This window comes from Python bivittatus, unplaced genomic scaffold (genome assembly GCF_059951505.1).
Source record: "Python bivittatus isolate LINGU-HERP-01145 unplaced genomic scaffold, Pbiv_v1 ctg000340_np1212, whole genome shotgun sequence".
Classification (NCBI taxonomy): domain Eukaryota; kingdom Metazoa; phylum Chordata; class Lepidosauria; order Squamata; family Pythonidae; genus Python; species Python bivittatus.
Genome location: NW_028277056.1, coordinates 17,473,705 through 17,545,793, shown reverse-complemented (window position 1 = coordinate 17,545,793; position 72,089 = coordinate 17,473,705). Strand labels below are relative to the sequence as shown.

The window sequence follows — 72,089 nt, the reverse complement described above, 5'->3', positions numbered from 1 at the left end:
GAACCTGGACAGAGAACCAATTTTGTCCCTCAGGCTACCTGGTTTCTTTTTCTCTGAGAGTGGAACCACCTCAAGGAAAGGGTGATGATACAGCAGCTAACAACATCCAATTCACCTGCAGTGATGGTAGTGCCCTGGTGGGCCATGGGATGCACTGGGGTAGTTTTGGGGCATGGAGCCATCGCTGCCCCTCAGTTGGCATCTGTGGGATCCAAACAAGGGTGGAGGGTTCACAGGGCAGGGGTGATGACACAGCACTCAATGATGTGAAGCTTTTCTGCTGCTAATGGCTGATACATGTTTCTTACCTAACCCTAATTACAATTAAAAATTAACCTGAGAACAGGGTGTTTCTCCATGTATATATTGGTCTGAAGTTATTTGCTTTTTTACTTTGCATCTTTTACTTCAGAGAATACGGAAATATTAAGGGAAAAATTATGCCAGGATCGGTTAACAACCAAAGAAAGTTGATGCTAAAAAACGTTTTGAATCTTTGAGGGCAGCCCTGATATGTGGAAGATGAGGTACATGGGAGTTTTTTTCTTGAACAAAACCTCCAACTAACTCTGTCCTCCAGAAATGGTCTGTTCAGCTTCTTCTAGAAGGTAGCGAAAGCAGGAGTTGATCTGATCTTAAGCAGCAGGCCATTCCAGAGGGCTGGCACTGAAAAGCAATGCCCTTGACCTTCCAAAAATGGGAACCATCAGCTGCTTATCCCATCCGAGCATGACTTCAAGGGACAGGCTGATACCAATGGGGAGATATGGTCCTACAGATAGCCAGGAACCAAGCTGTAGAGGACTTGAGAGGTTAACACGAGCACTTAAATTGTGCCTGGAAGCTAACTGTCAACTAATGCAAGGCCGGTTTCACATGTTTCCAACAGCAACTGCTGGTGAGCATCTAGGCTGTGCATTTTGTATCAACGGAAGCTTGTGGATTGCTTTTAAAGGCAACCCCTTTAATGTAGAGTATGTTACAGTAGTCTAAACAAGTGGTCTTCAAGGGCAGCCCCATGGAGAGCACATTGTAATAGTCCAACCATGAAGTGACTAGGACATAAATGACAATTTGGAGGGCTGCCTGATCCAGGACTGGGTACAACTTGCACACTGTTCCACCTGCTCTTCAAGAGTCATTCTACAGTTGGCAGCCTTTAAATCTAATATATATAGATAGAGTGGCTGGATAGCATAGTGGTTAGAGCACCACCTTTGACGTGGAAGACCGGGGTTCGAATCCCGGCTGGTACCTACCTTACCAGTAGGAGTTCTTGGGCGAAGATCCCCTAACACTTCACTTGCTTACCTTCAGTATGAGAGTAACACAAACTAAGAGAGTCATGCTGGCTTGGACATTGCCCAGATTAACAAGGTCCAGATGTTGGAGTCCAGGACAATCTGACGATAAGTGGACTACTGGAAGAAACCCTACATGAACGTGACAAGAGAATGGGCACAACTGGCACATTAGATGGAGATGTTCCACCTGCCCTTTGAGAATCATTCTATAGCTGGGCAGTTTTTAAATCTTATCTATATATGGGGGAAAAAAAAAACCCTGTGGGTGGTATGTGTCTTTCTCAGTCTCGGGTCCTTGAGGGTTCTACGCAGTATCTTAGCTGTTCCTAGCACTGCACTCTTCTGGACAGAGAGCTCTGATGTTGTTCCTGGGATCTGTTGGAGCCATTCTCCCAGCTTAGGAGTCACAGCCTCAAGTGCTCCTACCACCACTGGCCTTTACTTTCCATATCCTCTCTAGTTCAGGCCCTGGTTCTTCTCCAGCTTCTCATACTCCTTCTTCCTGATGTTGCTGTTACTTGGCACTGCTACATCTATCACCACTGCTGTCTTCTGGTCCTTGTCTACTAGAGACAAGAGACAAGAAAAGCTGGAGATAGATAGGTAGGTAGATATATAGGTGGATAGATAGTTAGAGAGATAGATAGATAATAGATAGAGATAGATATGAATGATGAGGGCATAAGTCACTGTAGCAAGGTTCTCTCATCCCAGATAAGGCTGCTGCTGGCATATAGCCAAATCTGGGCAAAGGGACCACTAGCTGCAACCTCTACCTGCTGCTCCAGCAACAGCCACAAGTCTAGGAGGGTCCCAAATATGTACTTGCTCTTTTAGAGGTAGTGCCTCCCCACCCAATGTCACCACCGGAACCAAAAGGGAACCCCAATGGATAAGCACCAACTCCAATGTGTTCAATTTCTACCTGATTTCTCCAACTAGACCCTCACAACCTCCAGGCCTTGAGACAAGTCTTTGAGAGCAACTCCAGCATGGCCTGGAATCATGATATAAAGCTGGGTGCCATCAATTTTATATAATGATGATACCAGTCCCCAAACTGCCCCATCTCCAGGCAGTGAGGCCTATTATATTTATCTTCCCTATCTAATGGCCATTGTCTGAGAGCTTCCTTGGCATTCTTGAATCCCAACATCGGGAGTGAAACTGCTGGAGCTGCACTGGAAAAGAGAGACCAGGAGTAACACAGTGGAGAAGTGTACCTGAGGTGCTGGCTTTCAGGAGGCTCAGGGAAAAGGGTTATATTCCCGTCTTTCCTTCCTCTTCTCTAGGCTAACAGCAGAAAGCAAAAGTAAATCAAAGCTGTGTAAAGAAGGAGTTAACACAACAAAACAATGATTAAGTTTAGTAACCGTAGTAAATAAAGGAGGAAGCAATTGAAAGAATTAAGGAACTTTATTTGCATTGCAACAATAAAAATCAGTTTAACTGATAGAAGAACACTGTGTCTGTGTGGCTGGGTAACCTGCTGTCCCCTTCCCACCCTTCCCATTCTCCAACAGCCTCCGCTCATGCCAGCCAGGGTCAGTGACATTATTACTGTGTCATCTGCATGCAGTAAGATAGAGACCTCTTTGCCAGTTTAAGAAAATGGTGGGCTACCCATGAGTTTATAGAATAATAATTAAAAAGAAAAGGCACCAAGATTTAGCCCTCCCTGACATATCTCCTTATAGGAACTTACTTTGAAAGACATCCTAATGATGCCTAAGTTTTAGCTACCATTCTTCATGAAGTCTAAGTAGCAAAAACAATAAGTGTTTGTCAAGAAAAGAATTTTTGCACTGCAGGTTGTCCTTGAAATCAAGTCAAAAGCAACCCTAAAGTCAATACAGTAAATGTGGAAAAGCGTGGAACAGAGTTGGTTGGTGTATTCCCAATGAGGTGCTGGCAGATCATAGCTTAATCCAAAGAGGAAACATCCTGCACTAAAACCTGTTTGTTCCTCCTTCAGTATACATTTGCACCTACCCAGTAATTTCCTCTACAGATGTTTTGAATAACTTTGCTAGCTGTGTACTAGAAAAAGATAGGGCAATAATCTGTTGGATTTTCCTTTCAGAGAATTACTTGATTTTATAGTGGAAAGCAGTGACCTAGTTGGTTAAAAAATTATAGTGGAAAGGAGACTGCCTAGTTGGTTAAAAAATTATCCCAGCAGTTTCCAATCTCTGTCTGAAAGGGGGTTAGGCAAGGCTGCATCTTAGCTCTTACCTTATTCATCCTCTGTTTAAACTCTCCCCTATCAGGCAGATTATCCAACTCAAGCTTCTAGCACCCCAAGACTGTTGGGGTAGATATTCCACTTCTTCTATATGCTGATGATGCAGCTATCCTTTCACAAATTCCTGTAGGACAGTGTTTCTCAACCTTGGCCACTTGAAGATGTGTGGACTTCAACTCCCAGAATTCCCCAGCCAGCATGTTGGCTGGGGAATTCTGGGAGTTGAAGTCCACACATCTTCAAGTGGCCAAGGTTGAGAAACATTGTCGTAGAATTTATTTATTTTATTTTATTTATTTATGTTTCAAATTTGTCACCACCCATCTGTCAGAATCCTCGCAAGATTCTATAATAGATCATTATATGGATAGTTTAGAAATTGCTTTTTACATGCTGCGGTTCTGCCATTGGAAAAGGGGGGGGGGGGGGAGAGAAGGAATGAGAAACTGTTAAAAGCAGATGGCTCCTTATCACAGGCACTGGAATGTGCAAGGTCGTACCAGCAAGGGAATCAGAAGACCAAGAACTAAGGGAGATGAAGGGGGGGGGGGTAAAGTAAGAAAAACAACTCTTGGCGCGCTTTTGCTCAGTCTTAGGAATGCTTTGGATCTGTACACTTATTCTCAATAAATGAACTTTCTTTTGAATCAATATTGGTTGCAAGGAAAGTTACTGGATTTGGGATCAACAGGTGGCAGCTCGTTACATTTTGCTAAGATTCCCTGTGAAGACTTCCACCAGGGAGCTTGCCCTGCGGGAAGTCCAAAGCCTCATGTTGACCGGACCCACCGAGAAATGGGATGGCTAACAATGTCATTGAAGAAGAAGAAGAGAGACCGGTCCCTCCTCCGTTGGAAGTGAAGGTGATAACCCAGGAGGAGCTGGTGCAATCATCGCGCCAAGCCCGAGTGGGGGTGAAGGCCACGGCGATGAAGGGAAGAGGCCCTTCGATGAAAGATCGGATGGGGAAATTGGAAGGGCAGATGGGGTCCCTATCCAGTGATATGCGAGCGCTAAAGGCAGCGGTGGATCAGCTGCTTGGAGGGGGAATTACACTCCCTATGCGAGAGTCAGCGGCTACACCCGGAGGAACGGAGGCAGCAGAGCAATCAGCCAAAGGTGAGACCTCCAGCAAGGAGGAGGAGGATCTCGCACCTAGCAGAGCCAAGAAGAGCCCAATGCAGCAGCGGGGCATCTCCATGAAATTCGGGGGAGATGCTGAGCAGCTGGCGTGCTTTATCACCCAGGTCCGGATCTACATGGAGGGCTATGGGGGTTTGTTCCGCAGCGAGGAGGAGAAGGTCTCCTATGTGTCCAGTTTTTTTGAAGGCACGGCTGCAGAATGGGTGGTTGGCCTGCACAGGGCGAAGGACCGGGCTTTAAGGAGATTAGAGGATTTCATGGCGGCTCTCTGCACGTGCTTTGAAGACCCGTGTGTGGCGCTAAAAGCATGACGCGACCTGGAAAGGCTGAAGCAGGGGTCCAAGTCGGTATCCGAGTTCGCCTACGAATTTCGGGGGTTGGCTCAGAGGCTGCCTAACGTGCCTGAAGAGCTCCTGATCGAGTTTTTCCAGAGGGGCTTACAACCCGAATTGTTGCAGTGCATGCTGTGCCGGGGTTTCCCCAAAACCTTTAATGGATGGGTCACTATGGCCGGCGAAGTGGAGGAGCAATGGCGCACCATAGAAGCAAGAACCTGACTTCTGCCCTTACCTGGAACAAAGAAGGCGGCGCCCAAGGCGAAGACCAGCGCGCCGGACAGTAGCAGGAGCCGTCGCATCTGTTTCAACTGCGGGGAGCCGGGGCACTTTGCCGCCATGTGCCCTAAAGCGAAGATGGAGCAAGGAGGCAAGAAGACGGAGCGGAAGGGACTGAAGTCTTCGAAGCCCGGCAAGAAGGAGTCAGTGGCAGTAGGCAGTGAGGCGGGAGCTAGAGCGGCAACACACGGCGGAGGCAAAACCCGGAAGTTGTTAGCTCTGCTCTTTCTCCGACAGGCGGCTGCTCTTCCAGAGAAAGAAAGCAGCTCACGGGAGGACTCGGAGAGCGAAGAGATGGGGGTGAGTCCCATTAAAATTTGGGTGGAACTAAGGGTGGTGAGGACAAATCGAAGGGCAGAGATGCGGGCGCTGATAGACTCTGGCTGCTCTTGAGATTTGATTAATCCCGGCCTCGCCCGGGGTTTGGGACTGCGCTTAAAGAGACTCAAAACCCCTGTGATTTTTACCCAGCTGGACGGATCCCCAGCAGGGGGAGGGCTGGTGGAATATCGTACTGAAGAGCTCGAGCTAACTATAGGGGACCATAAAGAGACTATTAAATTCCTAGTGACTCCCATGGCTTGCAACCCAGTGCTTCTGGGCATGAACTGGTTAAAAAGGAAGAACCCAGAGGTAAACTGGGAGGAAAAGATCTTGCGCTTCCCGAAGGAGGGGGGAGTGGAAGTGAAAGGAATTACCGAGACGTTGTCAGAGGGAGAAATGGGCGCTGTGAGTGTGGAAAAGGCAGTGGAGGCTGGAGATCAGATTCCCAAGCAATACCACGACCTGTAGGAGGTGTTTAGCGAAAGGGAGTCAGATCAGCTACCCCCCCATCGCGCCAGCGACTGTGCCATAGAGATTGAGCCTGGGGCTAAATTTCCAAGGAAGAAAATGTATCCAATGACAGCCAAAGAGTTGGAAGCCTTGCGGGAGTTCATTGATAAGAATCTAAAGAGAGGCTTTATTGTACCTACACATTCTCAAATTGCTGCACCGGTGCTTTTCAGGGAAAAGAAGGATGGCTCCCTACGTTTGTGCACAGATTATAGAGGGCTAAATGCCATTTCTGCTGACAACCGGTACCCACTCCCCTTGATGAAAGACCTGTTAGCCCATTTATCCAAAGGGAACATTTTCACGAAGATGGATTTAAGGGAGGCGTACTTCAGGGTACGAATCCGGGAAGGAGATCAATGGAAATCTGCTTTTAATACGCCCCTAGGGTGCTTCCGTTATGAAATAATGCCGTTCGGATTAAAAGGAGCGGCGGGGGTGTTTATGCAACTTATAAATGAGGTGTTACAAGAGGATTTATACCAAGGGGTGTTGGTTTATCTGGATGATATCCTGATTTACACTGAAACCATGGAGCAACATGTACAATTAGTCAGGAAGTTACTAAAAAAGCTACTGGAGGCTCAATTGTATGCCAAGCTCTCCAAATGTGAATTTCATAAACAGCAAATTGACTATTTGGGGTATAGAATTTCGCATCAGGGAATTGAAATGGACCTGGTCAAGGTGAGGGACGTCACGGGTTGGGAGGCTCCCAAAACCAGGCGACAACTTCAAAGTTTCCTGGGCTTTGCTAACTTCTATCAGCAATTCATACCCAACTTTGCCCAAGTAGCACTCCCACTCACCGATTTGTTGAAAACCAAGGGCAAGGGCAAGGCGAAGGCCTCAAAACCTGGAGCCCCCTTGGCCTGGACTAAGGAGTGCAGGAAGCTTTTCAAGATTTAAAGCATCTGTTTACGGCTGAACTGATCTTAAAGCACCCTGATCCAGAACAGCCATTTGTCATCCAGGCAGATGCTTCGGATGTGGCAGTGGGAGCTGTGTTGTTACAGAAGGGAGCAGGGGAGGAGCTGTTCCGATGTGCATACATATCCTGGAAATTTTCAGAAACGGAAAGACACTGGTTGGTGTGGGAAAAGGAAGCGTTTGCGGTGCGCTGGGCATTAGTTTGCTGAAGACACTTGTTGGAGGGATTACCCCATCCCTTTGAAATTTGGACTGATCACAAAAATCTAGAGGCTTTGACTGCATCGAGGAAGCTGTCGCCCAAGCAAATGAGATGGGCACAATATTTTCATCGATTTAACTTCTCCCTGAAGTACATTCCTGGGGGAAAAAAATTTCTGGCGGACGCCCTGTCTCGATTGCCTCAACACAACAGCAAGCGGGAGGAAGTGGCCGCTCCTGTAATTCCATGTGCCCAATCAGCCCTAACAGTGGTCACTAGAGCTCAGAGGAAGAGGGGCGAAGAACAACCAGAAGGAGAGTTGTTGAAAAAATTAAATGCCCAGATTGCTCAGGATGATTGGTTTAAAAACAACAGCCAATCACTAGTGAACAAACAAGGGGCATGGTGATGGCAAGATAAGCTGTATGTCCCTGCAGACACTAGAAAGTGGGTCTTGCAAAGAAGTCATGACAGCAAAACAGCTGGGCACTTTGGTTTTGTGAAAACATTACATCTACTCAGGTATCAATTTTGGTGGCCAACAATGAGAAAAGATGTAGGGGGATATGTAGCTACCTGCTCCACATGTGCAATGGCCAAAAGGAGGGGGGGCAAACCAATGGGGCTTCTACAGTCAGTAGCAAACCCAGGGGCTCCTTGGAAGCAGATTTCCATGGACTTTATTGTAGACCTGCCTGAAAGCAACAAAAAGACAGTCATTTGGGTAGTTACAGACCTTTTTTCCAAACAAGCACATTTTAGGGCATGCCAATCCCTTCCATCAGCCCCCAAATTGGCTAAGTTATTTTTACAGCACGTCTACCGAGCTCATGGTGTCCCAGAATGAGTAATTTCGGATCGTGGGGTCCAGTTTACTGCCAAGTTCTGGAGGGCGTTCCTAAAACTACTGGGGGCATTGCAAGGCTTGAGTTCGGGGTACCACCCCCAAACAGCGGGATCCTGTGAACGTCTGAACTCAGTACTAGAACAATATTTGAGATGTTTCATTAACTACCAACAAGACAATTGGGATGAGCTGTTACCTTTTGCTGAAGTAGCTTATAATAATGCAGTGCACCAAAGCACTGGCCTCACCCCTTTTAAAATAGCCACAGGACAGGACTTTGTACCCATCCCAGAACTACCTAAACAGTCCACTCAAGTCAGTTCAGTTGATGAATGGGTCCAACAGATGACACAAGTGTGGCCTCAGATTGCTGCATCATTGAAGGAGGCCAGAGCAACGTACAAGAAATTTGCAGATGCTAAGAGAACCCCAGAAAAAGACTGGAAAGTAGGCGTAAGGTTCTTTTATCTACCAAGCATCTTAAATCATTACAACCTTCCAGAAAGCTCGCTCCAAAGTTTGTAGGGCCTTTTGTTATTGATAAAATAATTAATTCAGTTTCACTACAATTACAGATGCCTGCTATGTTTAAAAGAATCCATCCAGTGTTCCACTGTGACCTGCTTAAACCCTACAAAGAGTCGTCTCAATGGCATCCCTCCCCAGTGCCTCCTAATCCAATGATGGTTGAAGGAGAACAACAATTTGAAGTTAAAGAAATATTGGACAGTAGAAAACATAGAGGGGGAGTTCAATTTTTAATTCAGTGGAAACATTTTCCTAAATCAATGGCTGAGTGGATTGACAAGAAACATGTAAAGGCTCCACATTTAGTTAAGAAATTTTATAATCTTTATCCTACCAAGCCTTAACAATTAGAATGATTATTGTATTATGTTTATCTTTGCTTTTTATCTTTTAGAGTGAAGAAGAGGAATCATCTGACTGACATCCTCACTTGTGGAGGGGCAGCATGTCAGAATCCTCGCAAGATTCTATAATAGATCATTAGATGGCTAGTTTAGAAATTGCTTTTTACATGCTGCGGTTCTGCCATTGGAAAAGGGGGGGGGGAGAGAAGGAATGAGAAACTGTTAAAAGCATATGGCTCCTTATCACAGGCACTGGAATGTGCAAGATTGTACCAGCAAGGGAATCAGAAGACCAAGAACTAAGGGAGATGAAAGGGGGGGGGGGTAAAGTAAGAAAAACAACTCTTGGCGTGCTTTTGCTCAGTCTTAGCAGTGCTTTGGATCTGTACACTTATTCTCAATAAACAAACTTTCTTTTGAATCAATATTGGTTGCAAGGAAAGTTACCGGATTTGGGATCAACATCAAAGGGAAGGAAATTGAGCAAGTTAAAAATTTCAAGTATTTCAGGGTGGCGTTCTGGTCTACAGGTGCCTGGAAGATGCACATTGATCATGCTGCTTCATGAACACTTTATGATTTTTTTTCAGACAAAGGGTAGGGAATGCATACAAGCAGCTCTGAAATGTTTTACAGCAAACACTTGTATGGCACTCAGCTGGGACTATAAATCATTTGAAGCTCTACCCACAAAGTTTTTGAGAAGCATTTTTCAAGTGCCTAGATGTGTATCCAGGGCAGTGCTCAGAAGGGAAGCAGGGCAACAAAAAATGGAGGTGAGACCATGCCTGTTAATACTTACTGGCTCAAATGTTACTTTTACCCATCAGGACAGATCCCATTAGTCCTGACAGATCAATTTCAGTCTTCATGACAAGAAGCGATTCTGGGGAAACCCACCCATTACGGCTTGCCACTCAAGCAACTGCTCCTTATATTTAGGCCAAAAGAATGGTTAGAGAAACCAATCCTAAATATAGAATTCCAGAATGAGGTCAGCTATCTTCCAGCCCATGTTCAAGCTCACACCACTAATTCCAGCCAGGAACTGGGCAGATACTTAAATTACTTTAAGTAATTTAAAGCAGAGTGCCATTCTCAGAGGTTGTTTACCCTTCACAGTTCTTAATGGGAGATTTCGGAGTCTCCTTGCATGTACAAACCCGTCCATGTAGCACAAATGTTATTGAGACCATCCCATATGAGCTTTTACACAGACCCTATTATCAATGTAGTAAAGAAACTTTCATTCTTCCTTTATCGACACATAAGAAAAGGTCATAAGAAAAGTTGATTTTCTCCTCTCAGATAAGGAGCTGTTTATTACATACAATGTTGCTCGTTTTTGTCTGGCGGCAATTAAAATTTACAAACGGATAATTAAGGGCATGGTTACACTTGCAAATTCTTCTTTTATTTTTATTATTTTGTCTTTATTGCTTTCACATGCTTTGCATAGACTTCCCATTTAGTCTTAGTCTTAAAATTAAGAACTTTTACAGAGAGATTTTAGTGTTTCAATATTATAGTATGGTGTTAAGTCATCTTAGCTTTTAGTTATCTTTTATAAGTTTCAGTGTCATTATTGAAATGGATGTAATTTTTCCTGATTGTAATTTATGGTGCTCTGTGACTGAAATAAAGATCTGATTGATATTCAAGCTTTATCTGAAGCACCACTTGTGATTCCCAGATAAATCTTTTTGACTGAATCTAATGCATATATTTTGGCTACCGCAGCTTTCTATGGGGTTGACTGTTTTACATGGGTAGGAAATGGATTGAGCCAGGTACTTTCAGACATATTTTATTCTTTTTATTCTTTGTCTTTATTTTATTTCTGGATTGTTGTTGAGATGACTTATTTGTTTATGATTTAGATGTAATTTTTTTCAAGTTCAACGTAGAATGGAAGTTTTAATTAATTTTTCATATCATGAAAGCTGCCAAGAATTTTTGGATTGCAGTGGGTAGACATGTGCCAATAACGAAATAATTTAGTAAATGAAGCAAACATACCTGGAAGGTGGTCACTTTCTTGACCACATTCTATAGCAATGTTTTGCAAATATGGTGCCAAATTCCAAGCAACATCAATGTAATCAGGTACTGAAGAATGAAGTTGCAGGTTTCATTAGAGGGGAGGGGGTCTCTGAACCACAGGTAACCATCTCAGATGTTCTGCCATGTCACAGTACAATAATGTTATCTTTTGAATTATTCTCGGATGCAATACACAGAAATAGAAATAGACATGTAGTCCTCTGCAAGAAAGGGATTGTTATGTTAGAATTATGATCAAAGTTTCTTGATTAAAACTGAAGTTTGTTGGGGGTGGGGAGCCTAATATCAAGTTTTCTGTTAACTATAGTCTGAGGTTAGTGCTTGTTTAAAAGAGAGTTAGACGCATGCCCAGGAACAGTCTGAGTGACTGGCCTACTAATATGGAGCATCTTCATGCTGGCAACCTTCACTCAGGTAACTTGAAAGATAACTGCATCCCAGCCCAACCCTATCCCATGACTTGTCAAAGTTGTTTTTTCCCACCAGCTTGTGATACTGTGGGAAGGGAAATACAGGCAGGCAAATTCACCAATCACTGGGCTTAACCTGTTCAGCATCAAAGAGTATATCATCTGTCATCCTTCAGCTTGGCCACTGAGGCTGTAGAAGTTATCATACCATACTTTCCTGCTAACTTAAGGACTGGAGAAATGAGCATTAATGCAACTAAGAGGAAGAGCCCTAAGCCCTAAGTGTACAGTATTCTATAGGTCAGTGTTACTCAACCTTGGCAACTTTAAGATGTGTGGACTTCAACTCCCAGAAATCCCCAGCCAGAATGGGAGTTGAAGTCCACACATCTTAAAGTTGCCAAGGTTGAGAAACTGCTATAGGTAGATTCATATGGAAGTTCCAGTGATTGAACTCACACTGAGTTCCTCTATCGTCATGTCATGCAGGACCAAAAATTGTATCCAGTGAGGGCTTGGAGATTCAGTGAGACTAAATAACCAACCTATGGTGCCATATCCACAATCCTCACCAAGCTTCCAGCACAGAAGCAGACAGACAGACAGGCACAAACTGTACACACCCACCCACTTACCATACATACATATCATAACTCAATACCAGCTACCTAATCAATAAGCCACCATATTATCATATATTGAATGTATAATCCAGTTATACATCCAGGGCCATATTATGACTAATCAACTGCAGACTTAGAAAAAATAGGCAACTGTTTATTTATTTTATTCAACATATTACTATCCTGCTACAATTCAAAAAAGACTCTTTATGGCATACATAGAACACTTGTTGACCTTCAGGTTTTCTGGGATATTGTCACCCTTGTGAGGTAGTCCAGACAAGAAATACACACTGAAGAAGTAGCTTTATTTTATTGTAAGGTTACATTAACAGAATCTTGCAAGTCTGAAAGGACATCTCTCCCTGGTTGCCTTCACAGCCCAAGCAACTAGGGAGGTTCCCTTCTAAGACATTTGCCATGCTCACATTCCTTTGCAGACTAAGCTGTCTTTTATACCACTGTTGCCCTGGCTGCAGCTCTTCCCCCTGCCTCCCAAGGTCATTCTCACATACCATTATAGGTATATCCTTTTCTAATTGGCCCTGCTAACTGGAATATAAGTTAAACAGCTTGTTTATTCCTGGCATTTCCCAGCTCACTTTTCTTCTGGTTACCAGCAGCCAGATCTTACAGATCCAGAAGTGCCAGCTTAGTCTAATAGTTACAGTGTTGGACCAGGACTATGAAGAACAGGTTTTAGTCCATCCTCAGCCCTTGGAACCTGATGATCTGGCTCTGGTTATGGGAATAGGGTCAATGGTGTGGGAATAAAACCAAGGGAGATCTGTCTGTAAGTTGCCTTGCATTCAGAGAGGCCTGTGGTTCTAACAGAGGAACAGATATGTGATAGTGCCAGGCCAGTGAATAGAGATCAGAGGAAAGCAGAACTTGTGCAAATCAAACTGCCATGAGAGCAAGGAGAGAATGACCATGAGTAAGTGAGGATGAGACAGAAGGAGGCACGTTATCTTTATGTAGAAATGTATACAGATACACCCTGCTAATGAAAGAATAAGGGAAAGAGATCACTTAAGAGAAAAAATGGATGAGCTGCCAGAGAACCTTCATGTGAAAACCACTTCAGTTCTGGAGACCTTGCTTTCTATCAGCCACTGATGAGGAAATTCCAGAAGAGGATATGGTTCACATTTGGGAAAGGTCCTAATGTAGGAGGCTTAGTGAAAGGTGTGATAAACATGAGACAAATGAAACTCATTTTCCCAGCAGACACACCATTGTTTACTTAATCATAGCTTATTGATTCAAGCACAATACATGGCATTGTACCACTCACAAAGAAAGCCAGATGAAACCACATGCATAACTGGTGAAAAAGGCAGTGTCCTCCATCACAAAAAAAGCTTCTGGATACTATTAAATTTTGCACTTCTGTCCTATTTAACAAGTCAGTTGATAACTGGGTACAAGACTAGCTTAACTTTTCACATATATGTTGAAGCGAAATCAAGTTCAACAGAGTAATACAGGAAGGTACATTTATTAGCAGGAAAACAATTCTAGGGGGTGTAGGAGAAACAAAAATGGGTTTCTGGGACAAGATTTCTGAAAGAGTAATAATGTCAACTTTCACATTAGCCTTCTCAAGCTTACAGTTTTGGATTAGATCCAGACTGTAACTTAACACTCATGGCTTTCAGAACCATTCCTCTAAGCACGATGAGCTCTGAATGTAATCCATGATCTCTGAATTGTTTAGCAAAGTTAGTTGAAGTGATATTGATAGATGTTAACAGCAGGTATCAACCCACCACATTCAAATTATGCTATGAAATAAAGTATTCACATAAGTCCCTAGGAGTGAATTCTTCTACAAAACAGGAGATCAGAACACTGTGGGTTGTGTGTGTGTGTGTGCATGTGTTTTCTTTTCTGGGCTTTTCCCTGGAACTCTCACAGAAAAAAAATTCTGGCACAGCTTAAAAAATGTAAACAGCTAGGAAGGAAAAACTGTTGATACATAATCCTTATCTTAAGTAAAGGCTCTACTTAACCAATCGCTGGCTAAATCAGCAAACAGTTTATTCTGGGTTACAGCAATCATTGGCTTTCCCCATAAGTACACAATTTCACCCATTATATGGAAAGTAGCCAAGCACCATGAGTTTGTATTGTGATTGTTTGGGCTTTTTGCTGTTTTTATTGTCCTGGGAGATGCCCAGGGTTGTGGTGGCAATATGGGTGGCTATATAAGTTTTTAAAATAAATAAATAGATAAATAGATAACATAAAAATCAAGAATTAGGAACCACTGCTGGCAAAATCAAGCTTGGTGGCCTTTTGCGCCCATAAACAGAAGGAAGGAAGAGGAGTGCACTAATCTCTTTATCAAGGGAGTGGCACCATTTGGACAGGGCACTAGGCTCCTGTATGGTTAACTAGATCCAATTCAACACGGCCAGTTTATGATTCAGTTGGGCAAACCCAGAAAACTGGAGCTTCCAGATGTAGGCTGTATTTAGCATGTTCTGTATCTCTCTGCTGCCATGTAGTGGCCCTCTGGTGGCCTTTTGCGCCCATAAATTTTGTAGTCCCAGTCTTGCAGCTTCAACTCCTCCCACCTACCAGCAACCCCCATGAGGTTTTGCTGTAAAATGGTGGAGGTGCTGTTCAAGAGAAGTTGAAAATATTGGCATATCTTGCTGGGAAGTCTACGATAATCACAGGCTTTTATCCCTTTGAAGGAGGTAAACAGGATACATTCATTGCTCCAAGAAGGTGGGCAAATAAATCTCTACACCCAGATCCTTTTAAAATGTGCATTATTACTGCAGGACTCTGTTTTTAAGCTGCAAATCCTAACTTATTAGCTGTCAATATCCTGATGAATCAAAGAAGCTTTAGCCTGATGATGAAGATGACAACAAAATCTTAGCTCTGAATCTATGGAGCTAGGGACAGTGCATGTTTATGTTTCTTAAGTTGTTGTATCCTGTGGGTTTAAATTAGGAAATTAAAAAAATAATCTGAAATTTCATTTCAGTTTAACCTCAAGTGATCCACATCAGGTATATGTGGATGTGTACATACACACACACACACACACACACAGAGTATTTCTTTAAAAAATTATTTAGCACCCTATCACGGATGGACTCTGGAGGGGACAGCTTGATGTTGGATGATGTAAATGTTGTGTTTTGATTTTCTTTATTGATGTTTGCATTACTAATACTGTGTTCTTGATCTGACTACTATCATCACAGAGTATAAAGCTCAGTTGTTTTCTGATTGAAACAAGATAGAAGCTCTTAGTAAATAACAATAAAATAAATAATTCGGTGAAAGATTCCCCCCTCCTTCAAGACTAGACTGCTTTCATCTCTGCTTCTAGATTTGCTTTTGGCATCTAAAGGTCACACATTCCATTCTTAGCTGTTAAAAGATAGTTTATCTTTTCTTTCAATTTTTAAAATTTGCACTGTAGACAATGTTAGGGAGATAAGCAGAAATGTCCAGTAATATAAGAATATAATACGCATCTATGTTCAATACATTAAAAGACAAAACAAAGCAATACACACACAGTTTGTAACGTAATAGACCTTGATCAGTTGCACCTAGCAACTCAGTGTCATTTTACAGGAATCTTTTTTTCCAGGACTGAGAAATATTGTGTATTGGTATCAACGTACTGACATCACCACCCAGAGTCGTTGAGAATTGGGCAGCATACAAGCTTAATCAATTATTATGATTGTTATTATCAGTAAGGAAACAATAGGGATGGTGTTTAGCCCTTTTTATTCTAACCAAAGAAGGGCATCAAATTTGGTACAGAATATGGGGAGAGATTGTCAGTTAAACTTTACAATCACATTGTCACATACTGCTGTGACCATACAATATGCTTAACCAAGTTGTTGGTGCACCTGATGGCTGCACTTGGACAGGCAAAGATTGGTGGTGTTGGTGTTGGTGGTGGGTTGTGTGTGTGTATGTGTGTGTGGCTTAATGTATATTGTGAACTCAGCCTGCTTGATTTGTTTCTTGTTTGTTTCTTGCATTCTGCAAACATGGAAAATGGTTAACCAGATTAAGCAGGTTGTGTAAACACAGCCACTCTGAGTGGCAGATCTGGTTTTGATTCAACTCAGCATCCCATACCGACAGATAAATGTAAGCTGTTTAAAAATTCTAGAATTGAAATCTGAAGGCTACCAAACTGAGAAAGTTTCTTGTCAAGGTGATGATACAGCTCTGAATGGTATCTGCCTATACTGCCTATACTGTAGCAATGGTGTAAGAACTGAGCAGCTGGACCATGAGTAAACTGACTTTCTATCCCCTTTCTCTTTATTGTTTCCAAGAATGAGAGGAGAAATAGTTGATGCTTTGTTCAGTCAGTGCCAACTCAAGATACTATTTCAGATAATTTTGTGCCTTGAAAGAACATCTTTAGTAAACAACAACAACAACCCAAACCTCAAGATGGTGGTCACAGCAGCACAATTGAAGTCCCATTCTTTTTGTACCTGTGCCAGTGAATTTGTTTCACATACACCCTTCCCCTTCAAGCAGATGTCACTCTGCTCACTGTCTTTCTGTAAAGTAGATTCCATATCAGGTTGACAGTTGTGCTTTCAATGTAATGGACTAACTTCAGGGCCACCTTTGTTACATCATAATATTTAGCCTCTGGGAATTGGTTTTCTTTAAAATATTGGGCAAGCTCTTGCAAATTCATTAAGTTATTTATGGTTAAATTATTTTTGTATATTGAAGAGAAATCTATTCTGGTAACCTGAGGGCCAGCTGTTTCTGTTTAACAGTCCCTGATGACATTAGCTGATTACCCAGACTTCATAATTATATTCAGTATTATGTGTTCAAGGTCAGTCTTTCCTGCAGTTCCTGTATCAAATTTCTGCTTACCTCTTTTCTTACACAGAGGGAGACGGACGTTCTTTCTGAAAACTCTTGTAATATAAATTTGATATGACATCAGATGCTTCTGAATACAAAAAAGTTGTGATGGAATTTCTTTCTGGAAGAAGCTAATGACCAATCTTTTATGAACAAGTGTACATCCTGGAACTGACATAGAATTTGTACATTCCAGAAGGATATTTTTTTGACATCGAGCTTGCTTAAAGACTGGAGAATTTTATTATTTTTTTAAATTGCTCCAGCAATTACAGTTCAGAAAAGTGTATTCTACAAACAAAGCAATTTTAGTTAGTTTGTAGGCTGCAAGTGTTTTTATTATGTTTAAAACAAGCAGTTACTGATGTCTCACTGGGAATCTTAGCTGAAAAGTAATAGTCTCAGCTTCCTGTGGTGCAAATTCATTACAGCTATGACCCATCTGTTTTTTGGGTAATATTCCACAAGAAGTTTTCACTGCTGCTTTTAGCCATTGCAGCTTGTAATGCAACTGATAAAGTTTAATAATATTTCAGGTATTAAAAATTGTTATGATAGCAAGAATTTCTGTCCAATTTGTTTTCACTGAGTCCTCCTGGAGCCACAACTTTTTCAGGGGTTGATATGTTGCCAAGGAGTGAAGTAAAACTGAATTTGTTTGACTTCCTTTGTAATTTAGCTTAGCACTGATCCCTCATGATCCAAGATAGAGTATTTATTGTTAGATGAGAATAAACATTTTAGACAGAGGGAGAAGCACTATCTGAACATAGAAAACCAAGAAGATAAAATAAAACCAGTAGCTCCTTATGAAGCATGATAGTGCTTCTTCAGATGTTTGGAGTAGGAAAAGATCTAAAAATAAGATTTGGGGAAGCACTTTAAATAGAGTATTCACCATGTTGCTTCTCCCTCTTTCTAAAACGTTTATTCTGGATCACTTTTGCATGAACAATTGTAGTTAGGCTGTTCCTGTCCAAGAGAGGGCACCATTGGTCCAACCAAAATTAGCAACAGGTTCTCCTATTACAGTGGAGGTCACTTGGGCTTCCAATAACGACAATGATTGTAGAAGCACCCCCAATAATATAGCCTTGATCATTTGTACTGAAAGCATTTATCCATTTCTAATGTTAGTAGTATTTCAGCTATGAGTATCCAGAGCTTTGCTGCATTCTCTACTTTTTTTTTGTAGCCTTTCAAACTGGCTCTCAATTCTCCATCAGATAAATTAAATATGTGTTTTTGTTTTGTGATTGGACACATTTCTAAATAGCATCTATTCTTGAGTGGCAATGACATTGTAGCTGAATCTTCATTTAAAGTGTTGATAGCATCTTGACTTCCCTTCCTTTTTGGTTTTGATGTTATGAAGGTGATGAGATGAGATTACATTGTCATCCTCAAATGTCAGAGTTTAACAGGGCAATCCTAAATGTATATGCAACTTAGTTCATGGTAAGTTTATGTAGCTAATTTCTATTTCCAATTTCAGCCTCAGAGAAACAAGGAAAACCTGGGAACAGACATAGTGCTGGCTCAGATGTTGTCATTTAAAATTTATCAGATTGGAAATCAGGGTATTCCAATGTTCTCATTCCTTTTCCTTTCAGATTGATGTAATTGGATTTGATAATCTGACAAGCTGATCAGAGTCATCATTTTTGAACCTTCCAAGGAGAAGACCCTAGAGAATGAAATCTGTTTTCGTGAGTGGGCTGCTTATTGCACAGATTTAATTTATACCATTATTTCAGTTCTTCTTTTTCTCCCATTATGCATTCTGTCTTAAGCCCTAGAATGATGTGAGAAGCAGGCCACTGTGGTTTAAAAACCATACTTTAAGACTTAATTAAAATGAACCTAGCCAACTCTGCCTTATTCGACAACTGTGGTAAATCAAGCCATAGCTAAACACCTTCTGTGAAAACTGCCAGTGCCTGGTCCAAAGTGAGCTTTGTGACTAACTGGCCATAGATCTTGTTCTCTCTTTAATGTTCTCTAATACAAGCAGTATTAATTCCCTTCTTACAGGTATTCCCAGATGATCCTTCTGCCATGGCTAAAAAGCCATATCAGGTGGGAGAGCACAGCACCATGGGAATTGTCCAATGGGAGGACATTAACCCTAACCCTTTCACTTTTCTACTCAAAAGGACCCTTTGCAGTCATAAACTTCCAAACACATTTTAATGTAAAATAAATATAAATATACCCACCTGCAGAGGAGCACAGAGATGACTTTGGAGAAAGCATATGATGACCTTTAGCAAAAGGTGAGCTCAGTCTGGGAAACCAAAAAAGTGGGATAAAGAAGCTAAAGATCGCCCAGCTTTAATTCTCTTGGTTTAAGAGGCAGGAGAGGGAAATGCTGTTAAACTCTCAATTTTCTGTTACTGTAGCCTATATCAATAAACTAGCGTTCTAATGATTCTGGTGGCATCTGTTTTCTGACCTAGCCAATCAGTCAAGTTGATTACAGCCCTAAGGCCAGATACAGTCAAAATATCTAATAATAGCAGTATTACAAAATACTGCTATTATTAGATGTTTTCTAATGTGACAGAAAAACAGTAAATATAATAGGGTCTAAAATAATTAAGAATAAAAATACTAAAATAAATAAAAAATAAAATATTCTTATAAGAAATTCCAAACCTAGGTAATGGTGTGGTGCATCGTACAGATGGTAGTACAAAACTGGGCAACTTGGGCAGATATTTTCGAGTCCTTGTCTGAAAGAAGTAACATTAAATAGAAATCACATTTCCTATCTGGAAATGTCTTCAGGATCGGATATATAAGGGTCTATCTAGAGTCTTTCCTTGGGGAACCATATAGTAACATATGGCTTAGAGTTTCTATTGAGCCGTCACCACATGGACACAACTGAAGGTGCATAGGAGTGCCCTTAAAAAGTCCAAAAAGGACTGCTGAAGGCAAAGCATGCAACCCAGCTAAGGTGAAGGCCTTACGAAATTTCACAATTGCAATGGATGATAAATAGGAGGCTAGAAAGAACCCTTTTGGGAGAAAATGAGAAATACTGCGATGTAGCACCTTACTTAAATTTGTTTGGAGATCTATATCCCAAATTTGTTGTTGAAGGGTGGTTCTAGTATTATCAAAACCTAATGAGCACAGACTTTCCATAGAGAAGCCCAGCAACTGAATTTTATCTAAGGCTTTTTTAAGCCGTGAAAATTAAAAGCAATCTCCAAATACTAAAGGGGCTAAACCTATAGGAAATAGAATTAACTTTAACCAGAAGGTAAGAAGAAGAAACCATGCCATAACATCCAACGAAACTATAACTGTTTCTACACATAGCATAGCATTTTTGACACTTTTTGGAACCATCAATATGGCTCTCATAAACTTATTTTGAATGGTTTCAATAATTCTAAGCTTTGCAAAAGAGCCAGATTGAGAACCATAGAGAACCATACCTTGGCTTGAAAGACTTTGCAAGCTGCAGGGATATAATGGGCTCCTTTTGAATGGTAAAATTTTACCATAACTGAAGAGGTATGCTGTGTGATACTTGCCCAGTAGAAAAAATGAGCATTCCAGGATAAGGAAGCATGGAACTGTACTCTGAGGTATTTATTGGTGCGCACCTGTTCAATTTGAATCCCATTTATTTGCCATTTGTGAATTTTATGACAGTGTCGGGCAAAAACTAGGACTTTGGTTTTCTGATAATTTATTGATAGTTTATGTTCTGTGCAAAATAAAGTTAGAGTCCTAAGTGCTTTTCTCATTCTTACCTGTGAACTAGACATAATAATGACATTATCGGCATTCAGTAGTGCTGGAATCAGCCAAAATGGGTGGATGATGGGCTGAAACATCAAGCACTTGAATTACTGGATTTAGATATAAATTGATAAGTAATGTTGCTAATATGCAACCTTGTCTTACGCCTCTATAAGTTGGGACAGCTTTAGATAAATGTCCCAGTGGGTACATCTAATTTTCAGGGAAGTGTTTGAATAAAGTGACTGAATCAGCATGAACAGCCTTTTTATCAATAGTGGAAAGTCTCAGATTATCCCATAGTCTCTCCCTTGGTATTTGACCAAAAGCTGTCTTAAAATTAACAAAGTTTGCACAAAGGGAGCCTGAGGGGGTGCAGAATATTTTTATGCCAAATGGTACAGAACTAAACAATGATCTAATGTCAATTGTACCTCTCTAAATCTGGCCTATTCTTCAGCAATGATATTTTCATTTTGTACCCAATCCACTAATTTTAGATATAGAAAACTGGCATAAAGTTTATTTATGGTGTTTAATAAACTAATGGGCCCATAATTTGTAGGGTCCAGTCTATTTCCTTTATTTTAGTATATTGGTACAACAATGGACTGATTCCAATCAGATGGACATTTTCCTGTGTTATTAATGTGTGTGAATAAGGTGAACAAAACTGGGGCCCACCAATCTTTTTTTTTTCCTTATTAATTCTGGGGGGATAAAATCACCTCCAGATGCTTTACCTGGTTTTAATTGGGCAATAAGATCTTTAACCTCAGCTATGGACAATCCAGGAGGTCATTACAAGAGGGAATTACATCTGAAATTACAACAGATTCCCTTTAAAAGATGTTATAGAAATGATCCCCCCATTTATCTGCAGATATTTGTGTGAAAGGACCAAAATGTTTATCTGTAAAAGACTGATTTATTAAGTGCTGGAACCAAGCAGAGTTCTGAAGCTTTGCTGCTAAAATTAAATTCGTCCAATTCTCTCTTTTAGCCTGCAAAAAACATGCAAAAAAAAAAAAAATTAAAAAAAGGGTTAGGGTTAGGGTTAGGGTTAGGGTTAGGGTTAGGGTTAGCCTGTCATTTCTTTATCTTCAAGATATCTTTATAATTTTTTTTTTAATCTTAAGTCATTTAGAAGCACTCAAAGAATTTTCCTGGCGAAAGGAAGTTATTACATTTAAGAGAGTTGTACCAAGATTTAGACCTTTTATGTGCATAAACACCATTAGCTGTTGAAATTCTTGTCAGAGGGACTTGAAGGTTAACAACAATTGATTGATACAGTCACATTACTTGTTCATATGAATCAGCTGAGCAGATTTGGGGGTGCCTTTGAAACAGAGGCTTTGAGGTCAAAGGCTTAGATCAGTGTTGTCCAAACTTGGCCACTTTAAGATGAGTGGACTTCAAGTCCCAGAATTCCCCAGCCAGCATGGGTAAGTCCACTCATCTTAAAGTGGCCAAGTTTGCACAACACTGATTTAGATAGAACTTTAACCAGACCTTGAGACCATTTGTTTTGGACTTGCTACTTCTAATGATTCAAGGTTTGTTTTAGAATCAAAAAGACAAATTAATGGGAAGTGGTCACTATGAGGGCAAGTTTCATTACAGAAGTAAGCTATACAATGTACAAAGTTTCTGGAAATCAAAATATAGTCGACCATACTGGCCCTGTTAAGGTGCCAGAATGTAAACTCCCCTTTTATGTCACCCCTGACAGTGTCATTAAGTATAATTAGATCTAAACTGTCCACAAATTGAGCCAAATGAAATCCTGCAATATTAAAGTATTGGTCTTTAGATTGTCTGGCTGATAAGTAGCCCATAGCAATTTTGGGGGGCTTCGGCCATTTAAAATAAGATTGCAGAAAGGCATCAGATTGGCCAATATGTGCATTAAAGTCTCTGGCTATTATCATTATAGAGTCTGGGCATTGATATAACAGCAAATGTATGTAAGTATCAAATTGATCCCATAATTTATTTATTTCCCAATGCCCATGAACTGGGGAGAAATATAAATTAACTATTAAGACAGAGTAGAGTTTAAGTTGGAGTAGGAGGACTAGAGCTATGTTTGAGCAAGACTCCAGCATAAATACTGGGACATTAAGTTTAACAGATACGATAGAACACAGGCCACCTGATGGTCTCCTCTTTTTTGTACTGGGTACTGTATTCAAAGTAAAGAGAATATATCCAGGTATTGGTAGATCCTCTGTAGCCCATGTTTCTTGAAACAAACGCACATCAAAAGAAGAAATATATTCCATAAATATAACATCTGACCCCTTTGCTTTCCAACCTGCAACATTATATGCCCCCTTCTGTAGGGTAGAGTCATTCAGAATCTAAGGGAACTAACAATGAATTAGCTGTACATACAGAATCTTTCACCTGCAATGGGGTCAGAGTCAGAGTTTCATCTAGTGTTGCCTGTTGTAACATCATCTGGGTTTGAAAGGTAGCTTCCAGGTGGATGATTTTAGAACTAGTAGTATCAGTATCCAGATTTAAATTGTGGGGAGGAAGATTAATAGGCTCCAAGAGGTGTAATAAAAGGTCACCATGTGGAAAAGGTCTAAGATCCCAGAGAGTGTTGTTCAGCATCTGTCTGTGGTATGGAGAGTACTTCCTCCTCAATAGTTAACAAGGTCTGGCACTCTCCAGCAGGCTCCCCATTCATCCCATAAGGGCTAGAAAAAAATTTATCTGGAGGGCAATTTCCATCCATTCCATTATCCTCCAAAGAATGGCAATTAGAGTCAGTATTTGGAGACACAAGGCCAATAAGTGGCTCTCTGTGGCAATAGGGACCAGTAAGGTTTTCTTAAGATTTTCCAGCTTATGTATTATATAATCTTGTTCATTTGTGGGCAGAGAACCAAAGGCACTGATAAGGCCAGCTTCAGCTGGCTGTGACACATCTTCATTTAGTAAGTGTGTTTGACTCCCACTGCCTTGCTCTTTCAAGGCCACATGAGGGAGAGAGGAAGGCTTGCTGACATCTTCTAAAGGTTTGGAATGGATACGAAGTCTAGATGAGGCAAAACCAGATAAAGAATTAACTTTTACATTGTGAAAGACTCTGACGGGGAAAAGTTGAAATGTGCTATGTATCATCTCATCTTAAATAACATTAGTGGGATAGCAGACTGATTAAAAGATCACAAAATCCGTTTTCGGTTCTGAACGGTAAGAAGCCATTCAGTGGTGCATAAATCTATCTGTCCATATTGACACTGAAGAAGTTGTCCTAGAGAAGTTTTAATTGTTCTCCTAGAATCCAGTACTGAGATTGTTCAGGGAGATACAGAGAGCAATCTGCTGGGTCTGAAGCGAATGGTTTAGCTTGCGGGGAGTTTCCTCCTTTGTATCCAGAGAGGTGTCAGCATGTAAGGACCACCACTCTTTACCTTGTCAGAAAGTAGGGATTTATTAATACAATCATTTGACTGTTGCAGACTTTTGTCAGTTTGTTGTCCTTTAATGACTTGACCTTTATCAGAGTCCATACCAAGAATGTATTGCTTTGCTGGAGCTTCTGCATAAGCCTTAATGGAAGTGGTAGATTTGGCTGTATATCTTTGAACAAAAGTCTCAAAGTCTTTTTTATAGCTAGGTCATATTTTATAGCTGGCAGCTGTTCAAATAATGAGGTAACAGTTTGTGCTGTAAGAAGACATTGCTTTGCCATGAATTCCATTGTATTTTCCCATGGGAGCCTTTCCAAATTTTGATTTTGGATCCTATTTTTAAACTTACTTTTGTTTCCCTTGAGTTTATTAGGTGAGCTAGCAAGTTGCACGGGAGACATACAATGAGACACTGGGAGGGAATCCAAATTTTAATTTAACTCTTCGTTGACAGATAGTGAAAGATCTAACAACTGTGGTTTTTCCAATTCTGTTTGAAAGTCTCATTTGAGTGATTCAAGGGCTGCAAATTTGTTGGAAGCTTGGAGGAAAATTGCTTTGCTTACAGATTCCTTTCATGTAAATGTTCTTCTATCTTTGGTTGTTTAGCAGAGCTTGATGAGGAGAAAGAGCCCAGATGGATGCCATGTCATTTCTTTCTTTTTCCCATGTTATTAAAATTCACTCAGACTCTTTTGCTTGCTCCTTTTGGCTCCACAATCGTCACACCATGAACAGTTGTGAATCTATTTAAAATAGTTTAGTAAGTCCAGTAAAAATCTAATTAAAATCTACAGTAACCTAACATACTTATTTTAACTAAAACTAACTAAAAGAAAACCAAAGTAGCTAAAATACTATTTAAAAATTAGTATAAAATTAAAAAGGGCAGGAGCGTGGAAAAATGTGTGTTGCTGGGCTGCTGTGTTGACCTAGCTTACCTTGAAGGGCTGACACCTCCCCAGCTAATTTGCAAGGAGAAACTGACAGGAAGTATCTAGACTGTTGCCTCCTGCTTCCTGCATCTACCAAATAATTGCTTCGATAGCTATTTTCTGAACATCTGAGGTAAAGTTCAGGAGGATTGGTACTTTTTGTTCAAGGTAATAAACGCAATCATTAAAATCTAATCCCAAAGATTACCTTACATATACCTAATTGCCATTGACGCCAATGGATAAAAACAATGGAGAAAACAGTTTGATTGCCCTAGAAAATGGTCCAAATTATATTTGTGGCATGAGATGTCAAATGAACTTTTTGCTTCCTGTTGCCTCAGTATTTTAAAAAGATCCATCCCGGTCCTATCCCTTCTATCTCATTAATATTACTTTCCCCCTTAACTGAAACACACGCTTTATTCTTCTTTCCCTTACACACCATTTATATATGTTTATAGCCTTTTCAAAAACATTTTTTAAAATGTAAAGGAATCGTGGAAAAGATATTATGTCTCAAATATGGAAAAAAGGAGAATACCATCAAAGCCTACCCATTGGAGGCATCTTGTTTTGGTTCCATCATAGGAAATGGTCTTTTCAAGTTCCATCAAGGTATAAGAAACTGATGTCTGGAATAAAGACTTTATTGTCTACCCACCAATTAAGCTATTAGCTAAGTTACTGGTCTTCCTGAGAGATATGGGGATAATGATGGCATCTTGATTGAATTTGCCACACAAATCACTAGACAATAAGAACAGATTTTTCCACTTAAGTCAATGGTCCTGAAAATGGGCTATAGGATGAACATGAAATACTGAAATATTCCAGCTGGTTTTGTGATTATTCGCAGACCAGGGTTACTGTCCTGAAAGACAAAGGATCTGGTTATGAAACATTCTGGCTCTTAAATTGTTGTCAAGTTTTAAATGTCAGTCGGTCAAAATGGCTTTTTGTTCTCCTATAAGTGATAGTGATAGGTAAGTGATAAATGATACAAATCCCTACTGTTGCAAATGGCGACTCCATTCATTTGACATGTTTTAAGATTTTGATTGAATTGTCATAGTCTATTCTTTTCCATTTCATTTCCATTTAACCTTACCCTCTTACATTTTTCTTTTCTGCAGAAAAGAGCAACCAGAATGACTAGGGAGTTACAGAAGCTCCCATTCAAGGAAAGCCTACATCATCTAGTGCTTTTGATCTTAAACCAAGAGGAGGGGTGCAAGAGAACAAAAGAAAAGCATATAATATCATGCATGGCCGAAAAATAGGTACAGACAGAAGCTTTTCTTCCACTTTCACAAGTAATCTATTGAAACTAAATGCAGATTTTTTTTAAAAAAACACATTATATTGTGGAATATATTGCGATTAGATGTGGTGTTGAGTGCCAATTTAGCTGATTTTGAAGAAGACTAGCTACTATTCTTGCATGCTAACTCTTGAACCACAGGAAGCCCACCTTAAATACTGTCTTGGGGATAGCAACTCATATTATAACATAGTATATTATAAATTGTGCCTTTTCAAATTTCAAGGCATTCCTTTTCTTTAATGGCTTTCTCTATCTACTCTTCTCATCCTCCACAGAAAGCCACCAGAATTGGAAGTGTCTTTGATCATGGTATGGATGTAAAATAAATCAGTTAAAGACAATCTCTGGAATACAATTTCAAACTGCTTTGGTAGCAACTCATCATCCATAATAATAGAGATATAAGACTCAACGTTTGTTGAAATAACATTCAAAACGTCCACAAGAATCTGCTACTTACTATGTGTAAACATTTTTTCCTTACTCCAACACTGACTCAGAATGCCACTTCCTAGCTAAACAAGCAAACCCAGTTCAGCAATTGCCTTGGACTAAAAGGCTTTAATGCATAAAGATGTACTTTTCATTCCAAAAATAGCATGATCAGGAACTGAATTTTCCAGGGTATTTAAGGGTATATGGAATTTTGCTTGGAATGGGTAATACAACAAAATAAGATGTCTATGGAAGTCTGGATCATTTTTTCATCACAGTACTCTAAGTACATATGTAACAGATGAATTTAGTTGGTTTCATTGCCTGGTAAGAGGTCAATCTAAGCTTATTTCAGAAGATACAGATTTTTGTCTGATACTGACAGTGGAATGTGAATTTGGCTGCTTTGTCTACTGGAATGTGGGTATTCCAGGTAGCACAGTATTATTATTCTGGATGGTTTTTGAAAGTTAAGAGTTTAATATTGAAAGGCTTACTGTTCTTAAATATTGTCCCCATTTAATAGATTTCATGACTTTCATTCCACCCTTTGGACCTTCCCCCTCAGGCAGATGCTGTCATAATAAATACTGATCTATGTAATGTTCTTCTTTAATGCCCTGCCCACATACATATTTCACTGCTCAACCCAATTTCCCCCTCATTCTAGCTGTATTGAGTCCTGTGTAAGAGTAAGTAGAACTTCACTTTTTGACTGTCAGCAGTCTGCTCAAAAGACAAGAATAAGGGAGGCAGGAAGGGCAAGGATCACAATCTGGACAGAATTATACAGGCTTAATCAGTTGTCCAGCCTGAATTCAGGACAGTTTTTTTGGGGGGGGGGGAACTCTAAGGGAATTGTTCTTTTTGTAACTATTTGGGGTTCATATAAAGGGCAGGAAGAGAAGCTTTCTACTTGTTTTTTTCATTTGCATCTAAATATACCCCCTTTCTCATTTCCATTCTTCCATCAGGGTTGCACCAAAATAGGTAGTAGTAGTGAAGGGAAGCAGTCAAAACTTTGAAATATAACTCTACCTTTAACAGGAAAAGCAGAAAGGTTCTCAGATGCAACAAAGCTGGCTTTCTATATTTTGCAGGTGCTGTAATATATGTTGCTACCTAAAGAGGAAAGCCCTGCATGAGTGCTGAATCCAGAATTAAAACTACCTATTGCTCCACTACTTAGGGAAGGATAGCTATTCAGACAGAGCTTTCTATGCCAGGACTGTTTGAAATGAAATATATTTGTATTCTTCCTCAGAATATTGTGATGCCTCTGTTCTCCAGAGGTTTTAGATAAGATTGCACGATTTTGCTAATTTTTAATTTTGAAAAATATAATTTAGGGGTCTTGAAGATGCCATCTGAAGATATTCCCTGTAAGAGATCTGGGATAAATATTTCAAAATAAATACATTTTGAATGTATAGGGTTGTACGTCTTATTCTCATCCCATAGTTTCTCTTCTATTTCGTTTTTATTCTTAACATTCTCATTGTAGTAATAGTAGTAGTAATCTAGAAAAACTGAGGATTTAGATATGATGGGCAAATGAACTAGAAGCCAAGTCACTATCTCATGTGATTTTTGCTATGTGTAGTCAGTTCTAGATTCTGAAAAGAACTCACCCCCATTTTCTACCTACTCTGAGTTTCATTGATCTCTAAAGAATGCAATCTTTTAAAAAATGGAAGACCTATCCACCACCATTGCTTCAAAGTACTTAAAAAAAATGCTAGAATTATTCCAATTCAGTTTTCTAGTCACTCTAAGCTTCTTAGAAACATCATATTGTGATAAGAAAAGCTTTCAATTATCACTCCATCAACCAAAAATAACAGCATGCCCCTCTAGTGCCAATATCTGAAAAGCAGGGGCAGTAAAGTAGAGGAGATTCAACCAAAATGTCAGGAGTGGGAAAAGGGGGATGGAGAGACCATTCTTAAATAATACTCTTCTTTCTTAAGATTCCTGCTGCAGAACAGATTCATGGACCTCACCATTAGCATTTGGATCTTCTTGATCCTCCCCTACTGCCTCTTGGATTCAGAAGCCCGAAAATATGAAGCTACCCTCCAAGTACCAAATGGAGGACGATGGGGTGTCTGGGCAAAGGCAGCATTATGTCCCATGGGATATGCCAATGGCTTCCAACTGAAGGTATTTTGCTTCTGCCACCTTGCTGCCTTGGTTTATAGGCAAGTTTCTCCAAATACAGAATGCCATAGGATAGCATCTTAAAAAAAAAAGTTATGTGGGGAACAAAGGGAGGAGGAGGTAGAGGAGGAGAACAAAGTGCCAGTGCCAGAACAGAAATGTTGTTTGCAAGCAGAAGGTCTCAGGTTGAAATTTTGAGTACCTTCAATTAATGTCAGCCCTAGGGTAGACTAGGTCAGGAAACTGACTCCACAAGAAGGCTCGAACTATGCATTATTGAGATAGGCTATAATAACAAAATCTTGCAGGCCCACCTGTGTTTTCTTTTCCCTCCATCTTATACTCCTGGGATCAGAGGGGACCAATCTGAGTCTTTTTCTAATACTTTCTCACTTCCTCGGGCTTAACACATGGTTCTTCTGCAGTTGTTGTTGTTCTGATGGCTTCTGGATGCCTTCTCCAAGGGCATCTCCATGGCTTCCTACAATTAATGGGATCTTCAGATATATCATACAGGGAAAAGCCCTATTTTGTGAATCTGGTAAGTCAGAACAGACAAAAAGTAAATGATGAAATGCTCTGATGTACTGAATGTAGCAGTGGTTAGCACTGGACTTAGAATGAAACATCAAGGTCCTGGAATCCTCTATGTGACCATCAAAGAGCAACAAGTAATTTGGTAAAAGCAAAAAGACTTGGCTTCTATGTCACAGGCTGATAATAAACATAAGAATAACATCAACAATTAAAACATTATTTTTACGCTGCTTTTCCTCCTGTAGGCCTTTAGATACAAAAAAGAACAACATACAGACATTTCAATTAAAAAAAAAAGGATAAAATATTAAACTACTTATTTCAAACCAGACATTAAAACAGTAAGAATATGACAGCTCAAATGAAACATTGGCATGCTCAGACCAATGTTTTTCTTTCTACTTAGGTTTTTATAGTTATGGTATGTGGCTAGGCATGTACAGAGTTACAGAAGCTCATTTTATTATTTTTCTTTTAAAAATGTAATCTTCTGAAAATGCACAGCGGTTATCCTGCTGTAAGGCACACAGCTGTCTAAATGGGCACCACTAAGACTATTACCATTACCATTGACAAAAGCGTCCATGGGCAGGATCAAAAAAGTCAAGATGGTGGATGTGACCATTTGATCAAAGTATCTCCTTTTGACTTGTTTCACATGTGCCATTGTGGCACCATCTTGACTTTTTTGACTGCCCCTGCTGACACATTAGACCATAAGATGTTCCGTTTCTTATCCCCCTCTCAGCAAATGGAATATTTTTTTCCCCAGCCTGTTTCCAATTCTATAGTTAGAGGAATATGATTTTCTTTTTGGTGAGGGAGAGAAATCTTAATTAGGAAATAACGGAAAACCAATCAATAACTAAAGAAACAGAGCACTAGTTTGGTGGAGTGGTTAAAGCATCAGACTAGAAACCAGAAGACCATGAGTTTTAGTCCTGCCTTAGGCATGAAGCCAGCTGGGTGACCTTGGGCCAGTCCCTCTCTCAGCCCTAGGAAGGAGGCAATGGCAAACCACTTCCGAAACTTTGAAAAGAAAACTGCAGGGACTAGTCCAGGCAGTTGCCAAGAGTCAAAAACTGACTCGAAGGCACAAAAATAAATAAATAAAATACCAAAGTAGCAATTTGGGTGAAAGCACCCCAAATTAAGTTTCATCTATTGTTCAGCTCAACAATGTTTTGATAGAAATGGGAAAGAAATTGAAATGGGCTGGTGGTGATTTCTGGGTCAAACCACAGTTAATTTCAGGGAAGAATGTGGCAAAGTGAAAAGTCCAGGGAGAAGTTTTTATCAATGAGTTTTCTGGTAGCAATTCTTTCCTTTTCTGTTTTATTTCTATCTTTGAATGGTCCTGCCAACTCAGCTACTTATAAGAATTACCTTAGCATTTCTAAATAGTTTCTAAATGGCAGATGTAATTCTTCTCTCTTTCAGTATGTCTCTGTAGCATGCCAAAATATCAGGATGTGGCATCTTTCCAGGAGCATTCTGGGAAGGAAAAAAATGGTAGCTCTTATTCCTCCAAAGAATAACTGAAATATTTTCAGGACTTGAAATTCGAGTGGTGGAAGTGAGAAGCCGTTCTCTTTAGAATTAAGTTGAAATTACTTCCCTTCTGACTCAGCTTCCTAAAGTTGCAGAAAATTCTTGCATAGTTGCATATGAACAGGCCCACTGGGTTGTGGAATGTCTAGGTCAGAAAACAGAAAGTGTGTTTTCATGAATCTTTGGAGCGCAGGATATATATGGTTTCAAGACAGTTATGCTCCTTTTAATGTAGGTACAAATTCACATTTGCATCCAGAGTTATCTACACAATTATGTATATATGATTTGAAAAAACATGGTTCCTTCTTGATGTAGCCTGGCTATGGTATTGCCATCAGAATCAGGTATGTAAGAAATTTCCGTTGACCTCATTTCCTATTTTCCATTAGGTGCAACCACCCCAAACAATCTGGGCTGATGATACAGGTCTGAACAGTATTCGTCTCAGATGTACTGATGGGACAATCATTGAATCTATGAGTGGACGGTGAATTGGATTTGCTTTAATTTCTTATGTTGACTTTGTTCCTTGGAGATTGACAGAGAGAGTAGGTTAGAGGGAAATCAGCTTTGCTGATTGAAAAACAAATGATACTGGTTCCAATTCTTTCTGATTGCTTTTGAATTACTGGAGTCTAACGATGATGATTTTATAAAGTGTAGGTTCTCACGGCTGCTATATTTTGGTGAAATTACTTTGAGTAATGTCTTGTAAGACAATGAATATGTGCTGATCAAAGCAGAACTGAAACTGAACTTGGCAACAGAAGTCATATGCTTATGTCCTGCCTTCGTTCAATGGAGAGGAATGCCTACAACCAATAGTTAACAGTCAAATTGTTCAGGTATTTATAAATGTCTATTGCCAAAAAACAGGCGTCCCGCAGATCTTAACAGATGGACAAGTTGCTGAGTCATGACCCTTAGAGAGCCAAAACTAGTTAGTAGTAACACTCTGTATTATGCCTGGAAACTAAGAGGGCAATCAGTGCAGATCTTCCTACACTAATCCCTTTATCTTGTACCAGGTTATAGGCTAGTTGCTCCATTTAGTAAAAATGCAACCTCTAGACACATTTCAAGGGTAGCTACACATAGAGCACATTGTAAAAGTCAGTATGAGATTATTTGAGAGAGAGATAATCATCATCAAATCTGACTGGCCAGAAAACATCACAGCTGGTGTGCTGGGCATACTTTTATAAAACTGTTCCTTGCAATAGCTGCTACTTGGGGATCCAGTGACAATGAAGATCAAAGGCTGAACTTTGGTCCAAAGGATAGTTTCCTACATACCAACAATACCTTTGTCTTTCTAGATTTCATTACAGCTTGCTTTCTCTCACCAGCTCATTATCAGGTTTAAGAAATATTCAACAGTAGACATTGAACTGTTAACACTACACTCTACAATTCCAGATAGCCTCCCCAAATGATTTCACAAAGATGTAAAACAGCATGGAGGATAGGATGGAACCCTGTGGGCTTGGTGTCAAACTACAGATCCCAAACATATCTGGATCTTAATGGGCAAAACTGAAATCACTACAAAACAGTAGCTTAGACTTGCAGTGAGATCCAAGAGACTTAGCTGGGGTCATTCTCTTGGCATTGTTGTAGGTCATCCCCCATGGTTACCAAAGTAGTTTCAGTGGCTTTGGCCCAGCCACTTCACTCTTTCTGGAGCTACTTGGAACTGCCCTCCGCTCTTCCCCAGTAGCATATTGGACACCTTCCAACCTGAGGGGCTCATCTTCCGGCGTCATATCTTTTAGCCTTTTAACATTGTCCATGGGGTTTTCTCGGCAAGGATACTGGAGTGGGTTGCCATTTCCTTCTCCAGTGGACCACATTTTGTCAGAACTCTCTGTCATGACCTGTCCTTCTTGGGTGGCCCTGCACGGTATAGCTCATGGCTTCACTGAGTTACGCAAGCCGCTTCGCCATGACAAGGCAGTGATCCATGAAGGGGAAAGTAGTTTCAGTACCCTATTCCAACTAAAGGCCTAGGTGAAAGGTATAAAATATCATTCAGATGTGTCAACATGTTATTCAGTGGCTGGACAGTGATAATGTGGGGGAACTATTATACCTGGAATAAAAAAAACACAAATAAACATATCAACCTGTAGAGTTTTGTGTTCCTCTAAAATTAGTAATTGGTTTTCTTTGTGCTGGAATGCACATGGAATACATGTGAATTGGGTGGATGAATATAGTGCTAAAGGAACTGGAGAATAATTTCCTCTAATTTAGAATATTTCTTATTCATTTCTGTAAAGCATTCCCTACCCCATTTCTGTTTTCAGCTGAAAAAAAAATTCTAGGAGAGATGTAAAAATATTAAAAATAAGACAGTCTCTGCCTCTGGACTTACTATGAGAAAAAACACACAATACAAAATGGATTGGGATGGAAAACATAACAACTAGTCACTAGTTCTAAATATTAATACCCTTATATTGGTTTGTGCTTCATTTACATTTATATTTAGTATTTGGCAACATATAATAGTTTATCACTTCTGAGAGTGGTAGTATGTTACCTAGTACTGCATGATTAAAGAGAAGATAAACTTGTCATAACAGTGAAAAGCACATTCTTTTCAGGCCTGCTCAGAAAAGATGGAAAGTCAGCCAGCAAGCACAGATGCCCTCCACCCCCCCGCCCAATGGTTTCTCCATCCCCCTCAGATATAGGCCTCTGGCTTTCATACATGCAGCTATACCCAGAAAAGCCTACATATTCTGAGGTTATACTGGGAGTGAAACTACTGGATGCAGCTTTGTTCCATATTTTCAGCCAAACCTTTGAAGTTGAGCTTCTGAAAGAGTATGTTGTTTGTTGTTAAGCCCTAGAGATTAGGAAGAGCTGAACCACATGTTCCTTTACCATTTATGCATCTTGATGATTCATAGATTATTGATCAGAACTCACTCTGAAATGAGCAATGCCTTTTTTTAACAGATGGGGACATTGGACAGAATTTCAGAAATGCCCCAAAGGCAACTTGGTTTCCTTCTCTCTGAACATGGAAGAACATAAAGGACTACTTGATGATATAGCAGTTAATAACATCCAATTCAGTTGTGAAGATGGGACTGTGTTAACGGGCCAGACACATAACTGGGGTAGCTATGGCCCGTGGAGCAAACGTTGCCCTGTTGGCTTCATATGTGGAATCCAGACAAAGATTGAGGAAGAAAGCCAGGGAGATAATGCATCACTCAATGATATAAAGTTCTTCTGCTGTGCTTGAACAAAAAATTCTTTAGCCCTACTAAAATGCATCTCTCTGTGTTCTACTGGATTTGTTTGACATGAATCTCAACACAATTAAATCTTAAACTAGGAGTTTTATGTGATTTTTAATAGTTCAATTGTTAATAGCATGGTAAATTACCTTAAAAATGAATTGTTTAGTTTTTAACTATAACTAAATGGAAACTGTTAAACAATATATATCTTAAACTTATTATGTATCTAGGATTTATTTTCACAGCAGTGTAGTTTTAATAATTGTTCCACAATTATTATTGCTAAATTACACAGGTATATTCTTGCTGGATAGTCCATGTGGACATGGGAATTGGTTTAAAAGGGACATATATCAAAAATGGAAGTTGGACATAATCAACAAGGTAGCATAAAGCACACAAAATACTTAGATTGTCCAGGAAAGCTAAAAAAACAACAAAGGGCATTTTTGACTATACCATTAGTAAAAAAAAGAAAAAAGAAGGGTGGCCCTGATGCTTGCAGAAGATAGCAGGATAGTAACAGGTGATGGGGACAAAGATCCTGCTTTGCATCTGTCTTTTCTGCAAAAGGTAACTGAGCTGAAATGGACTAAGTCTAACAACTGATACTAGTAGGGTGTAAAGGGGCCTTGTTTGGCCCAGGAAGAGAGCCTTTTCTGCCATGACACTCGTCCTGTGGAACATCATTCCTCCCAAGGTAAGATTGGCCCCAACCCTGCTGGCCTTCCCAAATGCCCTCAGAAATGTGGATGTGCCATTGGGCTTGAGGGTCCCATGGAAGTGTGCAGTCCATTAAATGGTTGCACTGTGTATAGGTTTAGAGTACTCTCCCCTGTCTTTTTGTTATTGTAGTTTTTAACTGTTTTTAATGGGCTTTAACAGTTGAATTTTGTGATTATTAGCTTGTGTTTTAATTCTGTACACCACCCAGAGTCATATGCAAGTGAGATGGGCAGCCGTAGATAGATAGATAGATAGATAGATAGATAGATAGATAGATAGATAGATAGATAGATAGATAGATAGATAAGCCTTGAAAGGGCTTGCAGATATAATCTCAGAGCCCCTTTCAGTGATTTTTGAGAAATCATGAAGGACGGGTGACATGCCAGAATAATTGGGATGGATTATGCTACCGCTGCATGGATACAAAGCTGGTTGGATAATCACATCCAACCTGTGTATGTCAAAGGCCCCACACTGGGCTAGAAGGAGTGGCAAGTGGCTTTGTTGCTGGGTCCAGCACTGCTCACCATAAATAACATGGATGAGAGCTTCGATAATATGATGATCAAACAGCAAACATCTTTGACGACTCAATCAAGACTCAAGTAAGAACTTGACAAACTGCAACGATATGTAGAAACCAGCAAGATGAATTTCAACAGGGAAACTTGAAAGTCCTTCATTTTGGTCGAAAAAAATCAAAGTATGGTATAGGATGGAGGAAACCATGCTGGGAGTAACACATGCAAAAATGATTTGAGTTCCTTGGTGAAGCTGAAAATGAGCCCACAGAGTGATACAATTGCAAAAGAATTAAAAAGTCCTGGGCTGTGTCAAAATCAGAAGTCATACTCCCAGTCTATTCATTGCTGGTCTGGCCACTCCTAGAATATTGCATTGAGTTCTGGACACTGCATTTTAGGAAGGACATTGATGAACTGGATGTATAGAAGAAAGCAATTAAAATGTTAAAGGACTGGAAGGAAATAGATATGAGGAATGATTGTAGTCACTGAGTATGATTAGCCTACAGAAGAGAAAATTATGGGACAAATATTTGAAGGGCTGATATGCAAAAGATGGGGATGGCTTGCTGGTGTCATTCTAGAAGATGATACAAGAAATAATGAGTTTAAATTAAGAAGAAGATTTTTGGTACATCAGGAAGAATTTCCTAATGGTAAATGAAACAGTAATGGAACACTTTGCCTTGAGTGATTGTAGACTCTCTTTTACTGAAGGATTTAAAACAGAGGTTGGATGGCCATCGGTCAGGGATTCTATAGTGATCCAGGCAGGAAATTGAACTAGATGCCCTCCAGAGCCCTTCTAAGATTTTAGGTAGCCTTGGTACTCTTAAATATGGCTTAAGTTTCCAAGGTCCATTTGTCAACACATAGGAGAGGACTGTCTCCTGTGTTGCTCCTAAGCCAGCATGTCTCAACCTTGGCCATTTTAAGATGTGTGGACTTCAACTCCCAGAATTCCCCATGCTGGCTGTGGAATTCTGGGAGTTGAAGTCTACACATCTTAAAATGGCCAAGGTTGAGAAACACTGTCTTAAGCTATGGAAAGAATCCTTAGGAGTTGCTTATAGTTGCCACCTTTGTGCTTTCAGGAAAGAAGACTGGAATTTCCATTCAAGCAGGACTTTTCAGTGGGAATTAATCCATTTACAAATAGTTTAAAGGCTCTTCACTATCTTTTAACTGCTTGTTATTAGCAGTTCAGGTACCCTTCAGGTATACAGGCAGGATATAAAAACAAACCAGCAAGCAAACACAGAAGTATAACAATATTCATCTGAGTAGAAAACAAAATATTAAACAAACAAACAAATAAATATTTTTTTTAAAAAAATGACATTTCTATGCTGAGTCTGAGCTCACATTACAAGGGGAGAGGGGACAAAATGGCCAACAGTGACTTTATTTGACTTTAGGTTGTTGGCTATAGTGGACATTGTCTATTTAAATGTCTACTTTGGAAGATGAACAAACACCATCGTGAAGATCCCTAAAGTGCTTTTTTTTCCTTTTTCTTTTTTAGTAGACCTTGGTCTAGAAGCGGTCAAGTTGTAGACTAAAGCTATACAGATATCCAGGTGTTTTTTTTTGGTGATGTCAGTAGAGATAATCTCAAAACTGGTAAGGCCTGCACTACTAAAGCAATTGACATCTCTATGGTTGACACAAAGACAAAACATTGATTATAACAGTTACATAAATATTTTCTCTGCTTAGCTGTTGCAGTTGTAAAAAGTGAGGATTCTGCTTTGGCTGCTCAATTAACATGGGTCATATTTACAACCTATATAACACTGTTGTTGCTGTTTCTTATAATTAACAATTCATGGTTATTGCACCATTATATATCATAATTCACTTAGGACCATCTGGAGAATGCCTCGCCATGTGATCCTAGGTTCTTTATGTAAATGCATGGATCTCAAGATGTTCATGTTTAACTGTCAGGAACAACATTTTCAACCGGGCCCACAAACAAATTATAAAGCACTGGCATAATAAAGTCAGATCATCTAGATCTTGTTGATAGTCTTAGAATTTATTTTGAAACCGTTTTTCCCATCTTTTTGCAACTTTTGGGAATTCCACCCACAACTACTGAAAATTAGAGGCGTCACTTCCTGCCATTTTGAGGACAAAAACACATGAAAAGTATAACATAAACCATGGCCCTAAAGAAAGAAAAAAGGAGGGAGGGAGGGAAAGAAAACTGATCATTCCAATTAAAACAAAAACAAAAAACAACTCTGACCAACCCACAGTACTGCCAGGGGTATACTGGAGAGGTTTTAGCACCTTTTCAAATTTGGGGGGATTATTGGGGGACTATTGTTAAAAAAAAATAGTTTGATAAAATGTGACATTGTGACCCTGGAGAACAAGGAGATAATACAGAGAGGAGAACTGAGGAAACATCTGGTAATGTTTACAAGAGTAAGGAACTAAGATAGGTACTACAATGACTGTAGCTTGGTCTAAAGTAAAGCTTGCAGAAAGAGAAAGTGCTTGAGGAAGATCCAAGAAAGTTGGTTTGCACACTGTTATTTGACAGCATTAACTACTCTTGTTTACTCAACTAGTTTCCAAACAAACAATAGAAAAAAACAAACCAAGAGAAGCAGAATGCCTTTGTTCTCTGGATCATGAAGAAAATACTTCTCAACCCTTCCCATCCCTTTGTTAACAAATTAGCAGCACATACCGCTGGTCCCACTTACTTTGCACCCTCCTCATTTGTTTACAAAATGTTTTGTTGATTGTCTACTCTTCTAAACTAACACAATTGCTAGGCTGTTTTCTGCAGAAGCCTATGCACTCCAAATACAATGGTTCTTGAACAAGACATTAGGACACGGTCTCTTCAGGTCATTAGTTCCATTAAATACGGCAGATTGACTGAAACTGATAAAAGTAAGTTTCCATGGGATTATTACTTTCACCATGATATAGTTCAGCAATTAGTTCTGGCAGTTAATTTTCAGAAATCATTTCAGCAGTTAGTTTCAGTTTAAAAAACAGTTTGAGTAGTTAGCTTCAGTGTTTGTTTTAGATCCACCTAAATAATCCATTTCAGAACTTAAAGACAGTAAATGTAGAGTCAGTAGAATTTCTTGGTTAACTCTTTAGGGAGGAAAAGACCTGTGTAGGGACCGTACTTTTCAAGATAGGCAAATTGTTGAACTGGATGGCTCCGGTGGCAAGAATGAATAAGATAAATAGAAAAACTGCAAAAGGAGTTCAATTCAGATCATGAAATAGCTTCAGTGGAATTGGTTTCTCCTTGAATCTTAAACCTGGATTAAATAATCCTTTCTTCAAATCTCCAATTCAAATTGCATCAGAGTTGATTTACACAATTACCACAAAAACCAGTTGTGTTTGTATCACAACTGTGGTGATTTAAAGTTGAAAAGGTATCTGTAAAGTTAGATTTTTTAGTGTTGCTAGTTAAGAGTTGATTTGTCTGTTGAAAAATATATTTCTGTGCTAACAGTAGAAAAGTAACTGTAGAAACCAAGAAAACAGTGAACCCCAGGTTCCCCTTTGGCATTGTAATTTAGTCTGGTGTGACTCTAAGGAAGGGATCAGAAGCCAAATAAAAAGCTGTAAAATGTCAGGCAAAGAGTGGTAGTGTGAAAGGGGTCTTTTTACAATATTTGTAATAGTGAAGGAATGTAGATCAGGGTGACAGCAAGATTAAGGCACTCAAGCCTGGATTGGGGTGCTTACTTTATTGCTGATGTAAAGTTAGGGGCTCTTCCTTTCTATTTCAATGTAATTAGATTGATCATGTATCTTTTTAAAAAATAATTTATCTTTTTGTATAATCCTTTGCAAATCTTTATTCAGGGCTCTTGGTCTGGTGGACTGGGAGCCCAAGGATCACTCTTTTAGGGTATTTTAATAAAGAAATTTTGTTTTGGATTTCCATTGCTTTGGAGATATACAGATTAGTTAGTTGTTCTCCATATAATCCAACTGAATATAATTTACTAATTGGTCTTGGGGTTATACGTTAAAGTTTCCTTCCTTTTTTCCTTTCCAGGTCATGTGAGCAATGGAGAAGTACCATATTGCCTGCATTAATTAAAATTGCTTGAGAAAATGTACCAGACTCTTCCCAGATAATAAAAGATAGTGCTTTCTTTTCTACCCTGCAGTGATCTTTTCATAATTAATTATTTTGTCTACTTAGGAACCATTTCAGTGGAATATAGATAACCCTTACCCTTTTAATTTTCCTTGCAGGTGTTTCAATAGTGTGGTACAGAGGAGGAATATGCGCATTACTATAAATTCAATTCATCATACTGCTCACTGTCCTGGGCAGATTTCTGATTTGGCAATCTATGTGTAGATCTTTAATAAATTGCCAAGAACTAAATACATTTATTTAATAAATGCCTAGTGGTTAAGGCCCCAGGCTAGAACCCAGGAGACTGTGATTTCTACTCCTGCCTTAGGCATGAAAGGCGGCTGGGTGACTTTGGGCCAGTCCCGCTCTCTCAGCCCAACTCACCTCACGGGGTTGCTGTGGTGGGGAAAATAGGAGGAGGAAGGAGTATTAGATATGTTCGCCGCCTTGCATTATTTATAAAAATATGATAAAGGTGGGGAAAAAAATTAAAATAAATAAATAAAAATGTGTACATTTTCAAAACTAAGAGCTTAAAGGGCTGAGGGAGTTTTTAGTTTTGAAAATGTGCAAATTTTCCAAAGAGATGGCATTTCCCATCTCTTCTTTTCTAGCAAAAACATTCTGCACAGTGACAACTGTTGAGATTGCTGCATCTATGCAGTAGTTCTTGGAATGACCATGCAACAATGTGATTAGCTTGGGCACATGATTAATAATCTTGTCTTCCTCCAAATACCACACACATAGCTACTGTTGTCTGGATTTAGTAAAAAGAAAGAAATCTATTAAACTACTTAAAAGTCTTGTGGCTAGATTCGCACATTGTGATAACCTGTCATGTGGTTTGTTTGGCTTAGTACTATGTGTTCTACCATTGTGGTGTGTAAACCATGGCTTATGGCAGAAGTAAGCAACTGGTGGCCCCCCAATCATTTGTGAGATTCCCATCTTTTCTGACTATAATTATTAAAAAATAGCACTGTGATTGCCTGTTGTTTCAAGGGTAGAAATATATAAAATCTGTCTTTGTGATCAACAAGCACAATTTACTGAGTGAAACTAATAGTCTGGGTTCTCACAATATACTGACCAATAAACATCTAGAGTAGACATTTTTAAAAAATGCCCCAGTGTCCTCTTCCACAAATAATGGCCTCAGTCCTACTCACTTTGCATCATTATCATGCTTACTATCTGGCTTGCCTCCCCCTCCCACTGCCAGATGTTAAGTGTCCCATGGCTACTGAAAGACTGTCCATATCTTGTTTGTATAGTTTAGCATCTTTAATAAACCAAAGCATCAACTTGTATTGTGGTCTAAAGCAAAATGCAAAAAACTAGACCTGATATCTTGTTTTCAGAGAGCAACCACAGCCAATTTCTTTTTTACTTCCTGGCTCCATCCAGTGAAGGCAACAGAAGGTGCTTGCTGTCCTGCCTACAATCAGTTCTTATTTAAAGTCTTTCCCATTCTGGCTGTGGGAAAATTTGCTATGGTGTGATGGTAAGTGGAGCTACAGGGAGCTGTGGGGAGTAGGGGAAAGAGACCAGGGGTTGTGAACAAGTCTGAATTATACACACCTGGTTGTTTTGAAGAGTGGAAAGCCTGCCTCAGAGTGGAATCTGGATAACTGTTCTTGCTCTATTAGAGTGAACTGAAAAGTGAGAGATGCCTTTCATGATTCAAAAGGAAGGAGAGACTGAGAAATTAAGGCAAAGAAAAAACCAGGGATAAAGAACAAGAACAAAGAGTATATAGGGCAGTGTTTCTCAGCCTTGGCCACTTGAAGATGTGTGGACTTCAACTCCCAGAAGGCTGGCTGGGGAATTCTGGGTGTTGAAGTCCACATATCTTCAAGTGGCCAAGGTTGAGAAACACTGATACAGAGTGTGAAATAGCAAGGCTATGGAGTAAGAAATTAAAGAAAGACATTAAGGTAGCAACAGGCAATCTTTTGGGGGTAGGCCAATTTGGAATGTTGAGACTATATGGTGGGCACACTTGCAAAATGGCTGCATTGGGAGTCTTCCCTTGGTACAAAGTGATAGCCATATGGGCATGGCCAATCCCAAAGCAACCATTTTCCAGAAGGCAAACGAGCCTTCCAGGATTTCTAGGCATTTTCATAGGGCCCAAAGGCAAAGTTGTCAATAAATTCAGCAAAATAAGTTGAGGGTTTGCAGCTTGCCAGTGTTCTATGTGATCTTTTGGAAAAGGTCAGGAGGTAACATCCAGAGAAGGGTCTTCACATCCATTTTTGTCTAAGGCTGTCATGTCACATATCCCCGGATTATAGGTGCAGAAGGGAAACAATGAGGCAGAGGATGAGAACAAGCCTATGATAAAGGGATACAGACCAAAGACTATGTTTGAAAGAAAGAGGGGGAAACCAGCAAGGTTAGGAGGGAAAAGAAAGAAAAGTAAGGAATGAAAGGAGAGCAACATTGACAATGGGATGGAGGGAAGAGGGGAAACTGGTATCTGGGAAGAGAAGAATAAATGCCAAAAAGATTTGTGGGTAGGAAGAAGGTTGGCTGAACTTACAAAATAAAGATTCAGCTAAAATGTCTGGGCTATATGTTTTTAAGATTCTGATTCTTCTATACAGTTTCTCTTCTGTTGATCTATGCAGAATTGTCTGACAATGGACCTTCCCCTGAGCTCTGCGGTGTTCCTGATCCTCTCTTGCTGGCTCTGGCATGCAGAATGCCAAAGTTATAACTCAGTCCTCACCGTGCCAAATGGAGCACATTGGGGAAGGTGGGGGAAGAAGGTTTTCTGTATAGAAGACCACACAAATGAATTCTCCCTGAAGGTAAAAGTCTCCTAGTCTTGTCTCTCTGAGACCTCATGATGCTAAGGTACTCTCACAATTTTCTGTCTAAAGACACCCCCATTTTGGGGGCTGCTGAAACTTCTCTCCCCAAATAGGCTTGGGAAAACCAAACCATGGAACTTGAGGTGATAGAAATTAAAAAAATAGGGAGAGAGATACAGGAAAAGAAAAGGTAATAGCTTTTGATTGAAAGTCACATGAAATATCTAGCTACAAATATCTAGAGGAATGAAAAGATCAGACACAAAGTCTATTTTTATTTTAGTTAGCATTGCAGATCAAATTCCAGTCACTGGAAGTGTTAAGAATTTGTTCTCACTCATCAGTTTGTCTTCCAACAAATCTATTGGACCTTTCATGCCAGGTGAAACAGGCATCTGCAGGATGTGTCAAGAAAGACAAGAGGGTATGTGACTGAAGCCATGTTCCCCTTCCTACATGCAACATGTGTAAAAAATGGGTGGGCTTCATTTGCTTGAGACTGGCAGCTGTCTTAATGTTTTTGACTAGCCTTCCTTTCAGGATGCCCCTGAAATGAGAGAAACAGCTCAATGCACCTGTACACCAGGGGACAGAACCATATGGAGCTCTTGGCTTAATCTCATTGCTGCTTTCAAAGCCCCCATTCAGGTATTTGACAAAGGAAGAGAGAAAGAAGGAAGGGTCTTAGAGAAAGAGAGGAAAAGAGGGAGATGTACCAATGGCAACAATTAAAAAACAAAACAAAGCAAAAGCCAGATACAGATACTCAGCATATGCTAGGGTCCAGTATGCGTGCAGATAAAATACTAAGATTGTATGCAGATAAACCAAGCTTGTTAGATAGGGTATATTTATTTATTTATTTGGTTTATTCATGTGATTTATCTACTGGCTCAACCTGAACAGACTCTAGACGATATACAGATAGTAAAAATTAAAACAAATTGCAGAGAAGAAGAATAACAGTAATAATTCTAACACAAAACCCAAAGAAGTAACTTAAGTGCTGGCGGTGCCATATTAATCAATCCCAAAAAACTTCTAGAACAATTGACTTTTTGCAAGCTTATGGAAGACCTTGTTAATGGGTGCCATCCTTGCCTTGGAGGGCAGGGCAAACTGTTCCAAAGGAGCAGAGCTGTCACAGAGTACATCTGCTATTGTGCCCTGTCTCACCACAGGTGTTTTTTGATGGCCTGGAAAATGTGGTCTCTAAATACTTAGGGCCCAAGTCATGTAGGACTTTAAAAGTAGCAACCAGCATCTTTGAATTTTACCCAGAAACAAACCAGCAACCAATGTAGCTCCCATAGTAGTGATGTAATGTGGCACTACTATTACTGCCCAGTCATCACATGGGTTGCTGAATTTTGGATCAGCTAAGGTTTCAGCTAAGGTCAGCCCTGTGTAAAACAAATTTCATTGAAAGATGACAAAAGCATGAGCAACTGTCTTTAGGGCATCCCCTTCCAGAAAAAGTTACAACTGGAACACTAACTGAAGCTGGACAAAGGCCTTCCTGACCATGACATCCACCTACTCTTCGAGCAGTTGTCCAGGACACACAGATTACAAGCCATCTTTTCTGGAGGAGCACAATCTCATCAGTGGGCTTTAGAATTAACAGACATTTCATCTGTGTTGAGTCTGAGTTTGTTTCTCATCATCCAGGCCTTGATAGCATTTAGGTACCTGATCAGAACATCTACTGCATCTTCCACTGGGTGAGGAGGGGGAGAGAGAGAGCGAGAGAGCGCCTATCAAGCATTAGCCAAATCAGCCTGTCTATTCTATGTGCATTTAAGTAACCATGAGGAGAAGCTGCTCCAGATTTCCTCATTCAACACAAGGAGGTATGGGATATTGGTAGTTGGCCTGATGTAAGCAGTTATGTTCCCTTTGTTCATTTTTGTACCTAATTCAGACACAATGCCGCAATAGGTCTATACACTATTCAAGATGCCCTAATTTACTGAATACTACTCACTGCTTTCTTATTATCGTTGCTTTTTCATTGTTCTCTGGAAGCAACATTAAAGCTCTCAATATTTTATACTATAATGCCCATTCACTTGGCCAATATCATTCTGTTACATTTAGTCAGTTCACTTTAGCCAAGATTTTCTGCAGTCTTAATTAGTAATTTTGTGCTCAGGGAGATTTTGCTCTCTTCATTTATTCATTTATTTATGTGAGCAGGATGGACAACTCGTGATCCATGGACTACACATGATCCTGAGCTTCTTTTTTGCAGCCTTCAGAAATTATACTGTCAACATTTGGTGGCAAATTGTGAAATTGCAGAGGCATAACTCCTGAGCATAACATTAAGATTACTGAGTAATTGCCTCTTAATTACCCTTTTTATTGCTTTACATCAGATTATCATTTTATGGCAAAGGAAGGAAATTTAATAATGTATTTCCTCTGATCACTGTTTCAGTTGATTTTAAAATGGTGTGCTTAAGTGGAGAAAATAAACATGGAAACTTCAAGTGAGTTAGTTTTGATTAAAGACACAACCGTTCTGAAAAATCTTAATACCTTTTTGTCAGTCCCCAAAGGACAGCATTACACTTCATTGCACTTTAAACAAAAGAAAATCACCACAAATCAGGACTTGGTGTTGGGCAGGTGGGAAAGGACAATAAAAATGCCTGGCAATTTCCTCACCTCAGATATCAGATACTTCACTGGAATTTTGGGGCCTCTAACTTCCTGCAGAGTACAAAGAAATAGCGTGGGGTTGGGTATGTCTTGACAGGTCAGCAGAAGGTTGAATTCCTCCTCCTGAGTTTGCTTACAAGGGTCCTACTGAAGTAGAGATCACAGAATCAGCTTCATCATAGTCTTGTTTTTTCTTTTGTTTTAGGTTCAGCCACCCCAAGGTTATGAAGATGATTCATCTTTGAATGGCATCTGTATTCACTGTACAAATGGTGATGTAGCTGAGTCTTCTTCTGGACCGTGAGTATTCTTTGGATTTCTCTCCCTGTCTGACTTTGTAAGATTGGCAGAAATATTTTATGCTACATGAAACTAGTTCTAAGAAAGAAAAATGCTAATTTTTTCAATTTTTCAAATGTCTAGCTGTCTCAGAATCCAAGAACAATTCAAACAATTCTAGATAATACTGTGCCAAAATATACCTTGCAATTTCCCCCCCTAAGTGGCTTTCAGTTTTCTACCTTTTCTGAGAGTGCTTGAGGATTTATTCTGAATTTCTCTTGGAAGTATTTTTGAGCTTTCTTTACTGCTGAAAGTGGTGGACAGTATTACTGCTAATATTGTATTGTTTTCTGTCACATATCTTTTCTTGGCTATTCATAGTTTCTAATCTGAAAAATCCCAATAAGAGGATGTTTTTATTATTTTTTTCCTTGGGATTTAATGGAAAGTTGGGAAGCCAAAGATATTGTAGACAAGTTGATTGTACAGTAAAATATAGGATATTCTTGACCACCTCATCACTGAATAAGAGCAAAGATATCACCTATCAACTATGGGAATTTCTCCAAATATCTTTTTTCTTTGAAAAAGAATTCTTAAAATCTATTTTAAAAGATATAGACATTCTCCAGCAAAGCTTGACCTCTAGTAACTGCATTTGTGAGTTTTATGAGCAGTTTGCCATTAGCTTCTTCCAAAATGTTTCTTTGACCTCTTAGCCTAGCCCAAATCCCTAATCTTGGATTTCCACAGTCCTCATCCAAATACTAATTATCATTAATCCTGCTCAGTTTTTCTGAGATTACCCAAGGTTGAATAGAAGCTGCTACCTGCTGAGACCTAAAATAATATATTTTGATGAAATATGTAATATATTTCAAAAAATTAAATAAGAACTGATGTGAGAAAACTAAAATAGAGAAAATTTTTATTCATGGTGTTTTCTGGCCTGCGCTATTATGAGTCCAAAGTAAATAAGACAGAGAAAGCAAGGATCACCGTCTTCTGCATCCTCCAATGTTAAACTGCTTCTCAGAGCTGAAGAAGAGCAAACAACTGAATTTATTCCTGACCCACAAGAACAGCTAGTCCCCCAGAAAGTTATGCTGATTTATTTATCACAAATCATGAGCTCTCACTCATGATCTACAGTTTTTCAGAACAACAAATTTATGCAGATGAAAACTTCAGTGGAGAAGCAGCAGCTATTTAATTTTCTTTTTAAAAAATGGTGGAATTAAAAGCTTTAGTCATTGATTCAGATGAAGAAAGAATACTCCAGCTTGAAAATTCTACCACAGATATTAAAATAGTATTGAAAAGTTAATAAAGGTGTTCAAGATGAAGTGACCTGTTTTCAGAATCTGGTTCATAGAAATAATTTATAATTCCTAAGGATTCCATACAGTGCTGAACAAGGTCACTTTTAGCAGTATTCATGGAGAAATTAATATGTGAGATTTTTCTTTACAGCAATAAGATTACAAACTGGAAATTGAAACTGCTTATCATGTGAATTTCTGTTTCTATTTGGTACAGAAGCCCAGTCTGACTGTTACATTTTTAAGATCTACAATACAAAGTCATTTTATAAGTTTACCTTGGCAAGTGGGATTTGGGGCAGAATGAAAATAAGACAATTATTTTTCCACAAACTTCAGAAATGAAAACTATTTAATAAAGCACATTTGGTAGTAAAACAAAAGGGAATTAAACATTATTTTTCTTTTCCAGAGATGTTTTGTTTGTCCCTGGATTCTAAAATGAAGAAAATTTTATTAATCTAAAGTTTGCACTGTAGGTCTGATATGAAGGGCTAGCAGTCTTTTTAAATATCTCTTTTTTAAAATCTTTTTTGGGAGGGAGATAGCTTGACTTGGGGAAAAGTTCCTGTACTTTATTATACCACATTTGTTCCAGAATTACAGTACCTCTAAGTTTTTTTTAACTTTCTTTTTTAAGTTTTTACCTTATACTTTTAATCTATTTTTAAAGTTCTTTGTTATGTTTTTCTATTTGATGTTTTAATTTTTTAAAGACTATTTGTAGTTTTCCTTGTTCTTTTTTTTTTAGTTCTTCAGAAGGCTAAGTCATGAAATGAAAACTTTTTTTTTCTCCTTGACCTACAGGTTTTATGTGCAGTTTTTATTTTATACCTACTTAGTAGTATCTTGAACATAAAAGTCCTTGGGTATCCTTCTAAGACAGTTAAAAGTTCACTTTTCTTCATTAAAAAAACTCATATCCTTCCATATGAGAATGATATTTTATCTAGAAGATGAGTTGGCCAAATATATATCAGTAGGAATTTAAAAATGTTCAGGTACATAATAATATTGATTCACAATTTTTCAACATTTGCAGTAGAATAAGAAATAACCGATCCAGAAAGATATGTTTTAATATCAGTGATTACGTGCTTTAATAAGTATACAACATTTATTAATTACCATGGCCCTACTACAGGCCACCCAGATGTTTTACTAGATGTTTTGATCATCTTTGTACTTTACTTGGGAATCAGTTAATTATGCTTGAATTGCAGAAAGCAAAGATCTGGGGAGCAAAAAGTAAATTATTGGCCTCTCTAGTGACACAGCGACAAGAAAGTATTATCATTTAGACTCTGATCTAAAACCAGCATTTGTTTCTATTTTTATATTCAGCTGTATAAAACTGAGTGAAAGGTTACTAAGAAAGAAATGAACTATTTTTGAAATAATATATTTTCCCAAAAATTAGCTGCACCTTTATCTCTTCAGGAAATAACAGCCATTATTAAATAAATAAGAAATATTGATATATATATATATATATATTGCTCCTACAGTCGTTTCTTGTTATTTGCAGATTCCGTATTGTGAGTTCACCTATTTGCTAAAATTTATTTAAAAATTCAAGTAACTAATGTGTACATTCAATCAATCTGAGTCACCTAATGTGCACATTCCCAGTGGAGGGTTCAGTATTTGCTGATTCAGTGTTTATGGTTATTTTATACAGTAGAATGTAACTACCATGAATAACGAGAACACACATTGTTGGATGCTTGTCTTTTATTATGCTTTTTGAAGGAAGTTTTTGGACCACTGTTAATGAGGGTTTTATAACTTTGATGTTGAAGGCTGGTAAAGATTCTACTGATGGTGCACGTTGTCATCCAAATCCTTTGTTAAATGTTGATGCAATACTTTTGATAACAATCCTGGCATGCAGACCACAGGCAATATGATCTTCAATTGTCCATGATGGGGAATCTAATGTTATGAATGGGTGAAAGCCCCAGATACAGATAACTAGTTCATCTTTTAGAGATATATTCAGAAAAACTGAAATGGAGGGGGGAATCTTGTTGGATGCTGAAAAGGTCTTTGATATGGTACAGTTCAAATTTGAGGGGAAGAAGTTTTGATCAAATATGTTTTTTTTCTTTTTTAATTAATTGGATGAATTGTGCTATTCTAATTTAGCCAAGATAATTACAAATGGGATTATTTCCTCATATTACTATTCTTTTCATGAAAGGTCATTCTCTGTTATGAAATGCTATTGCTGGGATCCAGACAAAAGCAGTGTGAGTTCTTTTCATGTGGCACACATCCTCATTACATTAAATATGTTTACAAGCCCCTGGCAGACCATTAGACTAAGTATGCAAAGATTTCAAAGTGCTCACAGACAGGAGTTCAGAGAAGCAGACCGTATGCCTGTATGGATAGCTATCTGTATCTTTGCTGGACATTGTATTCCTTGACAGGTCTGGAGATTGGTCGGAGATTGACACATGTTCCACAGGCAATTTAATGCCCTTTAGTCTCAGGGTGGAAGCCCCTCAAGGAATAAATGATGGTACAGCAGCCAACAATATTAAGTTCACTTGTCAAAATGGGATGACACTGGAGGGTTCTGCAAACACTTGGAGTGTTTATGGTCCACGGAGCAGTTGTTGCAGAGCTCGTGCCGTATGTGGTATCCAAACAAAGGTTGAGTGTTCTGACGAAAATATATTTCACGATAACAGGGGGCTTAATGATGGGAGATTTCTGCTGTGAGTAAGTCCTAGATGTTTTATCACACAGCTATCAGTATTCTAAGGTTTGTTGATATGTTACTGAATTACACTTGGGTAATATACAAGTATATGGAAAATTAAAAAATCTAAGTTGAATCTTAAAGAAAAGTTGCATGTGTCTTTTTAAAATCACATTTCCTGAAGCCTCCCGGTATTTCCATTACGCTAGGGTTATGTTCCCTGGGAACCTCACCTATAGTGAATTCATTTAAAGGGAGGTGCTGAACCAGTGAAAAAAGAGGGCATGGTGTCATACTTGTAAGCAAAATACTTTTATGTGCTCATACATTTGTAGAGCTTTATTATTAAGCACTAAGTTACATTTTTTTTGTTTTTTTGTCTCAGGTTCTGTGTACGTTAAAGCATTTCCTCCATCTTTTTTCCAGCTGGATTTTTAATGTGTGTTTATCATGACAGACAAAGGTGGAATGCATCATGACACCATGGAATTTATTGGCATTCTTTGTTAGTTGCACACACTAGATTTGCCCAGGTTAAAACTTGACCTAGGCTGAGGATCCTTCACCATTTTAGTGTAACATAATATGTCCAACTTTGGTTCTAGTGTTGGAGAGCTCCTCTTCCTTTCTATTTTGGGTTGGACAAGATGTTGATGGCCATTTTGACCCTATAGTAACAGTAGTAGCTATTGCAGGTATGGAAGTAAGCGGGAGACAGGATGTACAACTAGAACAACCATACAACACAATGGTAAATGAATGAGTAAGGGCAGAAAAGGGGTTTGATAGGAAAATAATCAAGTGACTCTGGTGGGAAGAAGTCTTGGCATGCTTCAGGATCTTGGGCACAAATGACTCTCTAAGCACAAATCAAATAATGGTGATTTCCCCCCCAGAAAATGAAGCAAATTCTTGGATGAAAATGATCAATCGCATAGTAACAGATTTGTAGAAAGCGAATTAGCAAAATATGAATTTGCACAATGTGAGGGAAACTTGTATTTATGTATTAACATTTTTAAATGACCCAAACAAATGATTCTCAGAGTGAAAAGAAAAATCTCAAAACAGCAATCACCCCAATAGAACAATTCATGACAAACACCAGTAAGGAGTAAAATAAAATCAGATGACCACCCTCCTTTGCCACTGGACATTAAAAATCTTCAATAGTCCATCTAAAAACAAATGTTTTAAAACGTTTCCTGAAGGTGAGGAGCATCTGTCTGTAGCTAGTGCATTTCATAGTGCCTTCTAGCCATGTCCCCTTCACCTCATATGTGGGTGGGATTTTAGGCAGTCATTTTTGGGTGAACAAGCAGGATGAGCAGAATCATTCTGCATAAGGGAATCTGGTACCAAGCCATATTGGGCTTTATAGGTAATAACGTATTAACTGATTTGTTTATTTAGGTTATCTTTATCAAGTTTTAGGATTTGTCTGGAGAACAGATCACACTTTAGGTCATATTTATGCAGAAATATTGAAAATTCAAAAGGGTTCACAAACTTTTAAGCATCCCTGTATAACATTCAAGCTGGTAGCAAGAATCATTGCCACTGACATTTATGAACACCTGATCTCATATTCATTATAACATATAGAGCAAAAATTTTGAATAAAATGCTATTAACCTATGAGTTTTCCAAGCAAGCAACAAAAATCATATTTGCTCTACATGGATGGTTTGAAATTACATGCAAAATTATCTTGAGACCTGAAAATTTATGGGCACCTATCACGTACTACAGTCAAAGAGTTACATAGATTGAAGAAAATTGGTGGTTGTGGTACAGGTTGGTGCAAGTGAAGCAAACAGTGGAAGGTGAAATCAGAGGTCCAAATGGTTACATAAAATGATTACATAAAAGCAAGCAATATAAATCTGTAAGGGCAACAAAACAGCATACAAATTTTTTCAGTGAATGAAAAATTGGAAAGAAACCTCTGCATGGCCAATACCTAAAAAATTGAAGGCAAGTTGAAGAGTAACAAAACTTGAAAACAGCTTCAAATTGGGTCCATCAAGAATTAAACAGAAGGATACATACATACAGGACAAGGACAAGCATTAGCAACTAATGCCATACAAATGAAAATCCAAAAAACTGGAAAGAACAGCAAATGTAGATTATGCAAAGAGAAAATGAGACTGTTGACCATCTAGAAAGTGGCTGTAGCAAAATTGCCCAGACAGATTATAAAACATGATAGAATGGCAAAAATGATACGGTTACAGAAGTAGGTTTAAGAAATCTACCATTGGCATTAAAAACAAAATAAGAATGAACAAATGAACAACCAAAATAAACAAGAGTAACACCCAATAACAATCCTGCTCTTTGAGTAAATCCAACTCATAGAACTGTATAATACCTATACCAGTTTTCATGATCTGGGTTCCTTCAAAGGATTCTGGGCACTGTAGTTTGAGAACTTAATCTGAGAAGGATGAGGGACAGGATATGATATCCTTAAAATAACTCAATGTCTCAAAGAGTCCTGTCCTTTACTGCTCCAGAGTCCAGGACAAGCAAAATAACAAAAAAATCAATGATGAAGTATCACTCAAGAAATAATCAATACCTGTTGGGTTCTTGTAAAACTATACAGTACATTTCAAATTTGTAGTGCCTCATAAGAACCATGCAGGCAATGAGAAAGCTTTTCTTAGAGCAGAATTCATTCTGTCATATGAAGCATACTGCAATTTTCTTCCAGCTCTTTACCTCTCTATAATCTGCCAGTAAGGTGCGATATGATGGGGGGGGGGGGAGTTCAGAAAAATCGCTACCTTACTAGCAGCAATTCTAGCTTATCATGACAATTTTGGCTGCGATCACATATCTACTTGAAGACTACTCATTAAGGAATTGTAACTTGCTTTAATAATTTGGGCTGGCTGATAATTTTATGCTTTAGAAGCATTCATGCTGGTTAATGCTTTTAAAATCTAATTGATTCAATATCTGAGTTTCTTCAGATGGGGACCCATTAAAAAAATGATTTCATACTTACTGGTATTAATCTTGTAACCTGATATTAGGACATAGGAAATGAACAAATGGGACAACAGAAGCAGTATTAACAGGTGTTCAAAAGAAAGCATCACGTTGTGAAGATAGTCAGAAAGTTATTTTATGGACTTTTGCCTGAAACATCTATCCTCTCTTTACTGGCCCTGATCGTTCTCTCTCAGCCTTTGGCTTGGATATTCATTTTCCCATGGAAATGCATAGGTTTCTCAGACTTTCAGGCATAAGCATAATTTGACTCTAGAAGCTGTTTCTGCTCCATTTTCTTAGCTGAAAATAATTAATATGACCACCAATTCCCATTTCTTTCTCATTTGGGACTCTGTTTCAAATTTGTTTTCATTTTTTGATAGGAGCCTGCATTCCTTTTTAACTGTTACCTGTATTTTGAAATGTTTGATCCATGTCTTACCTGTGTCTTTGACTCTAGCAGAACAAAACATTATTCCATATTTTTAATGTTCTCCAATACTGAATGTATTTTCTCCAATAATCATTTATTTTTTCGTTCATCGTCAGTGGTATTGCTAGCAGTTTCTTGTATAACAGAATCCTTCAGCATATTAGCTTACTGTTCCTCTTCTTTATGTTGTTAAGTATTTGCTCCTTTCTATAAGTAAGCAAATTCCACTATAAGCTTTCTAACATATCCCAATATGGCATGTTGAGAAATCAATGGTTAATGTTTTTTATGATTACAGTGAAATTAATTCAGCATTTTTTTAGTTTATTAATCCATGGATTAAAAACAAAGGACTCTGGTTATATTATACAAGTTTATCAGTCAGTATTACACTGAAAAACCTGTTTTGTCATGGCTGGCATAACAAGGTAATGACCCGTGTCTGAGGTCCTGGTGTTATTTTCCTCTGATTCCTATGTGTAGTTACATTGCACCCCCAACCGTGGATGTATATGCTTGACATCTGGGCTCCTCTGCTGCAGCACCTGCCCTCTAGAATAGCATGACCCCCAACTTATTGACCTTTAAAAGAGCATTAAAAGCATGTCTATTTCCCCAGTTCTTGGGTTAGGGTGATGGGGGTGGGGGGACGTCTGTTTTTATCTTAATGGGTTGGGGAGAGAGTCAGCTGTCGACTCTCCAGATGACAGTCTTTTAGGGCTTTATTTCTTACTGTTTTTATATTTCAGCCTAGGTGGCCTAGAAATTTAAAAAACAAATGAACAAATCCCTCCCCCAGAATACTGCTACTTGCATCTTATGAAATGAGCTGTAACCCATGAAAATAAAACGAATTGTCATTATATTGTGCAATTTCAGGCCTTTGCAATGCCTTTCAGATAAAACTCTGTTCCTTGATTTTCCAACTCCAGAAATCTGGACTGTTGTGGTTGAACCAGGTAGGTGGTCAGTCTGGTCTATGGTGACTGCAGGACTTGAGTGGTCATTCCCCTGTTCCTTGCCCTTCTCATCCATATAGGGAAGATAGCCTTGGGAGCTGCTTCCTGTGTCAGCCAGTCTATCAGGGCCTGCCTTTTCCTTTGAGGAATTGTTCCCTGCTTGCTAGTTTCTGTACCTTGAAGGCCTCCCATCCCCCTTAACCCCCCCCCCCCCATCTCCTTTGACACTAACACAGACCCTTTCTTTTTTCTCTTACGGTATTTTCATTGCTAGGATTGAGGTTACTTCATTGGCTTAACAGGCCATCATTGGATCAACTGCAAGATTATAAAGGAAACAACAACTGCTGATCAGCAGAGAATATGGGGCAGCAACCAGCTGCTGGAGGAAAGGGGATGTGCTGAAGCTGCTACTAGAACAGAACAAAGTGCTGGAAGCCATCCTTTCTGACAAGCTTAGGATGGCTTGAGTTGGAAAACAGCAATTTTGAACTGAAGTTGGAAAACATGGGTGCAGTGTGAATTTACCATAGGAGGAGGAAGAGGTTTCTGTGCTCAGGAAGGGACTACTGGCCCAAATTGGTGATGGGTCAAGCAGAATTTGAGGCATAATCCTTAAAAATGATGTTTCACAGTAGTTCTAGTGAAGTTCTCCATGGCCTGCTGTACTCAATTGCTGAAAAGTAGGGTGTGTTAGGGGCCGATCCAGGAAAGGAACTCCTTCAGTTCATTGCCCTGTTCCTATTTGTTCCTTGGCCTGTGCTGACCTTCAGTACACAATGCCAGGTCTCTCTTAACCTGACAGGAGGGAAATTCACCACTGGGAGGGCCAAGGCACAGCAGAGTTTGGGGAGAAGAGAAAGGAGAACAAGCATTACAAGGCTGGCCAGACATCAACAAGGTAATTCAAGACAAGAAACAAATGAATAATATCCAGCTGGGCTATTCTTCCTAGAAGTATTTGAGTGAAAAACAGAGTGGGTGGGATTTGGGGGAAAATATTCAGCAATGTTGGAAAGCATTTCCCTCTAAACATTTTAGATGGTGGTGTGGGGGGGGGGGGGATACACCCCAGAGAACTTTGGAAGTCCTGATTCAACATATCCTTTTTTTCCCCCTTTCCTGTAAGCAAAAGATGTCCACTTGTAGGCTTATTTCTCCCACTTTTCCTAGCCCATCAGTTTCACCCTAACAGACCAGTGCATTTAGGAGATGGCTGCTTTTAATCATTACAATCATTTGTACCAAAATATAGGGGAAAGGAAATCTAGGAAATTTTATTTATATTTATTTATTTATATATCAAATTTGTCACCGCCCATCTCGTTAAAAATTGACTCTGGGAGGTTTACAGAAGATAAATAAAATACAATGTAAAAACAGACTTAAATAAATAATAAATAAATTCCAAGAAATGATGGGATTAGCAAGTAGCTCAGGGAGCATCATCAGGGTGCCAGCCACCCCCAAGATCAATTAGAGCTCTTATCACCCTACACAAGCTGTCAGAGCCAGGTCTTTAGTCCTTACAAAAATGTAACTGAAATGCTCCCTGTAGCAAAGTATTGTGAAGTTTCAGAACTGATTGGTTTTTAAACTTCTGCATTTGTAGTTTATTAAAGGCCATGGTAGAACTTCTTCTGCTAGAATGCAAGATAGAGCAGGGGCAAAACAAAACCTGTAGTTGAGAACCAGGTCATGGTTGTGACAGCCAAAATATTGGGAATGGAAGTCAAGCATCTTCAGTTTCTTGAAGAGGCCTGAAATGCAAGTTTGTTTTGAGAAAAATTCTAATAGGCATGATTGGGACAGCACAGCCAGAGCATTTACCTTCCTATTGAGATGGAGTTAGATGCTGGCCATGGGTGTTTTGTGTCCAGCAAAAAATTTTTAAGTTCCAATGGGGCGGGGGGGGGGGGATAACCTTTTTGCTTTTTGATGCATTGGTCATGCCTAATGAATTGGATCAAATCCTCAAACATAAATAGATATTGCTTCCTGATGGAATAAAATGAATTGATTCATTCCCAACATCCTTGTGTTCTAAGTAACTTTTGGCTTTATGGCATATGTGCACAATCTAAAGCCCCAGGTCTTCACATGGATGCTCAAAAGTCCTGGATGTTATTATCCAGAACCTCTCAAAAGTTTATCACTGAATAGTTTTTTTCCCCTTAATGTCACAGATGAGCTGGTCATTGACTGAAGCACAGTGATTTGATTCAATTTAATATGGCTTATTTGTTTAGGCATAGCATGTTATGTAAACACAGTAATTATGTTGTGTTAACCCAAGTGTCATGGGTAAACCCAACCTTAGTGTAGCAATTCTAAAACTGGCAAAGAAAATACTGTGCATTTATATAATATATGATAGTCCACTTGCTATCAAACAGGAAAGGTCAATATTTGCCAGCTGTGGAGGCTGCTGTTGCCCAAAATGAAGCTGTCTCAAATTCCCAACCAGTCTTGTCTGTTAATCAAAGCACTTCTGTTGGTCTACTTAAGAACTACTAAAATGCCATTTTTATTTGGAATGAGGGAGAATTGTCCATTCTTTATTCCAAATTTTCCTTCAAAAAACATGTTCTGCTTGCCTGATGTGTTTTGTCCTAGACCAGTGTTTCCTCGATTTCTTTGCATTGTTAATTTAAGACGGCCTTCTTATCTCTCCTTGCTATTCTTTGGAAATCTGCATTTGGTTGTTTATATCTTTCCCTTTCACCCTTGCTTTTTGCATTCCTTCTTTCCACAGCTATTAGTGAAGCCTCATCAGACAGCCACTTTGCTTTCTTGCATTTCTTTTTCTTTGGGATGGTTTTAGTTGCTGCCTCCTGTACAATGTTATGAACTTCCATCCATAGTTCTTCAGGCACTCTGTCTACCAAATCTAATTCCCTAAATCTATTAATCACCTTCACTGTGTACTCACAAGGAATATGATCTAAGTCATACCTGAGTGGCATAGTGGTTTTCCCTACGTTCTTCAATTTAAGCCTAAATTTTGCAATAAGAAGTTCATGATCTGAGCCACAGTCAGCTCTTGGTCTTGTTTTTACTAACTGTATAGAGCTTCTCCATCTTTGGCTGCAAAGTACATAATCAATCTGGTTTCGGTATTGACCATCTGGTGATGTCCATGTGTAGAGTCATTTCTTGTGGAAAGGGGTGTTTGCTATGACCAGCTTGTTCTCTTGACAGAACTCTATTAGCCTTGGCCCTGCTTCATTTTGTGCTCCAAGGCCAAACTTGCCTGTTATTCCGATTACTCCTTGACTTCCTACTTTAGCATTCCAATCCCCTATGAAGAAAAGGACATCTTTTTTTGGTGCTAGTTCTAAAAGGTGTTGTAGGTCTTCATAGAACTGGTCAACTTCAGCTTCTTTGGTATCAGTGGTTGGGGCATAGACCTGGATTACTGTGATGTTGAATGGTTTGCCTTGGATACGCACTGAGATCATTCTGTTGTTTTTGAAGTTGTACCCCATTACTGCCTTTCCCACTCTCTTATTGACTATGAGTGCTACTCCATTTCTTCTAAGGGTTTCTTGCCCACAGTAGTAGATATAATGGTCACCTGAATTAAATTCACCCATTCCCATCCATTTTAATTCCCTGATTCCCAAGATGGTTGATGTTCAGTCTTGTCATCTCATGTTTGACCACATCCAGCTTGCCTTGGTTCATAGATCTTACATTCCAGGTTCCTATGCAATATTGTTCTTTACAGCACTGGACCTTCTTTTCACTTCCAGATACATCTATGATTGAGCGTCCTTTCGGCTTTGGCCCAGCCACTTCATTCTTTCTGGAGCTACTTGGAATTGCCCTCCGCTCTTCCCCAGTAGCATATTGGACACCTTTTGATCTGAGGGGCTCATCTTCTGGCATCATATCTTTTAGCCTTTTGATAATGTGCATGGGGTTTTCTTGGCAAGGATACTGGAATGGGTTGCCATTTCCTTCTCCAGTGGATCACGTTTTGTCAGAACTCTCTGCCATGACCTGTCTGTCTTGGATGGCCCGGCATGGCATAGCTCATGGCTTCATTGAGTTACACAAGCCCCTTCGCCATGACACGGCAGTGATCCATGAAGGGGTGTGACTGCTTATATCTTTCCTACTCCAGGTTCAAGAATTTTATGGTCACAAATTGCTGGCGGGTGATATAGCCTTAAATGGCATCCGACTTTATTGCTCAGATAACATTAAGGCTGAATCAAAAATTGGACCGTGGGTTCCTTCTTCCTTTGGCTTTGTTGTTTGGAGAGTATTGAGAGATAAGGAAATCTTCACCCTACTCCTTGGTTCTAAAAGACCTTGAAAATAAATTACTGCTCCTTTGGGCCACTCATTACTCAGAGTACCCTCTCCCCCCTTCCTGCCTACTTTTCCCTTTTAGCAGTATCCATCTTCTCACTTGTGGAATTAAGATTGGTTGCAAAGCTTCAAACATGCTACTAAACATGTTTTTGGTTACCCTGTCAGCCTCTTAGAAGGATCAAGATTGACTTCTTAGTTTTCCATTGTCTCTGGACTTGGCAGATTTTCTGCCAGTTCCCATTCTCAGTTGATGGGACCCAGAGTTACAGAGCCAGTTATTGTAATATGGATTTTATCCTGTTATTTCACAAAAGGTTATAGGATGGTATATTAAGAAAACCAATTTAATAATATGTGCTGGAGAGGCTCTCTTTAGATTAGAATGGAACTAGATTTTTGGTGCTTAATGTAAAAAAGATATCTATTTTAAATGAACTATGAAGAAAAGGGATGATGAGTTTTTGTATGAGTTTAATAATTCTCAGAGAATGGCAGAGAAATTGTTTTTGATTGCTCCACTAGGGAAAATTGAAGCAACCATACTATAAAACATAAATCTACTAAAAAAGGTCAAAGGGCCTCAGGAAAAAAAATATTTAGAGAGAAACACCATGTATTATGATGCCTGCAAGAAAAAATAAGACAGTTGAAATGCTTATGTCAGAAACCAGATGTAATAAGGATAACCAGTAAGATATAGTTTTTATTCGTTAATTTAGAAGGCTTATAAGCCCTTCTAATCAAAGCTGAGCAGTATACAGTTCCTCATCTTCATAAATTCAGATTAAAAACAAAATTAAATAATAATCATAGGCCAAATCAATAGGAGAAAAAGGGGAAATATAAAAAAATATCTAGAAAACCAGAAATACAACACACAATGGACCAGAAATTAAAACAAGGAGTCATAGACTTTGCCATGTTCTACTGGATTTTCTGAAGGCCAGGAAGGAAGGGACATTCTGATGTCTGGGGACAAGCTATTCTAACAAAGAGGGGCTATAAGTCAAAAAATATTTTTCCAAGGTCTCTGCAGATGTCAGTCCCTGAGAGAAGGGACCTGGAGTGACCCTACCTTATCCAACCTTTCAGCCTCACCTCACATTGGTACTGCCAACTTTGTGCCCTGGCTACTAGTCAAGGTCTCACCTCTCCTGAATTTCTCCTGTAGGCAGATGTTACTGGGAGATATCCAGGCCCTAGACTGTGAAAGGCTTTGAAGATGGCAACTAGCACTTTGAATTGAAACCAACTGATAGCCAGTGCAACTCTTGAAGTAAAGGAGTTACATAGGCACAGGAATGCTCATTGTTATGGTGTACTCTGACTCTTATGACCCAAGAGACCCTGATCTGATAAGTGGTCAGCTTTGCAAGCTGGCAGGTCATCAATGTACGAACCTGAAACAGACCAGTAAGACAATGAACCTGAGTAGGTAGGGGCAGACTCAGATAATGAGGGCCAGATCTTGGCAGGATACCTAGCACCAGGATGTACTGACAACTCTGAAGGACAGAGCAAAGGCAATCTACTCAGCTACTCAAGAAGCAAGGACAACATCATCCCTAACTGAGCCATGTCCATAGCTGACATAGGAGCAGTTGCATTCCTATAGCCTTGCTTTGTCCTCAGACTCTAGGCTTTATGACATGGACTGGCTTTTAGAACTCTCTGGTGCTTGAATTTTAGACTGACGCTAACCATTCTTGTTTCTCTGCTGCTGCCTTGTCCAATTTTGCTAGATCTCTGTGTCATTGGCTGTCCATCCAGCTCTGTCTCTTGTCTCTTATCATTCTGGACTGAACTCTGTGGACCACTGTTTCTACATCCCTGAACTTTCAGCCTTAATTCACATTGGTACTGCCAACTTTGTGTCCTGGCTACTAGTCAAGGTCTCACCTCTCCTGAATTTCTCCTGGAGCTTATGTTCAAATTTCTCCTAAGTGGTTGTTTGATTTAGAACAGGACACCCATAAATATTTAAGTGTCCAAATTCTGGGCTAGCTGTAGCTTCCAAACGTTCTTCAATATAGCATATATTGGAATGATCCAATCAAGAGGTGACTAAAACATGAGTGACCATGAGTAAAGGTTCCCTTTCCAGGAGGAGTCATAACTCTACACAAGATGGAATTATGAAAAGGCCCTCTTGGTCACAGCTGCCAGCTTGACTCCTAAGTTATGAGTTCTGTATGGGGGAATATGACCCGCCCTAGGACTAAAAATGGTATCTCCCAGAATCAGATGGTTTATGAACCCAGAGCTACTATTTTGTGCTGGGATTAAATGTCAACCTGCTGTTCCCAATCCAAATCTTAACAGCCTCCAGGCACCTGGACTGTACTTTGATGGCCTTGCTTGGTTGGCCCAAGGTGATGATGTAAAATTGGGCTTCATTAGTGTGTGGATACAAGTCATAAAGGAAGACATATATGTGAATGGAATCATACTTTTGTCAAACAAACTAGAAACTCAAGGGCAAAATCCTCTACAAAAATGGGTGACAGCATTAAACCCCAAAGGCAATTATTATTGGAAGAAATCATAGAATTATAGGGTTGGAAGGGACTCTGGAGATCTTCTAATGCAACCCTCTCCCTAGGGCAGGAATCATCAGACAATCCCAGACAAATGTTTCCAACTTTGCTTGAAAACCTCCACTGATGGAGCACCCACTATTCTAGGAGACAGGCTGTTGCACTGCTTAATAGTTCTCACAGTCAGGAAATTCTTCCTTATTTCAAGTTTGGTTGTCCGCACTCATTGTTTCTTGACCTACTCTTAAGAACTATGGAAAATAAATCCACATTCTCTTCCTTGTGGCAGCCCTTCAAATATTGAAAGACTGTCATAACATCTTCCCAAAGTATTATCTTCTTCAGGCAAAGCATAGTCAGTTGCTTTAACCGTTCTTCATAGGATTTAGCTCTCAAGCCCCTCACCATCTATGTTGCTCTTCTCTGCATTCTTTCCAGTTCCTCAGCATCTTTCTTTTTTCGTGACAATCAAAACTTCCAGGTGTGCTAGAAATTGTAATATTTATTTGACTGCAACACATTTGACTGTCTCTATGAATTTAGTAAAAAATAAATAGAAAATGATAGTTAAAATATTCAAATATTCCAGAAAACCCTTGAAATTACTCAAACCTGTAATAACAGAAGCTAAAATGTATGCCTTGGATCAGAAGCAACAGAGAGGAAGGAGGACTTGTTCTATATTTTAAAAGCATTACACCCGTTTAAAAAAATCAAAGTATTTGGTGACATGATATGATATGATATATGATATGATATGATATGATATGATATGATATGATATGATATGATATGATATGATATAGGCATATGGGTTAAAATAAGCAAAAGTATAAATAATAGTATCCACTATTGCCTGCTCCAACCAAGGAGATCGTTCAGGTCAGAAATTTCAAAGACACCTGAATAGCGATGGGGAACTTAATTGCTCTAACGTTTGTTGGAAGATAAATTCTGCTAACCAGAGTCCTTCCAGGAAATTCCTGACTTCTCTTGTTACCAACTTTCTTTTTCATAAAGTACAAGAAGGTTTAGGGGATTAACTATGATTGACTTCACAATAACCAAAAGGGGAAGTTTTGCATTTCACTCTAAGACCAATTCTTCCTGAAATAGGAATGCTCATCAACAAAATTACTGTCCAAAGTTGTCATAAGTTGGGTAGCCTTAAATAAAATAAAACATTGTAAGATATACTACTATACAGCTCTGACAACTGATCCAAAGTCTTCCCTTATGTGAAAAGAAAAATGCAGATCTAGATTTAACAGGAAAATAATATATGAAACTAACTCATTCTGTGAAAACTACCTGGAAGCTACTCTAGAATGCAGCAACTGGAATAGTTTTGGGCACCAATCTGCTTGTCCATGTAACACTACTACTTTGAGAGGAGTGCTGGTTATCAGTTGGCTTGCAGGAACGATTCAAGATGGTGCCTGTCACCTTTAAAGCCCTACATGGCTCAAGGCCCGGGTACTTGTGTCTACCTACAACCAGTGGCTTCTGCCTGTCTGCTAAGATCAAGAAGGGAAGGATTGGGAGTGTCATCTGCAGGGACTATGGAGAAAGCCTTCTGGTTCACCACTTGCCTTTCCCTATAACATCATTATCTCTGAGATCAGATTGGTCCTCACTCTCTTGGGTTTTTGAAAAGCAATAACAGCTTGGGTTTTTCAGTGACCCTTTGTGGTTGGATGTGTTTGTTGATTAGTAATTGGTTGTTCCTCAGTGCAGGAGGAAATTATATTCTCATTGTTGGCTATATTGCTTGTAAATTTTATTACTGAACTCAGTAATCTAAACTGTTCAGATTAGTTGCCTAGCAAATACATTTCACAAACCAACCCACATGTCTTTAGCTTGATTGAAAGGTCTCAGAACGCACTATCTCAATGGCTTGATTCCAAAGCATTATCTAAATTCATAGGGATTACACCTAGAAACTTTCTATTTAAAAGACATATTTTAGTAGTGGCATTGCAGTATTCCTCACCAAATCAGCAAAAATGCTATCCTCTTTTAGCTAGGCTTGTTATAGATTTTAACATAGGACTTCCTTTATTTGAAGACTGGAAACTAGGCCTATTAGCTGAAAGAAGAAATGACCGGTGCAAACAAAATGATTAGAACATCACTGGAAAAAAGAAAGGGTTACTAGTCAGATAGAACCTCTGGGAGAATACATTGTAACTGGTGATACTAATTCAGTTGGATATATCTGGCCCAGTGTTTCTCAACCGTGGCAACTTGAAGATGTGTGGACTTCGACTCCCAGCCAACTCCCCACGCTGGCTGAGGTATTCTGGCAGTTGGAGTTCACACATCTTCAAGTTACGAAGGTTGAGAAACACTGACCTATCCACATGTACAGAAGGCAATTTATCTTGTGTTACCAAACGCAAGGGAACATGAAGGGTGCAATCCCATTCATGTCCCCTTGCTTGTAAATTTCCCATTTGAATGTTGGGCTAAACAGGCTTTTAGACTGATCTGGCACAGTTTTTTTTCATATCATTACCAACTGGGAAAGAGGGGGAAGCTACCTTAGCTTCTAATCCTTAGACATAATTTTAAAATATAAGTTTGATGTTGGTAAATTTTATATTCAGTAGTCATATGATTTTTCCCCTTAACATATAAACGAGAAATGATATCTTGGACATCAGTACCTCCTACAAATATTACCGGCCACAGGATGTAGAAATAAGATGATGATTTATATATTTCTTTCTTCTAATTCCATTTGTATGTCTCTTTCTTACAATTTTGGCAGTTTGTTACACCCATTATTTTCTTTGGCAGGTAGGGACATGGGACAAAGACTTATTATTGCTCAAATGGTAACCTGATTGCCTTTTCTCTAAATGTACAACCATACCAGAGGATCTTTTTTGATGATACCGCAGCTGACAATATCAGGTTCTACTGTGATGATGGGACTATTCTGAAAGGTGATATCTATGAACATGGTACTTATGGAGAATGGAGTAACAGCTGCTCTGTTGGCACCATGTGTGGACTCCAGACAAAGGTTGAAGATAACCAGGGTACCGCTGATGACAGAGCCCTGAATGATGTGAAGTTCTTCTACTGTGATTGAACTAGAAGTGAGTTGCATCCCAAGAAGTAACCTGCATTTGGATGGTTTGTTGAAGTATACATTAGCCATAATTAAATGTGGAACCAAAAACACTGTGAGCCATATTTCTGGATTGGAGGGCAAAAATAAATAAATAAATAAATAAATAAATAAATAAATAAAAGCATATAAAAAGGAAATGAATCTTGTTGATAGAGCTCAGAAGTTAAGCTTTCAGCTGTATAAGACTGAAGACTTATCTACTCTTGCATCCTACTCCCCAACATGAAAAACCAGTAACATTTTATGTGGGAGCCTGCTTTGTTCAGTAAATAGTGACTGGGCCAAGAATTCTCCAGTGAAGATCTGCTGTGCTTTTCCTATTTTGCTTCCATAAAATAAGTGCCTTTGGATTGCAGTGCACAGTGAAAGTGACCATGGGATTTTTAGTTGGCACCTAAAATAGGGGAAGGAAACCTTTTGGAGCACCGGAGTACATTTGTTAAGACCATATTATGGGTGTTCTCACACAAGGGAACCTTGGCATCCTTGCTTATTCACCATGCAGACTGGCAAGAGGCTCTCTAAACCTCCATCACCAGGGAAGCCTTCTCAGCTTATAGTGGGCATTTTTTTTTCCTGGGCAGATGGTCATAATTCTAACGAAAGCACTAAACTGCCCATTATTTTTATTTTCTTAAAATGCCTGTGGGTCTATTTGGGGACCAGAGGCATTTTTGTAGATAAGGATGATGAGAGTAGCTTGCATGTTGCTTGGTTGAAGGTGTACAATCTCTTTCTTTAAAATCAGGTAGTCAGGGAGTTTCTTGGCTCCTAAGCAACTTGTCTGTTGGGTATATTGATGGCCAGAGGCACCATATGGCCTTCTTCTGCCTTAAAAAATAACAGCTTGTCAGTCTTGAGAATGCAATTGTATAAGGATCTAGCAATAAATAATTGCTGGATCCTTATACAATTGGACTTATTTCCAGGTAGTTATTGATAGGATCACAATTCTAATCTTTAAAAAGTACCAGTGGAAACATGAAAAATACTTTTAATAAATGAACCAACGGATGCCAATCATTTAATAGCTTTAATTTCATTCTTCAGTCAGTTGGACAGACCCTACTTGTGATTTTAGTAGTAGATGCAGATCACTGGGTAGTGACCAAGAGGAGAGGTAGGGCCTTCTCAATGGTAGTATCATTATTTTGAAACTCTCTCCCAAAAGCAATACAGTGGGTCTCATGCTGCCTTACTTGAAACAATGTGTGCTTCATGCTCTCTTTTGTAGGACAAGAACTTTATAGGACCTTTCCTGTGAAATGAGCCCTTGCATTTTATTGTACATTTAGCACAGGCGATATTGTTTTATTGTTCTTCTGTACATTCTCTGGGGTTCCTTAGGTAAAACAACATTATAAAAATAAATACATGCAATAATAAATTGGGAATTGTGCTTTGATGATGAGGGATGGTTCTCTATTCTGTCTGTAAGAACTTGAATTCCTGTTCACACAGGACTAAGGGTTAATTTGATGGAACATTTGAAGGGTTACTTAAAGGATTAAAAGTAATTTAAAGGATATACCAATGGATAATTCAAAGCAGCTTCAATTTAGACATCTTTTTTTCTCCCTGTCTCTGTCCTAGAGGCTATAGAGGTTATTGCTGATTATGTCATTAAACTGAGCTGAGCTAAAAGATTTTACTTTTTTTTCCAGGGAGTTTCAAAGCATTAATTTTGACTCTCAAATGGGAAAAATGGCTCTGATGTGAGGGGAGCCTTAAGGATCAAAATGTGTACCTTAAGCTTCTGCATTTTGCTCCTTAAAACTCTCCCAACCCTACAAAAATGCAAAAAACACACCCAGGCCCAAATTTCAGCACTCTCAGAAAGATTTAGGAGGTATCAGTGAGGTACAGGAACCATCTGTAGCCCACAGCCCAAGAGCTGCCTAGCTGCTTAGGTAGAAATGCACATTTAGAAATAATTACTGAGACTTAAACAGAAATGTATCACACCACTGGGGAGATGGTTCCAGATGGCATCTGGCTGCTTACTCCATTATTCAGAAGCTAAACTTTGGTTGGCAACTTCACTGCTCCTATGTGCTCTCCCTTCTTACAAATCATTAAAAGCAGATGTGCTGGTGTCAGTCAAGTGGTGATGTGCTTCTGGGCTGTATGGCCGGGGTCTAGTTTTCAGGTGGGTGATGCAATCCAAAATAAAAGCAATAATAAATATACATTCAAGGACAAAGCACTCCCAATGGTAAAGTTGTTTCTTCCCTATACTGAGAAGGTTACAGACCACATTGAAAAGCTATTAGAGAAATACAACCTGAAATACAATCATCTTCAAGCCAATGAATAAAATCTAAGGAATCATTCAATCACCCAAGGATGGCAGAAATCCAATTTAATTATCAGGAGTTTATCACATACCCTGCAGTTGTGGGCAGGTGTATATTGAAACCACAAAATGGAGCATTAATATTCTATTAAGTGAACACGAAAGGCATTGCCTTTTCAAGACAGTGTGAAAAATCAGCAGTAGTGGAACATGTGCTGCCTCATAATGGACACAAGATCCAATTCAAAGACATATAAATATTGGCAACTACATCAGACCATGACGTGTGATAACACATAGATGCTATTGAGATATATAACATTCCCACAACTTCAACAAGAAGAGAATTTGAAAGTCAACAAAACCTGGATCGCAGCCTTACGTAATACCAAGATTAAACAGCCCTTAATTAACTAACAGCAAAAAGAGTCTATAGCAGCTTCACCTGAAAGAAAACCAACCAGTGTCTCAAAGACAGGTCAATCAGGAACTAATTCTTTTAGTTATTTCTCAAAATAGACCAACTGGAAGCTTACCTGGACAAAACATCAATCAAGAACCAGCTTTCTCAGATTCTGGTGACATGGACCAATTAGAGATCTGCTCAGCTGGAAAGATCAGTCAGAATCCAGATTACTCAATTACAAATACAAGAGCCTAGTCAATCCTTACTCAGTTGCCTGTGAGCTGCTGACAAGTATACTATGGAGCAGATCATTTTGCCTCTGAAGATGCCAGTCACTACATTAGGACACTGGAAAACTATACAGCAGCCATTTAATCTGGAAACTCATAACAACTTCATGAAAACCAGATCTTGGATATTCTGAATTCAAATCCCTCCACCCCTCCAATTCATTCCTTTCCAAAATTAAGTGCTCCCCCCCCCCTTTTAATTAAAGCCAGGAATGGTAGGATTTAGGTAGCTCGGTATCCATTCTGTCCTTTTTACTGGAGGAGCAGAGCATAGTGAGTGCTGTTCCTCAGAACAACTCCCACATTTTCCTGGCCTCCTCCTGATTATAACACTACCTTTACCTTTACCTTTTGCAACTTGGCTTGGAGATGTTTGTTGTGCCTGCAGGGTATTTGGGGAGATTGCAAGTAGGTTTGCGCAGTGCTCTTTGGAGCAGGTTTAAAAGAGGGTCAGAATTAGGAAAGCTTGACTCAGATGAAGATAACTAGGGGGGGGGGGGAAATCTTGTTGTAAAAAAAAAAAAGAATCTGAGCTGGGAGAGTCCATTTAGGTCCCTGAATCCAACCTTTGTTTAGTGCAGGAGTGCAAATCAAAGCTTCTCAAACAAATGGCTGTCTGACTCAACCTGGATTCAGTGAAGGGGAATACACCACCTCCATTCCACTCTTGAGCTGCTGAGAGTGTTGAGAAGTTTCTTCTAACATTTAATCGGAATCTACCTTCCTAGAATTGATATCCATTGCTCCATAAGGAAGTGCCTATCACAAAGAGACTCAGCTGTATTAAAATAACACCTTTGTTTGGCAAGAACAGGGGGAAGCAACTTCAGAAGGATGCACAAGTCATCCAAAGGCATTTTTTTCCCCTGAGAAGATAAAAGGTTCCATATGGAAAAGGTGACAATATAGGCAGCAAAGATGGAACAGGATCTTTCCCTGATACCAGCATATCAGGCTATGTGGTAGCTCTCTCTTTCAACATCCTTCTACTCTCCTCCTGTCTTGCTCCGTTTGCAGAGTGAGATAACTTTGTCAAAGAGTGGGAGGACTAGGCCTGGTTGTTCCATTAAGTGTAAGAAAAGGAGTGATATGCACCTATCAGCACCAGTATCCCTTTACTTGTTATGGCAGATTTCTGGGAAACTCTCAAAGATGTCCATTCTTGAGTCAACTCTTTTCTCCTGATGTTGTCTCTAGAGAATTTATTAATATAGGAAAAATCCACACAGCAGTGTGTTGCACAGGCTAGTATCCTGGCAATCACTTACTCTCTGGAGCTAAGAGGATTGGGGGCTTATTTTTTCTTTAATAGGTTCTAAGACGATGGGAGAGCAATGTGCCGCAGAATAATATGCCCTGGAACAGGTAAAAAAATGGGTCACTTAAATGGGGGCTAAACAAGGTACAGAAAGCTTTTGGAATTCTTTTCAACCCCCTAATATTGAGGAAGGATGGCTTAAAAAAGGAACTGGCAACGCATTGGGTTGTTCAGCTTCCTCTTTCTTGGGATGTATTGAGGGAATATTGTCTGGATTTTTTTTCTCTGCAGTCCCTGGCTGAATCTGGACCATTTTTGAACTTGGCATTTCTTTTTCCAGCTTTTCCCCTGACACACACCAAATTTAGTCCTGTTCTAGTCAGGAGATAGGAATCGGGGAGTAGAAAATTTCATTCTCTATTTGAGAAGTATACATGACTTCTCAAAGGTGTTGTTTTAATACAGATAAGTCTCTTTGTGATAGGCATTTCCTTATGGAGCAATGAATATCAATTCTAGGAAGGTAGATTCTATTAAATGTTAGAAGAAATGTCTCAACACTCTCAGCAGCTCAAGAGTGGAATGAAGGTGGTGTGTTCCCCTTCACTAGATGGATTCAAGCTGAGTCAGACAGCCATTTGTTTGAGAAGCTTTGATTTGCACTCCTGCATTAAACAAAGGTTGGATTCAGTGACCTAAATGGACTCTCCCAGCTCAGATTCTACACTGGAAGATCAACAGTGAATGATCCCTTTGGTGATGATGTTTTGTCTATTATTTCTGAAAAAGTGACACCATAGAAGTATATTTCCTTAAATAATCAGCCTTTTCTAAGCATTCCAAGAGGTGCTTTGTGAAGTTTGATAGTGTCTCCTTGCAGTCTTGAGGCAGCTGTGTCCTCTTGAAGGTTCAGCAAAGCTGCTCTTACAGCTCATCAGTGCATGCTTGTGCATGCATAGACATCACATTCCCTGGGACTGCCCTTGAAGCATGAAGCTGCCTCAGTGTTTTGAGGAAAAGCACTAAGTGACCTTTCAAATGTTTTGCATAGTCCTAGGAAATACTTCTTGTTTGGGTTTTGGTAGTGCTTTTGACTATTCAAAGAGCTCCATGAATATTTTTTCCTTGTCATATAAGCTTCATTAAATACAGCAAAAGATATGGGGACCACATCAATTGGTGTCACTACTGACATTCACATGTTCTTTGGTCCCACCTTCACATGTTCCCCCAGGTAGTCAACGCTGTTAATCTCATCTTGGACATTATGGTGTGTGTTCCAAAAAATTAAAAAAATATATGGCTGAAATTTCATGAGATTAATATAACTCAGTTGGTAAAAAAATTCTAAAATTTCAATAAGAAACCAAGTCGGCAAGTCCTTTCCCCCAAAAATACTCATATTTCAGTGCTGTTGCTGAAATCAAGAGACTAATCATTCAACACTGGAAAGACAGTTTTATTATTTTAGTTATTCTGGAATGAAGATCTGATGTGATTTGTAATGTAAGAATGAGTTGCTTACAGACACAGATTATGTATGGATAATTACAATGAAATCTGGTCATTAATTGAAACAGTGGTGTAAAATTTTATATATATCTATACAAATATGAGATGCCCATAAGAAGGGCAAGAAAAATTATGCATACACGCACACATGCACACAGTCTTGCTCTTCTTTCTTACTTTTCTCCTTTTGCTACTTCTTTATAATATATTGCAGTAATAATAATGATGATGATGATGACGATGGCGATGTTCTAGGGATACCACTAAATAGTGCAGTGGGTATGTAAATACCATAGGTGAATGGCCCCTGTCCTATCTGCATATAACTATGATTGGGAACTTTGCAAAACTGAGATTCCATGTTCATGAAGTACTTGTGCATAGATTACAATTGTAGGTGCAGATATGGCCTTGTGCAAACCTTCCAACAAGGATGCGTCAGTCACAAGGAAAATCCAGATGATGAAATCATGCTTTCCTTTCTCCTGCTCAAGCAACATGTAAACATGATTGTTTGAACAGCATTTTAAATGTGAATTTTACCACAACCCTGTAATCGTCATCATATTACCAACAAAGTATAATACCTATAAGGGTAGAGATGGAGGGTTAAATAAAGGAGCACAATTTGTTTTGGACTAAGAACTGCACCTGGTTTCTGAATGGTGTGCTGTGGCCACACTGCAAAGAAGAAAGCAGGCAAAATTAATTTGATTTAATTGAAATGTACACATTTACAATTTAATGTAAATCATACATATATGCACGTATCTCCATCATGCTCTTCCTTTTCAGAGTGGACAACTTTAAGGAAAGAACAGAAAAATAAATTGAGAAGTTGTTAGTAAAAGAAATTAAGACAAGGAGATAAGAGAAAAGGATTTCCAAAGAAATCTGGATTACACCAACACCATTTATTGTATGTGTCCATATCTTTCCATCCATGCAACCCATCTTGTTTTCACTTCTTCCATTCACCATAAACAGCACATAAAATTACCTGCACATTCAAGATCCCAACCAACACTCTTCTAATATCACTACAAGCATCCATTACACATTTATCCATAAATACATTAACCAATCAGAAGAATATTACACACCCTTGTCTTATTCCCCGCTTAGTGTTGAACCATTTGCTAAGCAGCCCATTTATTCTCACGGATGCTAGACTTCTATTATATCTGCTCTGGTCTCATTCAGCAATCAGCTCCATATTTGTGCAGTACATTCTGTAATTCAAACCTATCTGTTTTATCATGCAATTTCTCTATATCAACAAACATACCATAGAACTTTGTCCCATTCAGAAATTTCTCAATGGCCAGCTGAAGAGCAAAAGTATTATCTGCACACCCCTAGCCCAGCATGAAGTCAAATTGCACTTTCCACTTATTGTTTGTTGTCTGTCAGCTTTGGGAGATAGTCCCAACAAGAAGAACACCCAGAAGTATTAGCTCTGACTTTATTGTAAATTTACATTAAGAGAATCTTGCAAGTCTGAAAGTACATCTCTTCCCCTTTGCCTTTACAGTCCAAGAAACTAAGGAGGGTTCCTTCTGAGATGTTTGCCAGACATACTCACATTCCTTCTGCAGGCTCAGCTGCCATGTGTCTGACTGTTGTCTAGTCTGCAGCTCTTCCACCTCTCTCCAAGGTCATTCCCACATACCATTACCTTATCACTCTGATACCTTTTCTTTTATTTCCATGAAAATCACTCCTCTTTTAAACTCCACTCTTCCATGCTCTCTGAGTACATTATTGGCAGCTATCTTTTCCCTCTATAAATATGTGTGCATCAATGCCACTTTACAAGATCAGGGTACCTTCATTCAGTTCTAGTTCCTTTTGCTTTCTACTAATTTCATAGCTATTCATTGATTTCATTTGTTAATTCATACTCCTTGCCATTTATTTCTCTTATGAGCTAAGTTGCAATCCTCACACCATGGCTTTGGTCAATCAAAGCTTTCACATAATTCTTTTCATTTAGCTAGAGAAGGCCTAGAACAATGCTTTTTGCTCTCAGGATCCCTTCCCACTTTAAAAAATTATAGAGGACCCCCCAAAAGCTTTTGTTTGCATGGATTATATTTATTGATATTTACTGTATTAAAAATTAAAATTGACACATTCATAGAATATTTATTTTTTCAATCATGTAAAAATAACAGTACTAAACTCATTATATATTAACATACATAAAATATTTTTCATTAAAAAAAACCTATATTTTTTAACAACTAAAAATAATAATATGAAGAGAGACTTTGTTTTAAATTTTTGCAAATATCCTTAATATCTGGCAAATAATTTTGAATTTGTACACCCCTGAGATGGTCTCGGGGGAACCCTAG

At 39.1% G+C, this 72,089-nt stretch overlaps 3 protein-coding genes across 3 annotated transcripts in view; all 3 read left to right on the top strand.

Moving 5' to 3' along the window:
- Positions 1-362, top strand: part of LOC103051918 (vitelline membrane outer layer protein 1-like) — a 3,234-nt gene extending 2,872 nt beyond the window's left edge. Inside the window, exon 3 of the mRNA XM_007439099.3 lies at positions 1-362. This exon is cut by the window's left edge and continues 5 nt beyond it. Coding sequence (XP_007439161.1) covers positions 1-287 — 287 coding nt within the window. The 3' untranslated portion in view covers positions 288-362.
- A 28,492-nt stretch (positions 363-28,854) lies between these two features.
- Positions 28,855-34,372, top strand: LOC103052151 (vitelline membrane outer layer protein 1-like). The gene is made up of 3 exons (XM_025173728.1): positions 28,855-29,025; positions 31,503-31,600; positions 34,081-34,372. The coding sequence occupies exons 1-3, from the start codon at positions 28,855-28,857 to the stop codon at positions 34,370-34,372; spliced, it is 561 nt and encodes a 186-aa protein (XP_025029496.1).
- Positions 34,373-43,135: 8,763 nt separating this feature from the next.
- On the top strand, positions 43,136-63,925 carry LOC148216051 (vitelline membrane outer layer protein 1-like). The gene is made up of 4 exons (XM_088140893.1): positions 43,136-43,231; positions 45,456-45,550; positions 49,290-49,494; positions 63,707-63,925. The coding sequence occupies exons 1-4, from the start codon at positions 43,136-43,138 to the stop codon at positions 63,923-63,925; spliced, it is 615 nt and encodes a 204-aa protein (XP_087997019.1).
- Positions 63,926-72,089: the final 8,164 nt, after the last annotated feature.

Coding starts and splice junctions, on each gene's coding strand:
- LOC103052151 (XM_025173728.1), top strand. CDS start 28,855: ATGGACCTCACCATTAGCATTTGGATCTTCTTGATCCTCCCCTACTGC. Junction 29,026..31,502: donor CCAATGGCTTCCAACTGAAG/GTATTTTGCTTC, acceptor ATTTTCCATTAG/GTGCAACCACCCCAAACAAT. Junction 31,601..34,080: donor ATTGAATCTATGAGTGGACG/GTGAATTGGATT, acceptor TTTTTTTAACAG/ATGGGGACATTGGACAGAAT.
- LOC148216051 (XM_088140893.1), top strand. CDS start 43,136: ATGAGAGAAACAGCTCAATGCACCTGTACACCAGGGGACAGAACCATA. Junction 43,232..45,455: donor CTTTCAAAGCCCCCATTCAG/GTATTTGACAAA, acceptor CTTTTGTTTTAG/GTTCAGCCACCCCAAGGTTA. Junction 49,495..63,706: donor GTTGTTGCAGAGCTCGTGCC/GTATGTGGTATC, acceptor CAACCATACCAG/AGGATCTTTTTTGATGATAC.